Raw genomic sequence first — 52212 nt, 5'->3', positions numbered from 1 at the left:
TACAAAAAGGAAGCCAGCCCTTCACCCTGATGCCTGTTTAAGCCAAATTTTCTTCTTATTCTTCATCGATCACAGCATATTTTATTCTAAAATTATGGGTGCCATAATATTGCTATTGCTAAATATATGCCAAGCCTCTTGACTCACCATAAAAAATCCTCTTGTTTCTCATTGACCCCCCACCAAAGCTTCATTTTTAACTCGTTTGTGAATCACTGTGGGCACTGAAACTCCTAACCTATTTCTCTCTCTGCATGCAGGAAGCCCAGGACCTTAAAGCAAGAATTTCATTTGTGCAGTAAAAGTATGGCTCATTACTGTGGTTTGGTGCTGATATATCCATTGACGGAGCTGCAGCTTAGCTAACACCTACGAAATTAAATATACAGCAGCAAAAAAAGTTCTGATTTAAGGAAGGCAAATGTGTTCATAATATGACACACTCATCTAGTTTAAATTTTAGTTTTAAAAAATTTTCCCCATTCTTCCCTGATACTGTACAGTCACTGATAAAATACTATTTTCAGTTTGGTAATAAGTTGTACTGATTTTTTTAATGGAACTTGTATGACTTAATTTTTACCTCATCTTTAAGCATAAGCCTCACTTGAAGCAAATTAATAACTCCAGAGGCTTCACGGGACCAACATGTAGGCAAAATTTGCTGAAGGAAAGCACAAAGTACATTTTGGGTATTCACTGGGAAAGGGTGAAATAAAGCAGCAGATCCTTTATTGTGCATGAGAAGGAGGAAGGAAAGGTTCAGGTAGCATCCATTATTTTACATTGGGGGTGGTGGTGTAGATTTTACACACCCAACATGATCACACAGCCCTTTTCCTATGCTATTGCAAAAAATTCCCACTCCTAAACTCAGACATATTTAAATACTTTGAAAGGGGCTATTATTTAGCAGGCTGTGTGGGACAGAAGTGGGAATTTAGGCAGATAATGAGTAGCCTAAGAAAGCAAGCAGCAGACTGTGCCTTTCTTACCAGACAGGGAAAGCCAGAGAACCACATCCCATTACAGTGAATAATCACTAGCAACTTGGTAACCATTTAATAGTATTCTACTCAAAAATGTAGCAACTAATTAGGATTTAAAAGTATTAGTATCTAATATGCTAGTATTCAAAAAGATAGTAACAAGCACTGAATCTAGAATGGCTCTCTAAGATCCCATGTTTCTGCAGCATGGGAGTGATTTGGGTGCAAAATCTACGATAAGCATGGCAACAGAAACACTGTTGGTGAATGATAATTTTCAGTTTGGTTAAAGTAAAGTGTCAAAAGACAGAAAGAAGATAGTTAATAGGAAAATGTGCAATCCTTCAGAGTATCTTTACCTTCTGTCATTTTACTGTCTACCTCTGATGGGCCCAGCTCACACTAGTGGGGCTCTGCTTTCACATTTCTGTGACCACATTGGCTTAAATGAAATTACACCAAACAGGAACCTGCTTCTTGCTGCCATCAAAAATAAAATGCCATCCTTCTTTTCTGAGAAAATTTAACAAACACAGAGCGTCCTTTCACTCCAGGATTGCATGGGCTTGGACAGAAAGCAGGGTCACTGCGGAACAGGGGTATGGTCTTCCTGGAATCCTGCATCTCCTCATTACTGAAAGCCTGGGAAGATTTGCTATGAGAAACCAGCATTACAAAACTCGCTGCAATCTGCTTTAGCTCCCACAAAGGGTAAAAATTATACAGTCAGAGGGAATAATCTCTTTGAATACTAGCCTGTCTTGAAACTCCCATTTCCAGTCAAGGCAGGTGAGAAGCTGACAGCTGAGTGCCCACTATAGCAACGTCTGACGTCTCCTGACAGCTCCCCACGCAGATGATTGCACCCAATGGGCTGTGATGAGGCAAAGATGGCTGCCTCTCCCAGGGGAAGGAGCAAAGGGTGAACTAATGGTGCTGGGGTCACTCAGCTGCTCCTGCGCCTCTTTACATATTCTGGACACACAGCTGTGGAGCTGACAAAGTCACATGAAGTCTGGCTCCCTTTTTCTTCTGTGCGAGAAAGCAGGTGCCTCTCCTCTCTGACTGCTCTGAGATGCTCCCACCAGGAACAGTCCTGCCATCATCCTTTTAGTGCGCAGCGCAGCCATTGAGGGACATTATGAGATGAGGTGGGCTGCTGTGCCAATAATACCTTCTGCAGCTTTTTATGTCTTATATCCCACATGGAGCCATTGCCTCCCAAACATCTCTACTACATATGTTAGAAGTTGGACAGCTGGATATGTATTTGCTTTAGTGGGCCCAAAGCCTGTAAAGAAGAAGTTGGGAGGGCTCTGCCTTTCTCAGTCTCAGATCTGATTAGAAAGCATTGCCCTTAGAACTAGCACAGAGCAAACTGGGAAGCATTTTCCAAAGTCAAACCCAATGATTAAATCAGGAAGAATATAGAATCACCTTTCTGTTACAAGCAGATCTATGTCTTATCTACAACCATACCTACTATGAAATGAAATAAGTGGTGGATAGGTTTCCTTATTTCACATGAAGGTAAATATAATAAGATGGGCCGGGACTTGTTCGATACAAAAGTTCACATCCCTTCTAATTAGAAGGCAAACTTTATTTCCCAAGCTGCCACGAGGAGAAATATTTTCCAAAGACTCAGTAAGCCCTACTACAAAACCGAATTTTCTGTTCAAAATGAAAATCCCGGCAGCTCCGCCGCTTCTCCTTGCACAGCCTCTTCTTTCCGTCCCTCCCTCCTTCCTTTCTGTCACCTCTTCTCGAAAACCAGCTTTGACGGAGGTTTCCAAAGGGCGGGGACAGGGTGCCTCATGCGGGACCCCGGGAGTCATCCGCGGGCGGGGGTTTCTCGGTCACGCCGGGCCGGGCCGGGCCGGGGGGGCGGGGGGCGGCGTGCGCGGCAGCGCCGTACCCGGCAGCGGCAGCGGGAGCGGCAGCGGGAGCGGGGCCGCCCCGGCGCCCATTGGCTCGGCGGCGGCCCGGGCTCGGCGGCGGCCCCATAAAGGCGGCCCGTTCGCCCGCCCGGCTGCTTCGCCGCCGCCCCGCCATGCCCCCGCCGCCCGCCCTGCCCTGGCTGCTCGCCGCCTGCTGCCTCTGCGCCCTCCCGCGGGGCTCAGGTACGTCCCGCCCGGGAGGGAGGGGGAAACACAAGAGAACCCCCAAACCTTGGAAAGGGTCGTCTCCCCTCGAGGGGTGCCGTCGGGGCTGGGCTCCGCGGCATCCCCGCACAGCCGTGTCCCCCCCCGTGTCCCCGCAGGGTTCCCCCAGCCTTTCTCGCGCTACAGGGACGGCGTGGACCTGCCCGAAAGCCAGGTATGTCCCTCTTTGCCTCCCCCGCCAGCCCCTCTGAAAGCGATGCGCCGTGGAGGTGTCGGACAGAGCCGGTCCAGCCCGGGCTGGCCGAGGGAGGTGGGGAGCCAGACTCGCCCATGGCAGGGAAATGAGGTAGGAAATTGGCAACGGACTGGAAATACGTTATGAAATCCCTGGGGGTGGGTGGTAAAGAGAGTAGGGAGGCTGAAGCCCTTTGCTGCCCGGGGAGGTAGATGGGACAGGTGTGGGCAGTGGTGTGATGCGCAGCTGGGTGCAGAATAGGTTACCTGGGTCAGCAAAAGCTGGGCAGGCTAATAACTAGCCAGTCCTGACTCCCTGAGCTAAAATGCAGGTCCCAAGGTATGATAGACCCACTGTTAATGTCTAATCTTTACTTTTTTAAAGCAACTGGCACTGTGTTTCAGTCAGTGGATGGAACTGTCTAATCAACCCCAGGTAAATTGACTTTGGTAATGTGTTTGATCTACTGGGACTCTCTCTTCCAGGATGTACTAATTGCCCTGTGTAGCCCTGAACATCAATGTCTGCAGGTGGCAGAGCCTCCTCCAGAGAGCTGGTGGCTCTGGAGAGCAGAGTGAGTTTGCTGGTGGATGTGCTCTCCTCCCTGCAGAGCTCACTCAGACCTGGAGAAAGAAAAAAAAAAAAGTACTTTTCTTCCCATCATAGTGGTAGCTAGCATTGAAGCAAGAAGTGTCGGTCAGTGCTGTAGGAGTTACAGGCAGGGTCCTGCCTGGTCCCAGCTCTGTGGTGGTGGGTGGACAGGTTTTCTCTGGGATGCTCAGAGGAGGGGGGAGTGAGGGGAAGTTTTCACAGCTCATTTCTGCTGTGGTGTCTCTGGCCCAGAGCTTGCAAACAGTTTAAAAAAAACCCTCAGTAGCTTTGAAAGATCAGCCCCACTGCATTTGATATGGAGCCCAGGGGTCATTTTCATTTTCAAAGGGGAAAGAAAAATCTTTGCAGGATCAGGAATTATCTGGAAATTTTGAACATTTTGTGCTGATTTCTTTTTCTTTCTGAAATCTTTCAGTTTTGTAAACCAAGACTTGTAGAAAATAGTTCCCAGAGCCAGTTGTTCAGGTGTCTTACATTTTACTTTCTTTGGAGCTGTAGTTATTTCTCATCTAATGTGATTGCATGCATCAGGAAATCCCTGTCACAGCAGTGAGTATGGGACAGTATATTTCAGTATATGGTTAAAGATTATAGTACTGATTGACTGAAATACTTGTAGATGAAAATGAGTGTAGATTAAATATGCCAAAACCCAAAGCCATTTCTAGAACACTTAGCATAGGAAAACATATTTTAAATAGAAGAGGCTGATTTAGATCTCTTTATAGCACAAGACTATGTTGACAACATTAGTAGTATCGTGTCTATTCTCCTCATATAAAATACTAGTTTTTCAGCTCCTAATAGTGTCAGTAAGTCTTGCCCTGCTCTGAGTGGTTTTAGTGGAACTGGGTTCAATCTAAGTTGTTCTGGGATTAGAATCAAGCCCATTCTCTATCAAACCATGTACGCTGCATCCTCTCAGTAAATGTATTAAAGTACTGTTTGGTTTTGCAGATCTCCAGCACCGTTTTGGATCTCTGTTATTCCATATTCAACAGCATGCATACAAATGAGGTAAGGTGTAATTGCTTCTTTTATTTCAAAGTACTCCCTCCTTAAACTTAAAAAGCAACCCCTCCAAAACCAACTTTTTGACATTTCTCTCCAAACAATAATGTATAATCTAATATCATCATGGTTTAGGACATCTAGGAGATTATATAAAAGATTATTTCTTCTCATTAGTACTTTACATGTAATTCTTAACTCCATTAAATTATATATGAAATTGCTGGTTTTCACCAGTTCAGAGCTCAAGAACCGAAATATCCACTTACAGCTGGAGTCAGTATTTTAACCTGACCCTCACTTTTGAATAATACAGGGTTAAATATGCTAAAAATATATGTAACATTGGATCAACAGCATCCTTAAGATAATGCTGAACATGAAGGAGTATGAGTTGCTTTACTGATTTAATACTCTATTTGAGCTTGGTTTTTTGTGTTTCTGACTCAGACCCAAAAGATCAAGCTGAGGAGTTATTGCGTATAGCTCTTCCTCATTGGTGCAGTCATATTAAGACCTAGCTCAATGTCAGTTCTGCTTTATATCACTTTTTTATTATCACCAGTTTATTAAGAGCCTTTCCCATAAAATTCACTCAGCCCCTGGGTATGTTAAAAAGGCCAATTTACTTGTGGAGTTTGAGTCCTCTGTTTCAAATCATGAGTAGAGCCTTCAAGACAATAATAGAAAGTATTTTGACATGTATTTCAATATCTCTTCTTGCCAGTGTCTTTAGCTTATTATAATTCCAAGCATGCTTTCCTAAAGCAGCCATAAAACTCTGATACTGAAATTGATTGTATAAAAAATTCTAGCATTTCAGTCTTAAATGTCTAATAAATGTTTTTGAGTTCAGTATTGACTCCTATGCTTCTGCAGCTTAGCTAATGAGGGGACATCCAGAATCATCTGGTAACTTGAATGGAGCCTTATTCCTGGTTACTGTTTTAGTTACTAACTTTGCAAAAAATTCACCCTCTGTTATGCATCCTCAAGATTGGGAGCTGAGTCTCATACAGTATTCTTTCAAGAGATATGACTAATACCAGATACATATCTGCAATATGATTTCTAGGTGTGGTCTGATTAAGTGGTAGATCAAATGTAAATGTGAAATATGGAAAAAGACCTATGCAAAAATTGCAAAGTTTTACCCAGCTGGTCAAATCTCTTATTACACGAAGTTGTACTTTCTCAACCCACGAGGAATCTTGAGAAGACACTGCCAACATGAGTCTATATGTAGTGCACCCAATGAAACAGTTATGAAATCCTACTCATTTCAACTGGACTTCAACTTTCTACATGATCCTATATTTGTGTGGATTTTTAAAAAAATGTGATTCAGTCAGAGTTATAGATTATGTGGAGAAGGTAGATGGTGTTTTGAGAGAAGGAATGAGGCCTCAGCACTATGAAAGGCAAAGTCAGTGGCAATTTGGGCATGAATGGGACTTGAACTCCATCTGGGGAACTTAAAATCTTTTGGGAGAACTAATAGACTATTTAAATTCAGTGCCTAATCTTTAGATAAATCTTGCAGATGGCACTTTCAAAGGAATCAGAAAGAGCTATCTAAACCCAGCTACATCGCAATCACCTCCATGAGAATTTGAAATTTCCATCCTAAAAATCAAGCCAACACACTGTTTAGAAGCTCAGTTTTTACCATGTTTCTTCCACATAGTAAACTCTCACGTGTTGTAAATTAGCTAGGATATTTGAAACGGCAGGCTGAGTCATGAGTCAGTCTCTATCTTTGCTTGGTATGTAACAACCATCTCAGAACAAAACTAGCATTCACACTCTGTTGTAGTCTCCTCCTTTGTATTCTTTAAAGCACATTGGTCGAACAAGCACTTTTTTCTTCCATAGTATTTCATAGCCCTGTAAGTTGATGGCAGTTGCTCTATAAATCATTGTCTTGATGCTTGAACCAAGAAAATCCTCATCTCATACCCTGAATCGTGATTCCTTCCTTCTTGCTTGTATGTTTTGTCTTTTTAAATTCCTCCTCTCCAGTTTCCCATCCATATGCTTTTCCTGTGTTCTCATCCCCTGTCTTCATGTCCTTGCTCATTATATATGCTTGTTTTTCAAGCCCACCCCAGGTAACTAAACCCGTTCACTGATATAACTGTGGCTGCAGCACACAGAGCTGTCCCATTCCTGGCCAGCTGGGAGGATGCAGCCTGGCAGCCGTGTACCATGGGCAGGAGGGCTCCCAAACCTGGCCAGTGTACCAGACTGCAGGTTCAGGGCTTTGTTAGACACCGACCTTAGTCTGCTCCCATGAAGTCATGGGGAAAGTTTCTATTCCCTGATGTAAGGCTGAGTAGAAAAACGAGCAATTTCCTGAAGAATCGAGGGTGCAGGGGAAGGCTTAAAACCAGCAATCATGCCTGGGTTAAAACCAAGGGCAGTCTGAAAGGTGAAGAGCAGCCACATTTTAACAAGGTAAGAGCTATCGGTACAATTCAAGCCTGAGGAATGGAGTGGTTGCGTTTGCTCCAGGTTGAGCTCTGCTTCGCCCCCCAGAGCACGGCTGTGCTTTCCTGTACAGTGAAGGAAGCACGTTGAATGATGGTAACAAATGGGGTAATGTTGGTTAAGGCAAGGTTTAAAATCAGTCTTCAAAAAGATCGGTTTGCTGCTGTTCTTATATCTGTCTGTGGTGAGTGTACAATTATCTCTCTTCTCACATGGAGTGCAGCAACCTCATCAGTGATGGAGGATTTCTGTAACAAACCAAAGAAATGACAGCATCTTGATTAACTTACACTGTCCACTTGCAGGAATCGCAGATTGCTGCTGCGAAGTTTACAAAGAAGGTATGTAAACGTGAAGACAAGCAAGTAGCAACGGGCAGGGAAGTATGGCCCTTTCCCTGTTTCTTTTGCTGCTTTCTTAAAGTCAGCTTGTTTTTTCAGTGGTTGGGAAGAAAGCTGTGCTGACCCTGCTTCTGCAAAGCAATCCACCATGTGTAAAGCTTTCTTTTATACACTTTCTAAAGCCTTTGAATCTCTAATTATGGTAATTTAGTATATTTACACTAGGCAGAATGGATAGTTCTTGACAATGCCCTTTGGGTATTAATTTTTAATCAGCATTCCAGATGAATGGGCATTGGGGACTATCAACATCTCGTTGTTTGTATGCTGCTGAAAAAAGCCTTGAATTATTGATATGCTGATGGAATGACACCAAAACTTGTCAACAGATCTATGGAACTGAGTTTAAAGTATTTTGTTAATGGTTTGTGTTTTATTTTACAGGATAGTCATGGGACTCTGGGACGGCCTTTTTTCCTTTTCAGGGTATCTGAATCTCTTACTCTTTAAAGATTCTGAATCACAGACAATGTTATATATCCATAGATGAGCAACTGCTTGCCTTCACAAATTCTTGCTGCACTTGTTTTAAGTAAAGGCCAAATATCCCTTGCTTGAAAGCTTAGGGAGCTATTTGCTTAAAAAGCTCTGGTTCAAATAAAAGACCACAAGATAATGAGATCTGGGTAGTAATGGATTAAACATTTTTTTTAATTTGAAGGGGTGACTCTGCAAATGTTTTATCTTGAGCCAAATCATCCAAAGACAGAAGTAGTATGTGGCTTGTATCTCTGAGACTGCCAAGGTGCACTGATGCTAAATTTGTTGATAAAACATGTGCGTGAGCTGAATGTTCACTTTGTCTGAAATGTATGGCCAGTAAGCAATGGCACACTGCATAACAGGCTGAAAAGCCGAAGCAAAATTATGGACATCATCATTTCTCTCATGTTTTTCATGCATTGGCTTGCTGAACTATGGCTCAGTCTAATGCAGAATATGCTGGTTTAGACACACTCTGATTAACATCAAACTATTTTTTAAAGAATATCTTCAACACATTAAAAAAAAATAAAAAATATTATAAAGTAGGTCATAGCAGGTAACCAGAGTCCCAGTTCAGCTGTCATTTAAATTTTAGCTCACTTCAAGTGTGTCCAGCCAGGTACTTTCAGTGCTGGTATTTATATGCTCTTTCTTAGGCATCTACATATAGTACCCCAATGAATTGGGACCAAGACCCTTAATGAGAATAATTAAAGCCAGACTGTTAGCTGTTTGGACAGAGGCTGAATGAATATTTCTTGGATTCAAAGGCAAAACCCACCCTGCATGTATCCCCTGGTGTTTGACATGTTGTCCCTTTAAAGGAAATTGTACTGCAGCCTTCTTATGTACTCTGTCTGCATGATGGGAGATGTATTTTGGTGTGCTTATAAATCTGGCATCTAATACTTCTGCACAACCATCTAATTATTATATTTTTCAGCCTCGAAACGGAAGAACTATCGAAGGCAGTGGTAAGTAGGCATCCAAAAGTGACAAGAATTTGTTCTGGTTTTTATCAATAATGATGATCCTCATGACAGAAGGAGTTACTCAGAAGTATTACAAACCTAGTACAAACCTAGATACTCACGTGGATGTTTCATATGGTCACTAGGAAGTGTCTGGGCAGAAATGCATTTTTTTCATGCTCAGAGACTTACAGTGTATGCTCTTGACAAAAGGATGGTTTTCTTCTCTTTTTAAGGTTCAGTAAGGAGGAGCTTTCATCCTCTGCAAAATGATAGAAATGGTACAGAAATCGTACAGTTTAAAAACAGGGTGTAAATTGTACTTAGGACACAAAAGCTAGACTCCTCTCTGTTCCAAGAGACCTTCAGTCACCTAATCCTACATGAGAGCCCACTAATACAGATCTCTGCATGCAGGTGGGAGTCAACCTCACATCAGAATTAGGACCTGTTTGGGGGTAAACATTGACTAGAAAGAACAGGGATGGGGTTGTAAGGAAGGAAGACAGTGAGATCTAATAATATCATCTAGCACTTGCATATCCGTCTTTGAAAGTGTATTAAAGGTCTTAGTGAGCTTTAATGGGAAATGTACAAGGCAGTCAATGTACATGTCCCCTCCTTCAGTCTCTCTTCTTCCAACCTTTTACTGCACGATAAAAGATCACCATTTTCTGTTTGCAACATAAGAATTCCTTCCAGCTGTTGACTGAACAGGTTAGGGTTTTTTGGGACAGGACAGAAGGATAGGAAAGAAACTGCAAAGAAAACACAAGTAAAGAATACCTTTGCTGTATATTCAGGATTAAACCATTTCAGAAAGAAAGGAACCAAAGGCTTGGGAGGGTGTTGTAGAGCAGCATCGCTACTTGCTTGCTCTGGTCTTAGGCACTGCCCTGGTCATCCATTGCTTCTTATGGATGAAAGGAAGATAAGGAGCTAGATGGATCTCTGGTTTGAGCCAGTGCAACTGTTCTTGTTTTAGGTCCACATGTGTGTGGGAAATGTTTCATAGCTATGAAGCCTGTAGGGGCAGGTAGTGCTGCCCAGATCTGTTTAGAGTAACTGGAAGCATGAGCTGACAACCAGTAAGATAAGCCAAACAGGCGGAGAGTCCCTATAGATTTTGGGCAAAACAGTTCAAAAACAATTAGAGTAAACTGCATGAAAGTACTCTATGCAGAATACTCCAGTGTTAGCAGAATTGCTAGACTATCAAACACATCTCATTAAAGTGCTGGTGTAGAAGCCACTACTCTATAATCATGCCCTAGCCTTACATACAGCAGTAAATTTTATCCACAGCTCAGCCCCCTGAGCCAGCCTGGCTGCAAGATGCACACCATGCCTCCATACTCTAAAAGGACAGTGGAGTTGAGACATGGTGGAGAGAGGAGAACTGTGTGAGGAGGGTGGATTCATGTTTGAGTACAAATAACAGATCTGGGCACTTATCCGAACTTTCAAACTTCCATCCATCTTAATCTTCTGGTGCTAGAATTTGAAGCTATTTAATTTCTAAATTTGAGAAGGACCAGACATACAGAACTGAATACTAAGTCATATTCAGATCAACATCTCAACATAAAATATGGTACTATGTTTATTTGTTTCAGAATACCATGGAATATGAAGTTCATGGGTCGATTTACCGGCGTGGTGACTTGGTTTACATAAAGAAAAGAGACTTCCCATTGCACTAGTTGTCTATTATGTGGCTCGGTTGTCTGGAATTTGCTGTTCCATGTAATAAATTTGCAATCACTAATTCTTCTTGTTGTCCTTTTTTATTGAAGCACGTACTAGATTTCATTGGGCTATAGTATAGCATTGCCTGGTTCCAACTATATTCAAAGGAAACCAATCATCTGAATATTGACATTTTAAGTCCAACAGTGCATTTTATATTTATAACATGTTCTTTAATAGGGTCATGAACTATAAGCTTGCTGTTTTGACTAGACAGTATATTTCCCCAGCATTTCAGAATATGCATCCCAAACACCATGATAAGATATTAAAAACATCATGGACATTTTAATGATTTAATTCTTGTTTTGAATAACTAAGGGCTTGAGTGTGATAATTGATGAATCCAAAGCAATTTTTGAAAGAAGGGGAACAAGTACTGCTGTTGTTACACAGAGGCACTATTTAATCAGATGATGTATTTTTTTTTTTCAGCCTTGCCTTACTGGCTATTGTAAAGCATAAATGAGTTACTTATGAAAGATATTCTGAACATCTGTGCTTTTTACTGAAATCATGCATTTAAACCTGTGGGGCAGCCAATTGTGTTTGCACTGTATGGAGCGGGGTGATATGTTTCAGTAGGTGGAGACATTTATGGGCAGAAAACTTAAAATACTAAGCAGTTACTTCCTGAGGAAGAAAAGAGCATAGTAAAAGCCAGGGTCTGGGGATACACACCAGGCTGGGATTCCTCAACACAGTGTCCCACAGCATTGGCTTCCTCAAGCCCTTTATCCCCCCGTTCCCTTCCTTGGCTACTGAGTCCTAGTACCATGGCATGGTACCATCTCAGTTACGCTGGCACAGCCACATGTGAACTGGATTTGGGAGCTCCTCTAGCTTTAAAAACAAGCCCTGAGAAACCTGTGGGTTTTGTGTTTGGCTTTTTTTTTTAGGGGTTTTTAACTGGTTAAGTTCCTGATTTGGGCTGTATTAACAGAAGTTTGGCTGGTAGATAGAGGGAAGTGGTGAGTTATTTGGCAATTGGTAGACCATGTGTAGGGTAGAGTATCTGGTTTTGGGCCCCACAATACAGGAAGGGCATGGACAAACTGGAGGGAGCTCATGGAGGGCCTCCAAGGTGGTGGGGATTGGAGCACTTGCCCTGTGAGGAGATGCAGGGGCAACTGGGCTGGTTCAGCCTGGAGGAGGGATGTCTTCAGGGGCACCTAATGGCCCTTCGAGTGCCTATGAGGGGTCATCAAGGAGACAGTGAGGCTCCTCACAGTGTGAGGTGGGAGGACAAGTAGCAACAGGCATAAGTTGAAGCAAGAGAGGTTGAGACATCCAGGCAGTGCAACAGGTTGTCCAGAGAGGTTATGCCGTCCAGTCCTTGGAGGTTTTCCAGACCAGAGTAGACAAAACCTGGTCTGAATTCCTGCTTGGGATCAGACTAGAGACCTCCTGAGGTCCCTGCCAGCCTCAGTTATTCTGTGACGAGTACAATTTCATGCTACATATTTCAGCCTCTAACAGGGTCAAGCCCTGGCTGAACTGTTGCTCCTGTGCCTCCACCTGGGCAGAGAGTGCTGGTGGGGTGGGGTGTCCCCAGGGAGGCTGCTCAGGGCAATTAAGGCCTATTTTTGTGCCCTCATGGCACACTGTTGCTGTTGTTCACTGTGTTGTCAAATCCTGTTGGAAATGATCAGCCCATGGAAAGACTACCAAAGGGATGCTGGCTCCTCCAGCTCCTCAAGTATTTGGAGCCAGCTGGGGTGCTCCTCTGGAAGAAACAGCTAAGCCAAATGCAAGTTCTGGGGGTGCGCCGTGGTAATGCAAATAAATACGAGATAATGATATAAAAGCACAGCAACGGCACTTCTGGCCTGTTTCATCTCAGAGGCCAAAGCTAAACAGTATCAAGTTTTGCTCAGTTCTGCATAAATATTTGTACTGGTTTTAGCTAGGATAATTTTCTTCATAGCAGCTTGTGTGGTGCTGTGTTTTGGATCTGTGACCAAAACAGCATTGATAACACAGGGATGTTTTAGCTGTTGCTGAGCAGTGCTTGCACAGAGTCAAGGCCTTTTCTGCTTCTCACACCGCCCCACCAGCGAGTAGGCTGGGGGTGCACAAGAAGTTGGGAGGGGACACAGCCGGGACAGCTGACCCCAAATCACCAAAGGGATATTCCATACCTTATGACGTTGTGCTCAGCAATAAAAGCTGGGGGAAGAAGGAGAAAGAGGGGACGTTTGGAGTGATGGCATTTGTCTTCCCAAGTCACTGTTAAGCATGATGGAGCCCTGCTTTCCTGGAGATGGGTGAACACCTGCCTGCCCATGGGAAGCAGTGAATGAATTCCTTGTTCTGCTTTGCTTTAGCTATTAAACTGTCTTTACCTCAGCCCACGAGATTTCTCACTTTTACCCTTCTGATTTTCTCCCCCGTCCTGCTGGGGGGAGTGAGCGAGCGGCTGAGTGGGGCTGAGCTGCCTACCGGGTTCACCCATGGCAGTACTGTACCATAGACAACTCATGCTGTGCTCTTATGATCAGCAGTGGCTTCCTCAACCCACAACAGGTTTCAAGAATAACATCTATTTGGGCCTTAAAACTGGTTAAATAAGACTGATAAATAGGTGGTAATTTGCAGGTGAGGACCTAGCTTGGGTTCCTCAGCCATATTTCTGTAGTAACTGTGGCTTCTCTGTAAAATGCACAGGAGAGCTCTTGTTCACTGCTCAGTGGAAACCTTTGCTCCCTGGAGCAACACAAATGTCACCTGTGGAATAGGCAAGATTAATAATATTGAAATGTAAAGGTCATCCCTGGCCTGAAACTCTATCTGAACATCCCACTGAGACACAGGTGACAACAACAATTAGAAGCACAGAAAAATTTCTGCAATAAAAAGAAGTGAAAGCTCAGTTCCCATTGTCAGCAAGATAAGAGACAAATAGAGAGTGACATGACAAGGTACACAAAGTAATGAGTGTGTTTAGAAGAGTAAATCCAATGCTTATCCATCCTCTTGTAATAAAAAGGAGCAAGGAGGGAGACTCAATTACACTGAGAGGCAATATATTTAAGCTGCAAAGGGGAATTTTTTTTCTAACACTTAATCAACTGAAACCAGTTGCCACAGCTTAGAGCATGTGGTTAGAGACAGCTCTGCCAGCTCTTGGGAAGGCAGGCACATTCAGGAGTGCACACCTTCATGCCACCTAACTTGCCTCGAAAATCACTTTGGGCTGGCCCAGGACCTCCTGCGGTAAAAGCCTGGCCTGCTCAAGCTGGGCTCAGCAAGGCATTGCTCAGCAGAGCACACAGCAAGGGACCTGGAAACGTGGTCGCTGGTGGGGGAGCAAGTGCCGCCCGGCCTCACGACGTGCCACTCACCAAAGAGCCAGAGCACGAAGCATGAGAGGAAAACCATCTTGGTGCTTTACTTCACTCTCTTTGGTCCCTTCGTGCTCCGGTGCCTCAGACAGCCTCACTCCTGTCTTGGCTCCCGCAGGGAAGAGCACACTTACTAAATCTCCAGGCGATGGCAAGCTGGGAGGGACGGCAAGCACTGGAGGACAGAGTCAGCATTCAGAATGGTCTTGGCAAAGATACATCTGGAAAAAATATGTACGGCTTGCTGAGGATGAAAGGAAGGTATTACATGTACTGAAGAATAATCAGTTGCAGCTTTGCAGCAAAGGGGATGGGTAACTGTAGACAGTCAAATATCACAGTGTTGGGGAGAACACAAAAATACCACGTGGAATGAATTAGAAGCTGTAGAGACTATGACATGGGAGGTGTTGCACTGCTGATTATAGGGAAGACTTCATGTACAGAGTAGCACTGGAGACGAAAGAGGGGGACCAACAGGGGAGAGCCCAGCAGAGAGGAAAGGCAGAGATCAAGGGAAGTTGGTACCCTGAATGAAGTGGGATTGGTTTGCAAGAAGGAAAGTTTGAAGAGTGGAATGACAAAATGCTTCATTTTAAGCTCACCGTTCCCGGTACTATCCATCATGCCCATGGATGGATACTGCTGGGAGAGGTAAGCTTAAAATGAAGAAAGATTCACATTAAATCTGACAATCAGGAGAATGAAGCACTGACTGATAGGCAGTTACCTTTTCTTGGTCATAAAAATTCTCCAGGGGTACCGACACCTCACTTGGACTCTAAGTTACAAAAGTCCCAGCTCTGAAATAACTTCAAGCAGCATTTTCTCTCTTCAGTGTTACATCATGGTACAATGTTTATTCCTAATTATGTTTCATTTAATGAAAGATTAGTACCATTGTTTTGTTGAATATCTAGCATACTTCAGATGATAGAAATTGCTCTGGCTGCTTCTGGAGAAGTGGAAGATTCAATCTCAGAGAGCTCAGCACTTCTACACTCTACATACTTTTGTCTCATGATAACACTTGTCACACTAACAGCTGTGACAAGTGGCACCTGACTCCCAGAGCTGCAGGGCAACCCTGGGAAGGACATCGTCTTTGCTTCTGGCACGCTTGTGTAAAATGAGAGAAAACATCCCAGCATGGAAAAGGAAGCATATAGCTTACAGCAAAAATGGAAAAGCCCATTTGTGACCTGCAAACTCAGAGTGCACACAAACTGGAGTCCTCTGAAAACGCAATGAGAGGATTCAGATGACTGGCAATGAGGGCTGACCGACAGCCAGTGAGATAACTGCCATGTATGCATGACATGAAATACCATCTAGGAACTAAAAACACATCACCTGACTGCTTGTCTCATCTTCATAATTCTCAGCAGGCAGCTGCTGAAGTAGCTGCAGAAATTGCAAATCTACCTGCAGGAGATTAAAACCATTTGCTTAACGTAGCCAGTTGGGCGGAAGATATGCAACTGCTTGACAGGCTGGCCAAAAGCTGCCAGCATCCCATTCCAGCTTTCCTAGTGCGCGTGAGGCTGCCAAATGAGCTCCAGCTACAAGATGGATATGCTTATTATTCTAAACACAGCAACAAAATGTTTATTTCTTTACTGGAATCTTAGAGTCGAGCAGCAATTGCAGGATCTCTACTGGCAGCCAGACAGATACTTATGTGGATTACTTATGTGGAGATTGCTCTGAAGACTTGTCTTACACACCTGTTCCAGACAACTCACACATTGCAATTGCCACCCCTCTACCTTATTAAACAGGGTAAAAACATGTTTGACCGGGCTGGACTGCATAAACTGTTTTAATCTATACATCTATCACCCTGATAGATTTCTGCACTGAAGAACTAGAAGTAGCTGTCAAGTCTCCTTCTCCAGTCATTTCTGGATCTACTTTTTCCACACTGCAGAAACAAAAATGTGACTGATCTTATAGCCGGTTTTGATTCACCATCTAAAATTTTGACATTTCTCTGGGGCAGAGAACCTCATACACCAAACACCATCTATCTATTAGCCTTAAACCTACTGAAAGATCAACAGAGAAAGTCTGAAGGAGAACATATGGCAAACTTGAAAGAAAAAAGTTTTTAATATCTTTACCACAAAGCTTCTGCGCCCAGGGGTTTCTACACAGCAATTTAGATAGTGCCTGCTGAATTACTGCGTGGGGGAGACGTATGCACATAAATACGTGCTTCTGCAGTATAGCTATCTAAGCATCAACCAGCAAAAGACCTAAATATGGACTAGAACTTCCAACAGAAAAGGCAAAAACGCAGAACACGCATGAACCAACCTCAGACCACAAAGAACCGGCAATCATGTGTGACCCATCAGAAAAGCAGCAAAATCCAGGAGTCTCGATTCAGCATAGGACCGAGCTCACGTTTCCTCTCACAACCCGGAGTGAAAGGACATGCCGCAGCCACCCACCCTGCTGGGCAGTGTGGCCTCTCTGGGGACTACACCAGAGACTCTGCTACATAAATAAACACCAAAAATAGCCTTTGATTATGACTTGGTAGTCTTATACCATGTGTTTGCCTTCATTTCCACAGCTGTGTATAGTCTGTATAGTTCCACAGACCACGTATGACCGAAGATAACCCAAAGTCCCTGTTTTGTAACTTGCAATAGGGCACGCGCTTGTTTTCCAAGAGGACAAGGATGTTTAGCATTGCAATATTGGGACTGGTCAGCAGAGGGCAACGCCAATATCAAATTTGTGAAGCTCAAAGCAGAGGCACGCCGGGCCCTACCCGGCTCCGCCGTGCAGCGGCCGCCGGTGCGCTGTGCTTCATCCGCTCCTAACTCGGGTTACGAATGAGTTCAGACCTTATGCACCCTTTGCCCTCACCTGGACATGGCTCTCCGAGGCCATAACTTGGGATGTTTCCTCTCCTTACAAAGAAAGCAAAGGTGACAGAAGATGGCAAGCTTACTAATGCACAAATCTCAGCGCAGAGTGAACTGCAAGCACTCTGCACAACTGAGACATCCATCAGCAACATCAGTCCTCCAGACAGGTAAAAGAAGAAGAGCTTTTCCAGGCATCATTTCATCTCCATGCTTCCATCTGCCCACAGCTTCATTGAATTGTGGAGCACCATGTACACGCATTTTCTAATGGGTGTTATTGAAAACATCCATTTTCCTTGACAGACAATTGCAGCATGCCACAATTGAGTTAGGAAAGTAATGCTACATCAAGATAAACGTGTTTTGCAGCATCGGTAACAAGAGAGGTGCCAGAGGAGCTGTGTTTTGAAATTTTTCATTGCTTTGCTTTAAACTAAGTCACGTACCAGCCACAGCTACAGGTGACTAGACCTAAGCTGAAATCTGTAGCATGGGATATGAGAGAACTAGTCATGTGCAAAACTACTGTGCAATTAATGTCTTGTTTTACCAAAGAAAATGAGCACTTCTGTGATCAACAGAACCAGCAAAGTTATTTCTATTAGATTTATACTTCGAGGAGCATCTCCTATATTGTATTTAATGAAAGATAGTTTTTATTACTATTTCTTTAGAATAATTTCATGCTGTGGCCCTTATTTCAGTCAGGGCATACATCAGAGCTCTTACTTTTACAGAGCTACCTATTTCCATGTAACTGGTAGGAATCAGCTTGTGGTTTCAGCTCTCCATCATATTTGCCTAGAACTGCTCAGCAGATTCAGAAGTTAATAGATGAGGACAGATGGATAAGCAAGCAAATGGTGTGCTGCCATAAATGCTGTTTTCTTAGGAGGAAGGCCAAAAACTGAAGGGAGTAAGGCAGCTGAGTAGGGAGTGCATAAAATGGGAAATTGGATTTCTGATCTCTGGTTCTGGCTCTCTTGATGTACAACGATACCCCTGCATTTCAGTGAACCACCTAAGGGCATGATTTCCATACTTACCAAGGGCTTTGTTGAATAGCGGCTTACCTGTGGGTATGAAGTTAAGCATGCACACTACCAAGATGGCACCTTTCCACCTGACTCAGCTTCCCTCTTTGTGAAACAAGGGTATTGTTACTTAGCCTCAAAGTTTTGCTATGATACCCCGTTCATTTCCATTCAGAAATAGCTCCAAAATCCTCAAGAGTGTCTATTAATCAACCTGAATAAAACCCCAACCTTCCAAGGAAGCCAAATGTTGATGATCTGGATATTTGTCTGAATTTGTTCCCAATCCCTATGTCTAGAATAAATAATGACATTAATTACTGTAATAGACTAGTAATATTTGTTCACAGAGTTTACCTTATAACCAAATGAGAGAATTTGTCCTTACATTTAAATTTATCCTCAAATAAAAGCTGTTATCTTGTTACCTTAATGCATCATTATTTATCAGTGTAATTAGCCCTACTCCAGTAAATGTTTAAGTACTCCTCAGTGTACGTTTTTGCAAAACCAGGTGCCAAAACCCAGTTCTGCATTCGTCCCGTTCAGACTGGTAACACCTCTAATGAAAAAAAACTTTTCTCATTGTTCTATCCCCAGGTTTCTGAGTAGCTCTCATTTCTCTGCTGATGTGTTGTAAGGCAGCAGTGAAGTGTCGTAACTGTGTTTGTTTCCTCTTCAGCAGCAGACAGTTGATCTGTTGGTGGCCCCTGCCAGGACTGGTACGAAGCTTAATGAGCTTCATTCACTTTTAACAGGCGCTGTGGAAGGAAGAATATGTCTGGAAAATATCAGTGGTCCTGTTGAGTAGGTAATACGACAGCAGGTATAAACGCACAGCCAGAATGGCCGGAAAGTACCCTGACATTCATCTTGCTTGACAACCTTTATAGCATAAACGAAAGAACATCACCCAGTAATTCCTGCCACGAAGGGAATTATTCTTTGTTTTGCTTTATTCTATCATGAAATGGTACTTCACACAATAAATTTTACATTCACTTCCTGCTGATACTTATGCTCCTCTTTCCTTTTCTGTCTATGTCTCTCTTTTATTTTTACAGCATTTTCATCTCCGTTCTCCCATTTCATAGTTTCTCACCACTTCAGCACCGTTTCTCCCAACAACAACTTCTACTTTAGCCCTTCCTCCTCCGGTTGCCCTGCCATGGAGTATCCTGGTACAGACAAAGGAGGCAATGGATATGCTCTGAGGAGGAACATGTTTTGAAGCAGGTACCAGAGCAAGTTTCCTTTGAGAGGAACTGTAGATTGTTAATGTAGTGAAAGGAAGTTAAAACCCTTTGAATGTGGAAGAGTCATTTTACTTTATTAAAAATTACAAAAATAACTATTAAAAAAATTTTATGGATCCATGGACGAAAAGAGATGGATTACAAGGGGCAGAAGGGGGAGTAGACCCCTTCTTAAGTTCTTAATAACTTGCATACTCATTTCTACCATGGACCAGTACTGAATTCGTAATCTGTGTTAAAAGAGAAGACATGGCTTCACCAGTTTCTGGATCTTTTGCCATGATTTCAGAGGAAGGAAGACTAGGTCTAGCTGAAGAGAGAGTGATCTTCAAAGAGAATCAGCTTAAAGACATAAGGAGTCCCAATGCATATATCTTTGAATTTCTCAGAAAAATGCTTTGATTGGCAGTATTAAGTGATGATGAAGCACTCCGTTGTTTACAAGGATATTATTTTAGCAGGATTTAGTATTGCTGCCATTGTCTTGTTGTGGAAGACAGCCCATTACGCCCATCAGGACGGCACAATGGAAGTGCTCAGCCAGAAGTAGGCCATGATCCACATCTCAAAATAGTTTCACACCAGTGTATCTCCACCAATCCAAACAGATTTAAACCTACGTCATAGTGAGAATTGGGCCTGTGTGATAGCATGTAGAATGAAGCTCCCAGACTGGTAAATAGGAAGCACATTGAGGCAAGCTTCCCAGGTCTACAACTGAATGGTGTCCCAGTGAGCAGGGTGCACGTATAGGGTACCCTGGACAAGCTGGGTCCCAGGTACGTTATCTGATGTGTTAGAATGACCCTGATAGGAGAGATCAATAAGGGAAAAGTAAATCTGAAATAAGTAAGGATGTTAAAACTTGGGAAGGGAGAGGGACCAGGATATGTGACAGATGCTTAATGTTTCCTCGACAGATGCATGGGCTATGTTTGAGTTCCCTTACAGCAGCGAGCACCTTCCTTGGTGAATTCAGCTAGCGAAGTATGATTTAAGCCTCATCAAGCAACTACATGATGTTTGAATGAATAGAGAAGGTCATAAAAAAATCTGTTTCCTAGTTCAAGCAGTGATCTTCACTGTCTTCTGGGAATGTTTGAGACTCAGCAATATCTGAGTTTCAAAAGAAAAAGTCAGCCAAGTGCTGTGACAGCTTGACACAGCCCCTCACCATTTTGCCACTAATTCCAGCTTAACCAGTGCCCTGGATTCAGTGCATGCTACAAGGAGAAAGAGCCAAGTTTCTTCTCTGACTTAGATGAAGGACAGCTATTTTCAGGTTACTAACTTGCACTTCTCTTGCATTCTGCATTACACAAGGTAGGCCCGTTGACTCTGCCTTTTATCGCTATGTGGCATGATACCTAGAAGTGTACTCATGGGCTGAGATCACATCTGGACTAGACATTGAAAAAAAAAGAAAAAAAGAAATGTCAGTATCCCTGCTGATTTACCTAACCACTGAGTAACAGTCAGGCTCCCTCTTTCTCTTTCTGTGCTGGCTCTGCGTGGTACCTTCACTTACCATGAGTCCTTGGTGGCAGTTCAGAGCTCTAGATTCAACATGCAGTGCAAAGCAAGGTGCTGGGATAACGCAGCTCCAGGGCAAGCTGTTAGCAACAGAGCTTGCTAATGCCTTGGGCTGACAGCAGCAAGTCCAAAAGTATAGTGGCCAAATCGAGCCTTAGGCAGCTTCATGAAAACCTCCTGGACCAGGGGCATGTGCAGAAAGATGTCTAAATTTTGGTGCTTAGGAAGAAGAGAGGTATACCCAGACTAGGCGACACCTGAGAACATGTGTGTGCCTTCCTTGGCTTGGCAGGTAGAGAGCTTGCACTCTGACAAAGGATGCAGCTAGCAAGTTGATGCAGTGAATGCTTTTTCTGGGCCTGCCACTTTGACAAATGCATTTAAAATCTAACTCAGCCTAGTGACCATGTCCCCCATTCTCTGCTTTTGAGGGAGATCAGAGCACAGAGATAACACAGGGTCAGCTTGCACATTTTGCTCATTCATTGGTTACACATTTCTAAGAGCATGACTGACTCCCCAGCTGCCAAGTTGTTGCAGGCATAATAAATGTTAAATTGGTTACTAGCTGAGTTGTCTTTTTTGGGGTAGAATTAAGAAACCCCACCGTGACACCTCTGGCAAAAATATTCTCACAGATGCTACGCACAACACTGTAAAGAAAGCCACACGGATAGTTGGAGCAAGCTGGAAAGAATACACTTTTCATCACAATGCTGGAAATAGTTGTGCCATTCTCTCCCACGCATTCTCTTCATAAAACCCCTTGCTTGGGAGTCTAATGAGCTGCTTGTATAAACAAAACAATAATTTCTAGTAGTTCTAACACTGAACAGCTTCAAAATAGTCAGTGAACATTAGCTAGTCAATAAGCAATTTGCCCCCTGAAGTCAAGGAAGTATGTAAGTTGTGACACAAAGGAGAGCTAAGGAAGAGACACCGAGAAAGAAGTGAAGCTGGCAACAGTGGTGGAGACAGGAACAGAGTCTGACCCAGCTGCTAGGATAGCCTTCACAAACCATATGCTTCACATATTACCAAGGTATTTATTTGGGGTAGAGTAGTGCACAACCTGCTAATGAACAGGGCTGAGGATACGCCAGAAGACTGAATGCGTGTTTTATTGTGTATTTAAACTGAGACTGGATTTTTTTAATCAAAGATTAAAAGTACCCCATTGAAGCATGCATAATGTATCTTCAAAAGAAAGACAAAATAGGCTTCACAGCTGCAAGAGAGAAACAGAATTGGGAGAATTAATGAGTTCCCCCAAATTAATATCTTAACATTGGGCATTATCTTTTCAATTGTCTTGAGACTTCACAAAAAAAGCAGGAATGAATGCACTGGTCGTTCTACATTTAGAAGTGCAACAGAAAAGCTGTAGTCATGAGCACAGAGAACAGGAGAGCCACAGCAAGGCATATTTCAGGAACCAGTATGTCTACAGGTCACCTCTAATGACTAAAGACAGAGCAGAGCTGTATGATAGCTGCTGGGACTCCTGCATGCTCCAGGGATGCTCTTTCCCTGTGGCTCTCCCTGGACCTGTCAGTGCCCTCTCCTTTTTCCAGTATTCCTCCAGTTTGTTCTCATCTGTTGACTTTTGCCAAGAAAGCGAGGGTGAGCTACTGCTGAAGGTGATGCCTCTCCCCCCTTTGCAGTTTAGCAGACGGGAGCTGCAGAGCCCGGAGCACCTATTGGGCACTCAGCTGTGACAGACCGCATCTTCCCAAGCTTGCTGCTTCCTGAGCAACAGGATGCCTGGAGCTTGCCAGCCACCCTGCAGTCACACTTAAGCCTACGTAAACTTTCTGGTAAAGCTAGATGAGTTTAATATAAGATGTACTGAATTGGTTGTTTGGCAACAGACAGAGAGACCAACCAGCACCACCCTGATGGCTGCTCTCCCTCTGACTGGGTCTCAGGCTGAGTACTGTACCCTGGGCAGCAGCAGTGCCTCTTGGCTAGCTTGTCCCAGCACAGGCCATACAGCTCCTCGAGATGGGGGCATTCCCTTACACAAGCCAGGGTCAAGCTTTACTTCCTCTGCAGAAGAGCTGAGACTTGGAGAAAGGTCTCCATTAATTTTCCTTTTTTTTTTTGGTAGGATTTCTATAGGCACAGGGGTTTGCTGAAACCTCCTGTTCCATGGGTCATGTCTCAACCCATGTACCTGGTGTGATACAGCTTCACTCCAGACAGACACCTTTGAAATTCCCATGGGGCTTCAGTCACAGCCCACATCACGGAGCCATCAAAAACAGCCTCTCCCTCAGCCGCTCCAGCCATCATCCCACCCTCTGTCTCTTCTTCCTGCCCCCATAGAAACAACTTGTGCCAACACCACTGTGAAGGGTGGGGTTTTGTTTAAGAAGCAAAAGAAAAGAAGAAAAAGAAAAAGTTTAACACATGAGCCCAGCAACGTGGTTCACAGTAGATGCTGTGAGCAGTTGTGTTGGTGCAGCAGAAGGAGTGGTGCAGCATGGCGGGAGCTGCACAAGCCCATGCTGCTGCAGGGGCACCCATGCTGTGGGCAGCTGGCTTGGACAGGCCAGGAGCAAGTCTCTGAGCCAACACAGGATGAAACATAACCGTCAGCCTGATGGAGGAACAGGGGACTGTTTTTCTTCAAGCACATTCATATGGTCAATGTTGATTGAAACTGCTGTAGAAAAACATCCAGCAGCCCCCTAAGGAGCCACTGTTGCTTTCCAAGACAGAGAGTTTGGTTTGTGGTGCAGGTCAGCAGCATTTCACCCTCTAGATCTCCAGCCAAAGGTTGCCATGTTTACACAGATAGCAATGGCTGATCTTACGGCTGCCATCAAAACAACATTTGTCTACTATCCACACTACAAACCACTTATCTCCAGTGCTCGTAGCAGCCAGTTATATGGGGACTGACCCGATACCAACAGACTCTCCTCCCTTTGTCTTCTCATAGACGAGCCTCTAGTAGGTGTTTGCAGCTTACACACATGCTAGAGGTTTCACATACAGAAAGTCCTCTGGCCGCAGTCCTGCAATACCTCATTCCTGGCTTCTTGCCATTCATTTAAATTCCCTAGCCTGCCTATACAAAGAGATGACCTCTTTGCAGCCCATTCTTGAAAAAGGTCTCAATTCTCACAAGACCAGAAAACCAGGGAGGTGTTTGAGTTACACTAGAGAAAGCAGCAGCATAATATGGATTATTATAGGGCAGATATGGGAAACAGAGGCTCCCAAAACCTTGGGCTGGTAGTGTCAGTCTTGAGGCAGTTCTCTAAACAGCCTTTTTACCTGGCTGGATTAATGTATCTGAAGCTGGTGGACACTAGGGCCTTCCTGTTCTGTGTCGTAAATAGAATAATTGAAATACCTAATAATGCAGTTGTAAGGCTCTTAAATATGAGTGGCATCCTGCTGGTGAAGCTGTTAAACAAAATCTTCTGCAGCACAGCAAACATTAATACTAGTGTGTGTCCACCATAACGTTGCAATCCAGAGTGCAAATCTAATAGTGCTTAGGTAGACTTTCAAGCTGCATAGATGGTAGACGAGTTTTGGAAGGTCCTGGAAAAGGCCTGAATTGCCTTTTAATGCACAGGTTTCCTTGATCTGGATCCTAATGGAACAAGCCTCAAAGCAGCTAAGGAGATTGTCAGTACCAGAGAGGTAGAAATTATATTTGGATCCATTCTTAAGTAGAGTTTCTAGAAGATCTTTAAGGCTCAAACACTGACAAGGTTTGTATACTGTCTGTAGAAGACTCCTTGGATTGCACTCCATCAATACAGAAACTCAGAGGACAATTCCAACGCCATCTTTGGACCAAGGTTTGTACAGTGACAATCTGAAGTTACAGCACAGCCCTACCTCCATATCCAAATGTTAGAGAAGATAATTTGTCAGCTTTACCATCATTATAAGGCAGTCCAGTTTAAGTTCCTCAGGTGCACCTACTTACACTGAATAGTTAACTGTGCCCATGATGAGGTCTGAAGTGGTCAGATGAAGCAGACCTCTACACGTACCGAGTAAGGAGATTCCAGCCATGCACATGGAGACACAAGCTTTAAAGACCATAAAGCAGGTTTCCTTAGATAACTGCACTGCCAAAGAAAATCTTCTGCTTGGTGCAACAAATATTTTATAGAAAGGAATAAGATGGACATGAGCCTTTTGCACACTTATTTATTCACAGAAGTAGTCCGTTGACTTTTTTCTTTTGAAGGACATAGCTAGGGAAACCTAACTAGCAACCCTGTCTTTAGCAGCTTTTCAGACATGCACACAGGTAGACACACACGCAAATTTAGACTAAAAATGCCAACCAGCACGAAACACCCTGAGCCGTGGAGGAAGCCAGCATTAACACCACCACAAGGTCAGGAGCCTGGTAGCAGCTAGAACTCCTGGGACTGGACGTATTTGTGGGGTGGTTTAAGCGAGATGGTCTTCTTAGGAACAAGCTCGGGAAGGACATTAGGTAACACCCCCCCTTGAGCAATGGTCACAGAGGAGAAGAGCTTGTTCAGCTCATCATCATTTCTCACGGCCAGCTGGATGTGCCTGGGCAGGATCCTGGCTTTCTTGTTTTCCCGTGCAGCATTCCCCGCCAGCTCCAGGATCTCCGCGCTCAGGTACTCCAGCACCGCAGCCAGGTAGATGGCAGCGCCAGGACTGATCCTGTCAGCATAGTTCCCTCTTTTAAGGAGCCTGTAGACACGACCCACAGGGAACTGCAGATCAGCCTTGGCTGATTTGGTTTTCTTTGGCACAAGGAGGAGCTTTGTGGTTTTCTTCCCACGTTCAGACATTCTAACATCAATCTAGTATAAAAAGAGAAAGAATTAAAAAAGCCAGAACAAACAGACAGAGAAACTAAGCATTTAAGTTCTTTCTTCCACCTCATTTCACTGCCTTTCTAATTCCCTTACAAGTCAGTTTTCCCCTCTCAGAAAGCTCGCGAGTTGTTCATACTTTTGTCTGAAGGAGCAGATGGGTCGGGCCGCTGCTCTAGGAGAGTCTGACAAGGTTCCAGCCAAGAGGCATCTACAAGCTCAGTCAGAGCAGCAGGTCAGCCATCTGCTAGATTTCCAAAACTTTTCAAGAGAGTAAGGTAGAACTTAGGAGCAAGGTCTTCTGACTCAGTATCAAAGGAGGACTGCTGTTAAGGAGAAAGTTTAAGCAAACTAGGCTTCAAGATACTTACAAGTGTTCAGATACCCTGCAGGGAAGCTTCATTGAACTTACCCCTGGTAAGAACCTAAGCAGTTTCTGCAATGATGACCTTGTGAGAGCCAGAGCTAGAAATTCATATCTTTGTCTGAAGTAAGAACAACAGAGAAGAACTTCATCTACTGGAAACTACTTCAAATGGATCTTGTCTTCCAGAGATTAGGGGACCTATTGCTGCAAGATAACAGGCCACAATCAAGAACAAGACTCATGGAAAGAAGAGAAGCTTTGTTTTACATCAGACACTGAAATTGCTCTGCTCAGCACACTGTGCATCAGGCTACTACAAATGCACAAGTACCATCTTCTTGTATGGTATTGCATCCATTCTAACAAACCCCATCACTTATTACTGACAGAAAGTCTCTGGTACTGAAGAGTACCAATTACTCTTCAATGCATAACACAAAGCAACTGGAAAACAAACACAGGAAAATTCTGCTCTTGTATATAGAACTGTTCTCAAGTTTTAATCATTAGTTGTTTTTAACTAATGAGAAGCTCTACCCAGATGTGAGGAGGAACTAAATCAGATATCAAATTGAAGCACTTAAAGATACAATAAAAAGTTCTTTCAGGAGATTTTTGTGGGCCTTAGAAAGACAAGCTTTTAAAAATAGCCTACACAAGTAAATAAATTAAAAAAATTAAAAGCCTCCTTAAGCAGCCTTATACAAAACACAGAACTTACTTACAAAACCATTATTTCATTCAGGAGTTTATCTAACACAAAGAAAGCATGCTATCATTTCTTAAGAACAAACCCTCACCTGAAGAACTTATTGACTTAGCCTCTTTTCCAACAATACCACTACCAAAATCCCCCAAACCACAACTTGTAGCAAGAGCTGCCCCCTTTTAAACTCCACAGTGGCAGCCATATCATTACCAGCTCTTGCATCATTTAATGCCACCTGGGCGAGCAGTGATTCAGCCACTCAAAATAAAAAACAATCAAGGTCCCAACACAAGAGCAACTCAGTACAGTCCCCGAGAGCATGAGAATCTGTCACTACTCCTTGTAGAGCTGCTTAGCACCTTGTTAGCTGATCTCCTCTGGAAACAAGCCTAATATTTACTGCCTCAGAGAACTGCAGTATCTCTGACTGGCAGTTAATTTATTACAGCTGGAAGGGGGTACACCTCACCTTGCTGCAGTTACCAAGAATTAAACCCAGCAACCTGTACCACTGTTCTTTGTGCCGCCAGCAGTGGCCAAGCTGCTTTGTGACCACGCTGCAAAGCCTGGGAAAGCTCAGGATCTCTGACATGGGGTTCTTTCTCTTCTAGGACTTGTCCCCATCTGTCACACAGTCCTGTTTTTTCCAAAGTCATGCATAGCTGTGTTGCAAGGCATAATATGTCCTTTCTAGAGTCAAGGGTGTGGTGACAGCTGAATAATTTTTTTCTTCAGTACACAAGTGCTAGAAAGTTGAGCCCTGGCCCAACAGAAACTTTTGCTGAGCAGCTGGGGTAGGAGACATCTACCCTCTGTTACTGTGAAGCCAGAGGGGTGAGTTTTCAGATCACTATGTTATCTGGTTAATTTACAAATGGGTTGAACTATTGGCTAGAAGAAAGCAAACAAGATTGTTCTTGATCAAAGAAATACTTAAAAAATTGACTTTTGAATTGGACCAGTACTTCACCACAAACTCTGTCTTTGGGTGTAAGTAGAGGTAGGGCCACACAGCTCACTTAGTGTCTTTTATCATGCAGAAAACAGCAGGTGAAGGCATTTCTAGAAGTTACTTGAGTGTTGGCTGTGCCTTGCAGGGTCTCTTTAGTGTGGTGCAGAGCAGGCTCACAGGAGCAGCTTGCATCCAGGAGTGGCATGATGACTGACACACAGTTCTCCAAATTAGCAAAGGGTGCTTTAAGTGCCATGCTTAAAACCACACAAAATTAGTACCTTGCTTGAGTCTTCAACCATTACTGCAAACCATTAGATTTTTGCTTGGTCCAAAAAAATAATCACTCCCAAGCCTGCTTTCCCTTGCCATGGTCAAATGGAGGAAATAATTTGAGTTTCATGTGTTCATTTCTCATGCACCTCCTTTAAAGCTTTTTTTTTCCATCTACAGGTGTAAACACTCAGCACAAGGCTAGTTACGTACAGCACATCTTTACTATATGCACAAAGCTTAAGATTTACTCTCAGACATTTTTACTTCTCATTGCTACAGCATCCTCCACTTTTTCTCACTTCACTGGGTTAATTGCAGGCCAGCCAAGTTCTCATCAAATTGCTCTTGAAAACCAGGCAGCATACAATGACTGTTCCAGCTGCCCACCACCCTGAAATCACAGTGTTTGCTCAGTCAGGTATCCTCTCTTCCCATTTCTGTGTAAGCATAGCTTGGAGTGAGTCATTAATTCAGCTGCATACAGCTCTGACGTCTGTCAGCATCGTAAAACCTGGCCAGTAGGCTCCAACACCCCCGTGCCTCGAGGGGGCAAAGGAGCTAGGTCAAACTCAACAGGACAGGCAGATCTTTTTCAAATAAAAAGTTCATGCTACAGTTTAGGAAGTTGGTCCTAACCAACTCTTCTCTATGATGTGAGATGCTACGAAATCTATGAGATACTGCCTCGTAGACAGACTGATCCTAATGCTGCTGCGGCAGATCCCTGGTTTGCAGTTCAACAGCAAGCCTCAGCACCCGCTATGAACAGAGAAACCCTGGGCACTTTTCTGGGGGAAGACTTTCAAGGACTTGGTCAGCAAAGGCCTGGGGGCTTGTTTGGATATGGAGACTTTTGGTTTTCTGCACTGATAGACAGAAACAAGACCGTCACCTCTACCAACAGCACAAATATGGTACCAGATTTTAAATAAACTACCTATGGTTGTTATGACAAGATGGAGGGGAGAGAGGTTTAGTGTCATGTTGGAGCAGTCTAAAGAGACGTAGTTGTTCACTACAGCTTTATGAGCAACAAGACTTTAAAGCACAGGGTTACTAACTTCTAAAGCAGAGTTAAACAACCTCTGAGGCACTGAACTAATTGCACTATGAATCTGTGATGGAGGAAAAGTTCACATGAACATGAGCAGTGTGTGTCTTGGCTCCTCTGCCTGCTCCACAACAGTTACCTGTAACATGTTTTCAAAAGTAAACATGTACTTGACTTTTAAAAAGTTATTTGAGTGGTATGCTAGACTTCTTTTGAAGTTTTCTATGTTCCTCTATCCCTGGAAGGGGAGCTGAGAAAAGAAAGAACAACAGTGTTGCATTCTAGGAACTTTATTACAAGCTTTAAAAATGCATTAAAATTAGCAGGAAAAAATACTTGACAAAGAAGCAAACACATACAAGTTAGTGCTACCGAGTCCCATCATCCATAAGTGCACAGACCAGACCAGGAAAAGCAAGTTTCACTGGCTACCACCTTGTTCCTGAGAAGGAGCAGCATCTCTGACAGTTTTCTTGGGAAGGAGCTGGGAAAGGATATTTGGCATAACCCCTCCTTGAGCAATGGTCACAGAGGAGAAGAGCTTGTTCAGCTCATCATCGTTTCTCACAGCCAGCTGGATGTGCCTGGGCAGGATCCTGGCTTTCTTGTTTTCCCGTGCAGCGTTCCCCGCCAGCTCCAGGATCTCCGCGCTCAGGTACTCCAGCACCGCAGCCAGGTAGATGGCAGCGCCAGGACTGATCCTGTCAGCATAGTTCCCTCTTTTAAGGAGCCTGTAGACACGACCCACGGGGAACTGCAGACCAGCCTTGGCTGATTTGGTTTTCTTCGGTGCAGCTCCAGGTTTGCCAGCCACCACATGTTTCTTTCCGCGTCCAGACATTCTGACAGGTGGGGAGACACAAAGGGCTGGAGATCTTCAAATTACCAGGGTGCTTGGGCTACAGCTAACTGATAGCAAGAGGAGACAACACCAAGGTGAGTTACACTTTCTGCTGTTCCACATCAAGAAGAAAGCTTGTTCTTTTCTTGAAGAAAGAGCGAGCCACATGCCACAGTTCACTAATAGCAGAGCTAAGATTTTAACTACTACTACCCTTTTACAGCCTACCTTTTAGGAGAGGGGCCTCGTCGTAAACCAGAGTGGTCTGACAACCTGTCAGGAAAAGCTTATTGAAGTAAATATGAAGAACTCAAAAGAAAGAGGCCTTTTCCTGCTACTGGGAGTGTATTTGGGATTCAGGTACAGTGGGTTTTCTTCAATAAGATTTTCTTAAACACCATAACTGTTACCTCAAAGCTAACTTGAGGCCAAGCCTGCCTCTTTTTCCAAGAGGAATCTATATTCTAACTTCTTCCATTATCAAGTTAGATCTTTCTTTCATTTTAAATCTAACAGTTGAAAAATTCCTGCAGCCCACAGCATCTTATACCCAAAATACTCCAAGAGTTTTCATACAAAGTTCTAAATTAATTCCCCAAGGGATATTCTCTGGCTGCTATGAGAGTACTGGAGGTGTTTTGCACCAGGAAAAGGAAGAATTGACTTGGACAGCATGATGCAGACTGAAGAATAGAAATTACTGTCTATTTACTCAAGATTAAGGAAGTTCAGTCCAGTTAGAGTACTCTTACAATTAGAGTAGCAAAAATACTCATTTAAATAACATTTCTAATCTGGCAAATAGGACAGTTAGCTTCCAGCACAGCTGTTTGCAATATACAACAACATCATCACTAGATTAACATGTAGGGTTTCATGTAGTTTTTATAGAGAGATTTAAATATTTAAGAAAAAAACAGAGTAAGTTTTGGGATGAACAAAAAATCCCAGCTCATAATAAAATCCAAGCAAACCAAGCCATAACTCCTTATCCCTATTATCAGACAATAATTTTCATAATCTGATTACTCACATTACAGATGTAGAGTGCTACAAATGCAGCTAACATACAAAATAACATAAAGCCCACAATAACCCCAAATCTTTCACTATGTATTATAAGTGAAAAATATATCCCATTACCTTCAAAAATTCTTATTTTGGTCTAGTCTATGCTTTGCTACAGCCTACACTCAAAGGCAAACAAGCCACATAACATGATTCCCCCTACCCCTGGGGCAGAACCTTTTTATTAGCAACATTTCCTCCTCATCAGTGGGTCACCTGGACAATTAATGAGTCATTCTCACATGTGGTTCGTCTTCCTTCCAACCCCTGATTTGGGGGAAAAGGAAGAAATATGTTACAGATGCCCAGAAGCAAATTCTCTGGGGGGAGAAGCCAGGCTGTGTCCAAGGGCTGAGCCACAGCTATATTTCAGTCTCACTCTGACACTGTCAGCTCTCGCCCACTCTAGCTGGAGTATTTCTGTCTGTACACTGTGTGTAAAAACAGTCTTCTCCTTCCTGCTGAAGCTTGATAAAAAACGTACATAGGGGAAATGTGCTTTATAAATACGATGTGGGTTTTTTTTTGGGGGGGGAATGTGTATTGCTTTATGTGTGTCCTGACCAGAGAGAGTTATGCTTCGTTCACATCGTGTCCAAACCCCACCAAGTGATGTGATGGGGCTGCTCCTAAGATTTGGGCTTCTGCCCCCTCTTCTGATAACTCTCTGCCCCAGACGGGGCTCAGGGTTTACTGTGGGAACAGAGGGGTTCTGGTGCCAAGGGTCCTCGGCTAGTTCCTGGGTTCACCTGGGCAAAAATCTCATCTAATGCAAATGAATATTTTTGCGCGCCTTTTAAAAAATGAGTGCACACTCTCTGCTTGTGCTCTTTCTGTGTTTGTTTTCTGGTGTTCAAAATAGGTTCCAACCAGTAACATACAACAGCCATGGGTGTGAATGGTATTTCAGCCACAGAAGATGACTATTAAACCAGCAGGTCCTCCTGAAAGCCCAGGCTCTGACAAAGCATTTGTACAGCAAAACTGGCACTGACAGCTAAGCCTTCGGTTCTGCATACCGAGTGCTAACTGTGGGTCAGAGCCAAAAGACTTTGTAGTGCCTGCAGAAGACTCCAAAATTGTGATCCCAAAAACTTTAGCTCACATGCTGCACTGCTGGAAGGCTCCATAGCCCTTTACTTTCTGATTTAAAGTTCTCACATCATCTATACTTGTGGCTCCATCTATCACTCAGACAGCCACTTTTTCCACAAGGATGAGCATTTAGTCCAAGCTGGGTGAGGCTGAGTCTTCCTCTACCTCAGGGCCCTGGGAGACAGGTATGGGGCACCCTCTGTGCATCCAAATACTCACCATAAGGACTGATGTCCTCTCAAAGTGCAGCTATCCATTTCTTTTAATTAAAAGGCAGAAAAGTTGGCTGTGCCTTCCCTTCAGTAAACCAGACTTAGCACAGGGTAAGTGCCCCAGCACGCTTCAGGATACCTGGGTGTTAATGGGATGTCCATGATGTTATAACATGTTATAACGGGGCTTCTGAATTTCCATTTCAGGCCCTTGGCGGAGCGGAGACACAGTCGTTTGTCTGCAAGCCCAGAACAAACACACTCTTAAGGCCTGCTGGCAGGTTGTGTGGGGGTGTTTTTCTGGGGACTCAGAGCTGGGCTCCCCCTTCCTGGGCGAGCGTGCTGACCATCAGGCTAGAGCATAAAAGGAGGAGGAGGTGGGACTGGGCCTCTTCCCCCTTCTCCTCTGCTGTGTGTCTTTGAGAAGAAAGCGCAAGGTCTGCTCAATGCTTTGAAAGGGCAGAGGTGCCCACTTTTAGGGAATGGGGTGTTGATCCCAAATGGATTGGGATCACCACACTCGACCCACTCCTCAGGGTTTGCTGAGTGATGCTTAATACAGACTCAAAAATAAAATACAAGTAACTATCTAGACACAAATTTCCTGTAATTCTAATTGGCTGTGACCCAATCCTAACAATATTTGAAGTACCGATAATTATGTCTGATAACAATAGATAATATAGGTTTGATTATTTTTTATTTTATATTTTATAACAGAACAGGGAAAGAAAAATTAAGGGAGAAGCCAGTGGAGAAATAAAGCAGGATATGAAATGCAAGTAGATAAAAAGAGGCTCAATGAAGTGGAAAGGGAAGAGTTACAGAGAAAAACTAAAGCCAAGGAGAGCCCCAAAACTCACCAACAGTATTGGATGCTCCTAGGGAAGCATTCCCTATGGCTGACAATTTATTTGGGGTGTTCTACGATGGTGCCCAGTTTGGTTTATGCATTCAGGTTTACAGTAGCTCCAGGATGCTGGCTGGCGAGCGTGAGGAGCTGAGGCCATGCCCAGCTCAGCATGCTGCCTGGTTGGGATCCCAAGTCTCATGCCCACGCTGCTTCCCCTGCGTGCCCTACAGAGCCACGCCATCCAACAAGGACAAGCCAGCTGGGGCTGGGCAGGAGGAGGGGGGCTCACAGCTCTGCCGTCACACTGCAAGGGTGCCCCTGAACTCATTTTAGCAGGGCTGACCCACAGAAAATGCACTTTCTCTTCCTGCCTGATTGCTTCACAGGTGAGAAAGGAGTGCTGGAAGGTGCTAGGAAGTAGCTCACAGTTTCTTTTTAACTTCTGAAACAAGAGTTTCAGAATATGTTAAACGTTTTTCAGTCTGATATCAAATTCCTTTTTTTGCTCTCCACTGTGTAACACTTTTCCAGGGTGTGTTTACCAGGCTACTTTCAGAGGACGTGATTTTGTATCCCTCGCTGTGCTGCTGAAACAATGATAAAAGGGGCAAGGCAAGAGCACAGCTGCACTGCAAACCTGGCTGAGCTCCAATGGTGAGGGTATAGCGTGAGGATGAGGAAAGGTTTCTTAGGTTGTGCTGGCTGTGAGGATGTGCCACCTGGAAGCCGGGCAGGAATTCCTCTGCCCTCCATGACTTACACCCTGCATCGTTTCTGAGCTGATGTTGGTTTGAGGGTATGAGGAGAGGGTAGGGGCATCTCTCCAGATGAATGGTACTTGGGTTAAAGCTCTGCTGAGATGGGCTTTGGGCAGGGCCGCAGCTCACACAGAGCCCCACTGGGGTCGTGCAGACTCATGACTTACATGAACAACCTTTGTACGAAACCCCTCCAGAAGCACTTGCGGGGTGGCATGCGGGGATGGCTGCTTGCAGGCCTGGGGACGAGTGGGTGCCCACCACGGCTGCTGGAGGGACTGGTGCCCGTCAACCCCGGGCTGCTCCCTCCATGAGGCACCCACAGCTTTCTGCCTGCAGAAGAGGGACAGGGAGCAGCGAGGCCCCTGGCAGGGGGAGGCCGGACAGGCAGGGAACGAGAGTTTCTAAATCACGCTGCTCTTCACGGTGCGCATGCCGGGGCTCCCTGCCCGGGAAATGAAGTGGGACCCCCGTTAGGAGCAGGGGCCGGACCCGTGCAGATGCAGCTGGGGGGACCCGGACCTTTTAAAAACCGGCACTGTGGCGGCTATGGGAAATGCTGACGGTAAGGGAGAAGAGGCGAGAAGAAAAAAACCCACAGCGAGAGTTGAAACCCGTGAACTCACCCAGCCGGAGCGCCCCGGCCCCGCTGCTTTCAAACAGGACGCTCCTCGTGTTGTCCCAGAAAATCAGGATTCTTTCACCCGGTGTGCAAAAAAGCCGATTAACACACAGAGTCGAGATATTTGTTTATTTCGTGTCCGCGCGGAGATGGGTGCTAGGTGCTAACTCCACAAAGCTAGCACGCCCGGCTAACACCCGGTAAAGCATTCTATACATTTCGAGCAACAGCTATCAGCACTTTTACAGTTTCGCTGAGTTACCCTCGTTCCTATCGGTTCCCGCAAGCCGATCTTAAGACTCGCAGCGCCCTCCTTTTTTACTGCGCATGTTCTGCGCGGAAGGGGTTTCTGTTGGTAGGGGGCTCTTCCCTACCCGAGGGCGGGTTTTCTATACGTTAATTAGGAGAGTTCGCTCACAGTTCAGGTAGCTCTTTGGCTGCCCTTGCGCTTATCTCGGTATTTCTTTACCCGGCTGACTTAACGCTGTCACCTTGCTTCCCTTCTCAAGGTCGCGCCGCGTTAACTAAGTAGCATCCTTGGTTTTGTTTCTCGCACATCTCCGACACTCGGGCCCCGCCGCCCCACGCCGCGCCCGGCCTTATTAGGCGGTACGGGAAGAGGCAGCGCCGCTCTGCCCGCCCCGCCGGGGAGCGCCGCCTCCTCCGGCCGCGCCGCGCACGCCGGGACCGGCCCTGCCCAGCCCAGCCGCTGCTGACCGGGCTCCGGACCCGGACCCGGACCCGGACCCGCCGGTCAGGATGCAGGTGAGCAGCCGGGGGGGCCGCGCACCCGGCCCGTGTGCGGCCGGGGCTGCGGAGGGAGCCCGCCCGGGCGAAGAGCTGGGGCCGGGCACCGTGCCTGGTCACAGCCGCCGCGGAGGGCGGGCGGGCGGGCAGCTTCGGGCCCCGCCGGCAGCCATGGGCCGCCCTCAGCGGCGGAGCGCCCCGGCGCAGGCGTGCCCGGGGCGGGGAGGAAGCCCGGTTTCACCCCCCTTTCTGGGGATGGAGGTGTCTGGCATGTGGCGGTCTTGTTATGAAGCTGCACGGCTTGGTTTTGTGGTGGTTTGCTGGTTTTTGTTTTTGTTTTAACTACGATATTTATTTCGCTGCTGTAGTAAGCAGATGGGCGGGTGGGTGTTCTAGGCAATTCATCAGTATGTTGATAAACGGCAGTAGCTGCTGTGTCGAGGGAAAAATGACCACAGTCAGAGACAAAAAAAAAAAAAATCTGGTGTGCTATTTGCTGTGCTTTGTTTTCTTTCCTTACCCCCCCCCCCCCCCCCCCCCGAAATACTGTGTTTTGGTCTAGAGAAGAGAGATGGTCTTGAACAGATCTAGTGTAAGCTATATTGATACAAGGCATAGCAAAGCAGTAGGTGTTGTATTCAGTTTTCAAAGTGAACTTAGGTCAAGACAGTAAGGAACCAAAATTAGCCTGTGAGTGCTTATCACTGAGTTTTCATGTACTTAAAAAAATATAATTGCCATGTAACTTGGAAAAAACCTCTACTGAGCTTCTCAACAATACATGGGTGCCTATTGGCCTTCTTTTGCTGGATTATTGCGACTATTTCACAGTAAAGTCTCTTTCTAACTTTCAGGAACAGTCTAGGCATAGATTTAGATGTGATTCCCTAGCAATGGGCTTGTCTGGCAGAGACTGTGCTTGCTTCTCTCTAAGCACTTGTGTAGTCACACTGACTTGAATCTACCAAGGAGACTTCCCATATATCCAGAGTTAGGTCTGCAAGGCTGGCGCCTGTGTGTATTGTCACCAGCGCTTCCCGACACAATGACCGCTGATTTGGTGGCCTGTTCTGCTGAGGCTCTGTCCGTGAGCGCTGTGGCCAGCGTGCTTCCCTGTCACCCAGCTCATTTCCTCCCCTTTCCTTTCACCTTGTGAGAGCTGCAACGATGGTTACAATGCTTCGAACTTTTGTACCTTACCAAGACCTCCTGTATGTGGTGTGAGTGGGATGGAATAAAATAAAATCACTCTTCAGGGTACTGGCCTGGGGCTGCAAAGAAGCCTCAGCATCAGGAGGATGCACACTGTGACTTTCTGGTGCCATCCAGGCAGTTGCCAGTTTAGCAGTGTGCTGTGTCTCTTGAAAAACTTGCCTGTGTTAAGTTCTGGAAGTGGCAAAGTTCACCTTGAATGTGCATCATCCATTTCTTGTTCTGTTCTAGGACCCAAATGAAGACACGGAGTGGAATGACATCCTGCGCAAGAAAGGTATCCTTCCTCCCAAGGAAAACCTGGAGGAACAGGAGCGTGCAAAGGAGGAGGAGCAGCTTGCCATCCTTCAGAAGTCTCTTGGTGAGTGACCAGCCAACTTGTGCAGCAGCAGCAGGACAAGTCTTGGAATCGCTCCTGGGGGAAGCTTATACAAAGAAATGGCTAGCAATAATGTTTATATGCCTGTAAAGCAACGTGTCCTTTTCCAAGTCTGTAAGGGATGCCAAAGCTTCTTCTCGTATAAGGTGATCATCTGTTAACGGTATCAGACAAATATGTTCCTGAACGCGTGGATTCTTCCAGCACAGGAAAGCTTTGTTCTTAATGTCAGCTCCATATTTTTATAGAAGTAAATGTTTGAAAATTGAAATAAGAACAGTGTGAAGGGAGTCTGCCACGTGAATGTGCAAATAAATGTCTCTCATGACATTACCTGTCGTATGCTTCCTCCTTCCTCTGTTGTTCAGGCGTCCCTCCCGTGTTGTGTGTGTGTGTGTTAGGTACATCTTTGCTGCAGCCACCAAACTTGAGAGCTAGTGGAGGTACTCGTGTGCGAGTCTAGGCAGCCTTCAGCTCAGAGTCGTTTACATCATTGTCTTTCCATCTATATGTCTAAAGTGCAGAATATTTTCTAAAAATCCAGTAACAATAACACTTCAAAAAAGCTGTATTTCCCATAGTTAATCTGTCCTTGAAGTAAAAAAATTCTGTTGGACTGATAAATGCTGATGAGTTTTAATCATGGAACGATGTTTTTGCTGATTTAATGTTTCTTCTATTCTAGTGAAGACTTATGAGGACATGACTCTGGAAGAGCTAGAAGAGAATGAAGATGAATTTAATGAGGAAGATGAGAAAGCTATTGAGATGTACAGGTCAGAGCAGCATGCAGAATTTACCTGTAATGAAAATTGGAGGGTTTTTTCTCTTATATGCTGTTAGATATTGTTGAAGAGAGAAAGGATGTTATTAGGCCCGATGATAGAAAAGTGGGTTGTGTTTCTGGTCTCTTGTAGAGCTTCTAAGTGTCTTTAATAGGATAACTGGGTTTAAATTCAGTGTCCTTTATCTACGACATAGTTTTGCAGAGATAATGTGCACCTGCTGAGTGCATGGCTGGGGATTCTGAGAGCTTTGAAAATCACCTTCAAGATTTCTCAATGTTTGCATGAATGAGATTAAAGTGCTGCAGATTTACAAAATTACAGTGTTGGTTTTCCATTATCCCTAGCATCTCGTGGTTTTTGCCACTTAGTTTGGTAGTGTAGTATCTGCAGAAGAAATGTCTGCTGCGGGCAGCAACAAGAGGAAAAAAAAATTCATGAAACATAGTTGTACTTCTTGCGTGTTGGCGATTTTAACTTGTGATGCAAATATAAGAGCATCTATTGACTATGTCAGCTTGCTTTTGTTGCTTGGGGGTTTGAAGAAGTTTGTAATGTGCCTCTGAAGTCTAGGTTTCAACCAGCTCACTTAAGTGTTATTCTGTCAAATGCATCTATTCTCAAGATCTCTTACCCATTCCTTGCTGATCAGGCAGCAACGGTTAGCAGAAATGAAAGCAGCTCAAATGAAGAATAAATTTGGGGAAGTTTTGGAGATTTCAGGAAAAGATTACGTTCAAGAGGTTACAAAAGCTGGAAAAGGTATATGGGTAGTCCTGCACCTCTACAAACAAGGGTAAGAATTTTTTTTAACCTTTAAACCTTTCACTGTCAACAGCTGAAAATACTCTAGACAAATGTGTAGTTATTGTGGAAATTAAGGAACTGATTCTGGAGTTCTAAGAAATAAAAAATTGAATTAGTAATTTCATTACTGTTGACTCAAGACTGCTGAACTTAGCTCTAAAATGATGTTACCATGAAATGGTAACTTTTTTATACACCTATACAGCACAGTGTGACTTGTACTGTACAGCTACCATAGAGGTAGCTGCTGCCACTGAAATATCCAAGCTTTGGAAATTATTCTGGATAAAGTGCGAGGGGCTGTGCATTAGAAGGATCACTGTGTGTCTTTAGCCTGGTTTCTAGAGGCATAAAAACGGAGTGAACAAGGTTTCCAGTCCTGTCAGCATGATGGAGAAACTTGTCAAAAAGGTCTGATAAGTTGCTAGAATTTTCTAGAAAGGGTTAGAAATACTTGATTGTGTTCATTGTCTCTAATTGCCTCTCAGGTGTTCATCGTCACTTGCTTACTTTCTTCTAGGAGCTGCTTTTCTTTCTATTTTGCTCTTGCTCATGCAATTTCTAAATATCATGTCTCCATAGACCAATTTCTCTGTATGATAGAGGGGAAGGTTGTATTGCTAATATCTTAAAACAAAAAACCCACCACCCACCAAAACCTCCAGTGATACTGATTTCCTTTGAATGCTGGAATACTGGACAACAAAAGTATTCAGAAGTTGCTTCTGGTACACTTGTCTTTCCGTAAATGCTACTCATTGAGCTGATATTTCTGACGTTTCTGGAGCAGATTACTGTCTAACTTGTCTTTTATTTTTTCCTTTGTGTGTGTGTGTGGTGCTGTTCTTCACAGAATTCCACTCTGTGCCTTAATAAATCAACATATAAGTGGGCTTGCAAGAAAGTTCAGAGACGTGAAATTCATCAAAGCAATCTCTACCACCTGCATTCCCAACTACCCTGATAAGAACCTGCCTACGATATTCGTCTACCTGGAGGGAGACATCAGATCTCAGTTCATTGGGCCTTTGGTGTTCGGTGGCATGAACCTGACAAGGGATGGTGAGTGTCTGCATCTCCAGTCTTCCAAAGGAAAAGCAAAACTGCTTTGCTGGGAATGAGAGAAGTGAGGCTTAGGAGGAGAAGGGAGGTACTAAAAATCATATTAGGTTTTTTTTTGCACCCTTATGGCTCAACAACATGCAATTAAGGCTATCTTGTAAAAGCAGTGAGTGGCTGAGTAGGCCAACGTACAGATAGTTATCTAATGTGTGTGCAAGTATTCACACCCTGTGTCAGGTGAAACAAATTTTCCTGAATATATTAAAGGGTAAATAGTACCCACGCACATTCTTTGGGGCTCTTGTACCTGAATGACTGACCTTGCCCCCAGTTACTGGGGGTAATCTGTGCACTGGACAACTGGTGCTTGCCGATTGCATTGTAGGGCTGCTTGTTTCATTTTCAAGCCGATGGCATGTATTTGTCTGCTGTACCTTCCTGACACACAGGCTCCACTCCTCATGAACCTTTAAAGAGAGCCTGTCTGTTGGTGCAAATGGGGCTGCTAGCCTGAAATTGGGCTGCTTGCTTTTCCTCCTGCCATCTCCCAGAGATGCAGCACGTTAAGCTCCTGCCTCAGTGGTTCAGGGGGCACAGGGCTCCACGGGGAGAGGCTGTTACCTTCCCTGGAGGTCGTGGTTTTCCCTAGACCTATTTCTCCTTGCCCATCTTAGCAGCCTGGAGGCAGGTGGGGTCGTGCAGCCTTGTCAGCATGACCTGCTTCAGGAGATGAGGGCGGTGATGCAGGTCTTGCAGAGCACTGTGGCTTTTCAGTAAAAGCTGCTGTTTGGAGGTGGTTGGGGACGGTATGCTACAGCAGTGCTTGAAGACAGAGGTCAGCAGTGAAAAAGGCTGTTCTTGGAAAGCAAATGCAACTCAGGTGTAACCTAGTGGATTTTACTTCAGTTAAAAGGATACTCATCAGCTTTCTGAGTAGGCATATTGGTCCAGATGCCTTCAAGCTTTTCCAAGGTCAGACTTTAAGGGCATCTTTATCTGAAGTGAACCACGGTTAAGCAGCGTTTCAAGGTCCCTGCTGAATGATGTCACTGCCTATACTGGGAAAGGACATAAAGAGTTGTTTGGTTTTTTTTACTAAAACTCTGAAGTTTACAGGATATCTTGAGCATGTGCTGTAGAAAATGCTCCCCTGCCTTGAACTGTCAGAGGGGGAAAAGCTCACCAATGAGATCACTGATTTGAGAACAGCTAACTAACTACAGTGGTTGCCTAATTATGCGCTGAAGTGAGCAGTGGTAGCAGAACCTACAGTTAGCTTTCTCCCATTTTTAGCACATAAATAACTGATTTTGGGGGGGTCCAAAGGTGATTGAGCCACCTTAATTCAGTCACCACAGAAAGCTGGGCACTGAAATTCTGCACTTCCTTTTATTTCTTCCTTCCTTCTCCCCTAAGCCCAGGTGACTTCCACTGGAGATTAAAGAAAGTGTGAGGTTGTATTCATTACTTTGTAATGTCTGAAGGAAGTTAGATTTAATGATAGGCTTGCCAGCAGGACTAGGAGAGAGATTTCAGCTGAATGTGTTGCATTGACTTTCTGCCACTTCTGGGAAGAATCCAGTTTGGGTCTATGTAGTAATAGGCCTACTACTGATGGTGGAGTCTCTCTTACTGTCTTGCTAAGGAGCTAATAATCAGTGCATGGCATAGTGGGAAAGGGGTGAATTGTGTTTACAGAGTACATCCCTGAAAAATACCTATAATTCAGATGTGTAAATGGAATTGCTACAATTTTTTTGCTCCTCAGCAAATCTTTTTCCTGCCTCTTCTGATTGTGATGAACTCAGTATACGATGGAAACAGCTGTAATATATGAGCAGTATTCCTTCACTGGTGATAGACGTGCAAACCTGTCTCTTGCCCTTACGTGGTTAGAAGGAGGTGGAATTCACTTTCACTGGGAGAGTTGCCTCTAAAGCTGCTGTTGTGTATCAATCACCTCTTGTACTCCTGGTTGTAAAGGGAGCAGGGAGGCACTGGGGGGGGGGGATGCCACCGGTGGGCTGTAGAGCAGTGCCCTGGGCTGAAACCTGTGCCAGTACTAGTGACTGTGAAGGGAGGGCTCGGCTGGAGTGGGTGTGGGAGACTAGGGGTGGAAGAGGAGGGGGAGAAATAGAGCAGGGCCCTGGTTTTGGTGGTGGTGATGGCAGGGTGATAAGAGAAGTCAGCTGGGGAAGAAAGAGTGGGCTTTTTCCAGTTTGTTGCTCTGCATTTGTGGCTCTCTTGTTTTGCTCTGCACAGAATTGGAGTGGAAGATTTCAGAGTCGGGTGCCATCAAGACAGACCTCGAGGAGAACCCCAGGAAGCAGATCCAGGACCAGCTCCTGTCCTCAATCAGGGCGTGTGTCCCAGCCAGGGGGGAGAGTGACTCAGAGGATGACTAACTCCTGTGACTGCATCAAGATTGATACAGTACATTTGCAGCCAGTGTTCCTACCTAGAGCACTGGAGATGCTCATCAAGATCTCGCTGAGCCCTAGAAGGGTAGTATTTCAAGACAGCCATTTATCTAGAAAATTCTAGAAACTAAAAAAGTTTCTTTCTAAAAAAAACCTTATTGCAGCTTCACTTAAGATCCTGAAAGACATTTTATATTATGAAGCCTGAGTAAATCTTACTCAAAGTTTTAAAATATAGACATCAGTAGAAACAGAGGTCTCTTGTTACTATTTTCTTAGTAAATAGCTGGCTTCTTTAAAATATCTGAAATATGCAGTGGCCTTAAGTGCACTGTTTTTGACAAGCTTAACTTGTGTAAGTCAAATCTAAATAGCTGGTCTTAAACAATTGGTTACAGCACTTAATTGGGCCTTCTCTTAGCCCATCGTGCATAGACGTCTGACAGCCTGGACTGTGTGGAGAGCTAGGGGAGGTGACGCATGATGTGGGCGCCACTGAAGGTGGCGGGTGGTCCTTAACAGAGGTCTGCTGGCAGGGGGGCCAGCATGAGGCCGTGAGCTGGGACCCCAGACATCTTGAGAGGCCTTGGTGACGGCCAGCATCTCCTGGGACCTGCTGAGTCCAGAACCCCCTTTCATTTAGCAGCAGTATTTTGCCTTTCACAGGGGCTGAGCTTCCTGCACCATCTTGTGTGCTAATTGGGAAAGAAAATTCAAGATGGTGATGCTCGAGTGTGAAACTGCTGACTTCCACAAAATCAGAAGTCTGATGCGTTACTACAGTTGTGCCATTGCCAAATGGGAGGGAAAATGATGTTTGAAGACCTGATGTCTTTCTATATTAAAGCCTTCCATCTTCTAGGTATAGTAGTAATAATTGAGGCCTTAGAAGGGAATGAACTGAAATACCACCTTAATTATAGATCTGCTGACACTCAGAGCTGCTTGCTTGTTTTGGGTTGGATTTGATGTCCACCTACACTTTCAATTCGTCTACACTTGGGCTAACAAGCTCCAAGAGCTTTTGCTAACAAGGCTGCCCCAAGGACATTTTGTTATATTGCTGATGGATTCTGTGGGTGGATAGTACAGAATGCAACACTCGATAAGCAGCAATTTTTTTTTAGTTTTGTATTAGTTCATAGCGCCTTTTAAGCATGTTTCCTGCACTCTGTCTCTATGTCAAATGCAGCAGAATACAAGCTGATAAATCCTGAATATTATTATTGTACATAGCACCACACTTCTCTTGACACTGGACTATCCAAAATGCTATCAGACCTGATGCTTTTCTGTACTTACAACATCTTACAATCTAGGAAGAGGACAATTCTTTCTCCCCATAGAAGTCTGCACTGCATGTTTTGCTTCTCTTTTGCATGCCCTCATTTAACTGTGCTTTGGAGTGACCTCTGAGCACATGGACTGGGTTCCTTTTGGAGGAAACTATCTAGAGGAGCAGCCCCCAAAGGGAAAGTCAGTCCAAAGAGCTAGGCTAAAGCTAACCTGAAGTAAGGCCCTCTGAAATGTGTGCAGAGTGGATGTCACATCCTCAGCCTTTCCCTCCAGATCTGCTGCAGTTGAGCTGTCTGGATTGCTGATACAGACATAGCTGCCATACTCTTCTCAACTTGTTTTTAATTTAAAGTTTATCAAACCTTCTAGGAAGGAGAGGTGGAATCTGCAGTCCGTCTTCTATCGTTGCTGTGACAACTTCAATTTGAAGTCTAATTTAAAAAGTAGGCAATGCTTCGAATACTTTTTTACTTCTATTATTCCCTCTCTTATTGTCTCCCACTTCAGCGCCTCTATGGAGGCAGAGTAGCAATAATGTTGCAGCTGCCCTTTCACTGTCTTCTAGACCATTGATGATTCGTGGACCACACAGCAGGAGAGGAGCTCAGAGCAGGATGACCACTGCATTGGGATGGGGTTGCTGAGGGCTCTGTCCTGCGGGATCTTGGAAATATCTAGGGATGAAGACTCCTGAAATTGTCCCAGTGCTTGACTGGCTCCAGGGCAGCCCTGTGTTCTTTGCATTCTGCACAGGACAGCACAGGCAGGAAGACCTTGAGCCAGAATAACTACAGCCAGAGGAGTCTATTGTCCAGAGCTTGATCCAAAGTTTGTTGTTCAATCAGGAGAACTGGTGTTTCAAAGACAGACAGACATCCCTAGGATACTAACCATAGACCTGGTAGAGCTAATCAACAGAGAAAGCTGAAGGACAGAGTGCATCTTGTGACCAGCCCATACCAGCTTGCAAGGACCTTAGCCAGTGGCTCCCAGGTTAGGGTATGTGGCTTGAACCCCCTTCTGGAAGGGGGATGCTCAAGCCCTCTACTTCAGAAACTCTGCAAGTCTTCCTCAAAAGCTTCCTGCTTGCTCCTATCTACACTGGCACAGTGATTCTTGTTCTCTGATCTGCAAAGTAAGCCATCTTAGATGGGATGGTGTCCCCTTACCAGAAGGCCTCATGCCTGGTGAATGAGGCACTGCCTTGGTGCAGGTTTGAGCCCCTCGGGCAAAAGAGAGAATTGAACTGAATTGCTGATGCCCTTGGCATGTGGTGTGATAAACCCTTGGATAAATAAGAGGAGGTGGGACTTCGGGCTGTTTCTATCCCAGTCTTCTCTTCCAGAATGGTCTTAAAAGAAAACCACAGCTGCCTTCCCCTTTTGTATGGAGTCTAATGGCTTTTGTGGGCTCTGGGACCACCAAGAGGACTGAGCTCCTGAAGAAGACTAGGGCTGTGTATGGGCATCTGGTTGCCCCAAGCTGCTCAGCTGTGGTGAGCCAGATACCCTGTGCCCATGAGTGACACTTATGGTACCCCCAGGTAGTAGTTATGCCTTTCCTCTACAAGAAGCGAATCAGGCCTGCCTGGGAGATTTACCCAGGAGACTGCCTGTTCTTCTCACCTGCTCCCTGCTGTCAGGACTACAGCAGGGACTGTCTTGCTGTTTAATAGCTGGCATTGAGCAACATATAACAATTCAGGAGACATGGAGACAGTTTGACTTATACCATCTTTTATCCTGAGCTGCTTAATGTGTTGACATGTTGGGGGATGCCATTTGAGGATGCCGTGCTGAAAGGGGCAGATGCGAGAATAATCACAAACCAGAAGAGGCTGAATGTTCTGCCCAGCTGCTGAGACCCACGTGGAGCATCATTTCAAATGGTCTCTGTGCTTTCTCTGTATTTGGCTAAGTGTGAAAACAACTTCTTGTAATCTTATTCTCTTTCTTGCCAATCATATCACCCTGCTCAAGGCCTTTTGTAGAAATTAGGTCTCTGCAGGAAATGGATAATGAGATCTGTTTAACCTTTCAGCAGAGCAGAAGCTATGGAAGCACACAGTTAAGGGGAATGAGCTTTAGCTTAAAAGGAAAGCCAGCTGCTAAATAGCAAACCAAAACAGCCAATTAATATACGTAGCAGAATGAGGCAATATAATGGGAGAAAATAATTGGAGAGCGTGAACTCTCATTTGCCAAGATTTGGGGCACTGTTGCTAAATGCAGTATCAATATTTTTGCAGCCTGTCAACAGTTAGTGTCAGATCAATGCTCGCTTCTCACTGGTGTGAGAAGGGTCTTTCTGTCAGCTATGATGGGAGAAGTCAGAGGCAGCAATCCTTTAAACAGTGCTGAGGCTTGTATGAGTTACTGTCCTGTGTACTGCTGTGAAAGCATCCCTGACTCATCCCACATGGCAGTGGTGCCAGCAGGTGGGAGGGGAGAACAGTAACTCTGGGCCATAGACAGGGACAGATGATTTGCCATTAGTGGACAGTCACTCTGGCGTTTTTTGTGTGAAATGTAAGTGATTACCACTAGTAATAAAAAGGGTTTTCTTCATGGTACAGGTCTGAAGTCTACTGCTTACCCGGGTTATGTGAGCAGCCACATTAGGTTCATGGCAGGCTGCCTTGATCCGGATAAGTCACCCTTCTGACTTTCCTTTACCCAGACCTGCTTGCATTCACAATCTACACTCACCAAACCCTGCCAAACCTGGAGGGTAACATTTTAGATCCACTTCGCATGCAAGGGCAGAGGCAGGTGTTGTGCAATGAGGGCAAGGCCACAGAAGGGCAAGTTAAGCTGCCAGTTCTCCAGGTGCTTAATTCAACCGTGGTCAGGGACCTGCACGTAGGCAGAAGTGTCCACAGGAGTGCGATCGCAGGAGGTGAAATGAAGGAATGTCCTTTGAATACCCGTGCTGTGCTGTACCTGTTTTGGTCAGGTCCTCCTTTCCCAGGGCTCAGCTCAGCCTCGCCTGCTGCCTCTTTGGGTCTGGCCCATCACCTCCCTTCCCAAATTCGCTCAGGTGGATATTTGGTTGGCCTTACTGCTGGGAGTAGTTTAACTTAGGTGAGGTGATTCATTATGAGAAAGCTGGGTACGTGCTTCTGGCTCTCCTGGATTGGGGTACAGAATAAGCACACAGTGTTAAGCCATAAGTTAGCATGACATCTGAACACGAATATTTGTCTTTACAGAGTTCATGCAGAAAAGTAGCTCTGATCTACAGCACTTCCCATGAAAGTTAAGGTGTACTTTTTATTCCTGTGTTACAAACTCAAGTTCACAATAATTTGTGATTATTCTCTGGAAATCTAGGGAAGCTTCCTATTTCACAGGCTCTGTAGCAATGGGAAATGAGACTTCTAATAGAAACCTCAGAAACTTAGTTTGGACTAGCTCTTGTTTTGTGAAGGGGGTAAAAAAGCACCATTATATGAACCTTTTGCTGCATATTTGTTGGGATCGGATCATGTCTAAAGAAACTTTGCTGTCACTGAGATCAAAGGGGAATGCTTTCCCTTCTCCATTCTTTTAAATCACTACATTGCTAAAACTAATCTATTCCCTGTCAATTGTTTGGAAGGCAGTTGAACTCATTTCTCATTACAACCCATTATAAGTCACTCCTCATTTCAATCTCATTTAGCTAATTCAGTCATCAAAGGATTGCAGGAGGCATAAAGTATTTTATTGATGCATTTAGCTCTTTACAGAATAATAAAAAGTACTGAACTTCTTAGGTCTATCTGTTTGCAGATGGTTCTTGTGATGCAGCGAAAGGCTTCATTCCCTCCTATGGAAGGCAGAACCATTAAAAAGGAAAATCCAAGCAGCGAGAGACTCTCTAGGCTTGTGTGGGAGATTGATGAACGATCTGACTTGTTTTCATATAATGTGTTAAAACTTTCATCTCTTGACACCATGCTGAATTTTTCAGGACTTCATCAAATTAATTTTAATTTACAGAGCTGACTGAAGGAATTGAGGTCTGATAAAAAATGGCAGGAAAAATATCAAGTAATTCTGAGGTGGTTTCTATTTAACACTTCAAATGGTAAATAAGCAAGGAATTATATGATCAGTCCATGTAACAGATGTTAATGGACAATTAATAGGATGAATGTAATTATGCATATTTGTAAGCCTCTGGTTCCATATATCTACTATAAGAAGTCATATTTCTTCCAGTATATTGAACAGCTTAAATGTTCAACAAAGATGCTTCTTGTGGGGGCAAAGGTTACAGCATTTACTAGTGAGAGCAAGTCTTGATTTTCCACAGCTGTTGCCTGCCCCCAAAGTGACACTGACTCCTGCTATGGCATGTGTCATCCCGCTCCCCTAAATATCCATGGGAATACTTTCATTTACAAGGAGGGCAGCAGAGCCAGCTACTGAACTTTTCTTCTTGCCTGATTGCAGTTTATCCTTCTGTGAAATAGTACAGACTGTCTGGGGGTGTTGGGAAACTTCATTAATTATCTGCCCATATGCAGATGATTTCTGTTATGTAAAGCTGAAAGTAGGGATGTCCTGGGTCCTTCAAGATGACTGTCGCTTTCTGTGGTTTAGTTGTTCCTGGCCTCAGGTGATTAGAGGAGCGATTGTGAGGGACACCTCCGTGGCAGGAGAAGACCAGCAATAGACACTTGCAAAGACTGATCTCTGCCACAACACCAAGGCATCGACTATTTTCTTTAGCAAGAAAGTGCTGGTGGTAAAAGGGTGCAAAGTTTGGTGGGATGAAGCAAAAGCAGGAGAATATGCAAAATGTGAAGTTGGGTTTCCCGTCTGGTAGCATCCCCCGACTGCTTCAGCTGAGGTGCATTGCCTCTGTTTACATCTAGCTAGCAAATTTAATAGCGCTGGGGAATGGGATGTGAACCGGATCCTGCGGGGTGAACCAAGTTCAGATCAAAGGGCTGATCCTGGAAGTGCTTGACGAAGTTTCTTCTTGTCTTCTTCCCCTGAGAAGAGAGGTGGGGGGGAGAGCCCTCAAGACAGCGGAAGAAATGAAGGGCAACAGGCGCAGGCAGGTAAAAAGGGGCTCAGATGGGAGGCTTAAATGAGAAGTCTGTCCATTGCTAGAGAAGAAGGGTAGAGGTGAGGAAGATAAAGAAAAATTTGAGAGCTCACATTATGATGAAGATTCAGGGATATTTGATGTTGGGATACACTAGGAGAAGCACTGTTCTTCTCAAAGGATGGGCTTCATGTGTGTAGCTGGAGACTGTGCACTGAGGATAGCAGAGGGGATGAGAGCATTAAATCACAGACCAAGAGGAGAATTTTGGTGCAGACCCATGAAAGCTTCATCCCTGACTTCCGTGTATAGGAAGAAAAAAGTCAGATAAACATGGATGCTCTGATCCATAGAGAAATGTTAGGGGGTAGACTGCAAGTAAGTGCCACTATTAATGAGAGCAGTAATCAGGCAGGTTTTCAGTAAGTAAAATCGATCAGTAGAAAAAATCATGTGTAATTCAAGCCAGGAAAAGATACTGCTGCATTATTTGCATACTAATAAGCTGTCTTTAGCATAAGCTCAGCGAAAGCTATGAGTCTTTCAGGTGAGAGGAGCTGTTTATATCCAGTTTTACAAGACACATTAAGCACTAGTGGCATCATGTCGTCTGGCATATGTTACAGATCCAGCCCAGCGGATAAGATGGGCTTTCTCTCTACATTAATATGTCAAATGGTACTTTCAATTTAACAGCACTACACTGTCATTTTCAAACTTAGCTACTGCCCTGTGCATTTGTGTTGTATTATAAGAGACATATCAGGGCAATTTTAAAAACAGTTCAGTAACAATGCCATCGCTGGCTTATTGGTAGCAGTCCCACTTTGAATGCAGATACAGAAAAGGGAGGAAGAGAGAAAAAACATCTCTGTCCTTTCGCTGACTAGTAGCTGATACTTCAGGCCTTACAACCTCAGGGTGCTCCTGATGAGAAAATGGTGACGAAGAGCTTTGGTGGCACCTCTACAAAACAAACCCCTGTCTCCTCCTCTCCTGGCGGTAGGATAACCAGCAAGCACATGGACATCCTCCTAGCTAAAACACTGGCATGCTTCCATCGCTCTGGGCTTCAACCAGGGGAAAATCTTTAACATCGAATCCACATCAGCTGTAACTGTCACTCTGAGCCTGCGTGGAGCACATGGGATTTCCTTAGGAAGTCATGCAAGAAACCGGGCCCTGCCATATCCTCTGGGTTGTGCTCCGTGCACCTTGTTCTGAAATGCAGATGATGCCCTGGAGATCTAGGCACTCAGCTGAATACAGACATTACCTTGCTTGGAAAGCAGGCAGAGGGAAATCGAGAGGTTTCTGCAGGCTCAACTTCCCTGCGTAGAGACCCCCTCAAAAGGCCAAGCAATTCCCCCCCCCCCCAGTGCAAAGGACCCCTTGGAGCAGGGCACCTCCGCGCAGTGACACAGAAGTCGCGTGCTTCCTGTCAGCGCTGGTGGATTTTACTCCATTACCCCATCAAAGGGGGAACATGTGCAAACCAGAGCGCATCGTGCCCTGGTGATGGTGTGGCGGTCAGTGCAGATGGGATCCTGGCTGAGGGCGAGCAGCTGGTGGGGCTATGCCAGACGGGTGCTCAGGGCCACCAGGATCCAGGGAGTGCTTGGAGCCACCAGCTCACCCCCCGGCTTTGCTGGCAGCGAGACAAAAACTTACCTGGAGCAGAGCTGCCCACCTGCAGGTGATGATTACAGAAGTATGGAAGGAGGCAGCATAGTGTGGATATCCTGGCAATGGTCTAGGATTTCATGGGGGATGGGGTGCCAGATCTTTCACATACCCCTGCGGGAGGACTCCCAGGCTGCTGTGGTATACATTGCTCTGTGTTTCAGGGAGAACGTGCGCATGGATGAGGCATGGGAATGGGATCAGCTGCTCCCTCTATGGCTGGGGCAGTTTTCCTTACATAAACAACACAGCTTTGCTGGGCCTCATATTCCTCACCAGGAAAATTCATATTTGTCTTTACTGACCATATATTGGTGTTTCAAGGTTTTTGTACTTTATATCTGCAGTGAGCTATGAAACACTATGAGGACAATTGCTACACTAGGGTAGTCGGTTTTTTTGTCTATTTGTCCATCTGTGCTGGATTTTCCTGTACAGGAGTTCTCTGCTGTTGCCATACTTACTGTGCATCTGCATGGCTGCCGGCACTTGCAGATAGTCTGTGAGTAAATGCTGCTGTTCCACTTGTTAAAGAATAACAGACTTTTGTAGAACTTCATTAGCCCTTATTTTCCACTATTTTATTGATTTCATTGTGATACAGCAGGCTTTTTTCATTAAATATACTTAATGAAGCGCTTTGCAAGATAAAAAGGAAAAAATTGCTAGCCCAGAAAGCAGTTCAGATCTTGTTATCATTGCTTGAGGACTGGAACAAGCTGATGCTATTTAGGGAGACTTCTCCATTCAAGGGCTTGAATGCTGCTTCAGGCATCCTGGAGTTTTCAGGAGAGGCAGGAAGGATGAGAAACTTCTGCAGTATCACCTCTGATAAGCTTGCCAGGCACAAAGTAAATGCAGTTGTGCACAAGATGGCAATGTTCTCCAGAAAAAGGACCTTTCCTTCCTTCCTTGCTACGGTCTGCCTGTGTACTTTTAGACATAATGCTGGTTTCAGTGAAATATCAATGGCAGCACTTGAGATGCTCGATTCTGCTGTGTGCGGGATTGAAGTCTCTGTGAATACATGCAGTGAGATATGCACGCCAGCTCTATGTTCAAATATGTCTCGCTGCAGGCATGTGTAAATCTGTCCCACAGGTTTCTAACAGCTTTAGCTAACACACTAGACAGCAACTTGTTTTCCCTGTGTTCTGACCTGACTATTATTGCACATAAACACGGTGTCTATAGCATTAACTTCGCAAGACTATTTTTCAAGAATAAATCTGTCACCATGTTGATCACAACAGCTGGACATACACACTTCTGATTCATCCATCACCATGGCTCCAGGCGCCTTGTCCACAAAAACATCACATCTAAATCAGTTTCCAGAAAGAACTTGGATCCAAATCCAGTAAAGGCTGAGGAATGGGCTCAGCCTGTCCATAGCAAAGCAGTCCCATCCCAGTGTGTGAGATATGTGAAAGTCTTCACAGGACTGAAGTGTGCCAGTTCCTCGTTGTCGTCCCTGTCTGAGGTAAGAACATTTCCATGCCTTTCTCTAGAAAGGTCTACTTCTCTTTTGGAGAAATACCTACATAAATAGATGGCTTTTACTGGGTGAATTACATGGGTTAAGCATTAGGACTCTCCTGATTTAGAGAGTAGAGAGTACCCTGGACCAGGAGCAGACACCTCTAGACTGAGAAAACTGTATTGAGTGAAGAAGCTGAGGGCTAATATCTGTCAGCAGTGTTTAAAAAGACCCAGAAACTTAAAAACCAAAAAAGTTTGTATTGGATACTGTGTTGGTTTGAAAGAAGAATATTGATAAAATATTAATCCAAATTGATTATGCAAATATGCGAGAGTCCCTTCACAGGTCTTCGATTTTCTGATCAGCTTCAGGAAAGTCTCTGGCTTGGCACTGCAGGTACCAGTCTGGATGGGTGGCTGCCACACCAGCAGACAGCCTGAGCAGAGGCATGAGAGCCTCTTCCCAGTCCCTGCGGACATCGGACCCCTCGGTAGCCACTGCTGCAGAGCAGCAGCACTCAGTCAGTCTCCTCGTAGCTGAGCCACAGGCGAGGATGTTGCCACACAG

General features: G+C 44.6%; 4 protein-coding genes across 4 annotated transcripts; 2 read left to right on the top strand and 2 right to left on the bottom strand.

Annotated features, from left to right (window-relative positions):
* The first annotated feature begins 3042 nt into the window (after window positions 1-3042).
* Window positions 3043-11062, top strand: NMS (neuromedin S). Its single transcript, XM_050914865.1, has 8 exons — window positions 3043-3112; window positions 3253-3308; window positions 3714-3764; window positions 4899-4958; window positions 7748-7783; window positions 8228-8269; window positions 9273-9303; window positions 10917-11062. Exons 1-8 carry the CDS (start codon window positions 3043-3045, stop codon window positions 10931-10933), a joined length of 363 nt encoding a protein of 120 aa, XP_050770822.1. The 3' UTR covers window positions 10934-11062.
* A 14199-nt stretch (window positions 11063-25261) lies between these two features.
* Window positions 25262-27268, bottom strand: LOC127017227 (histone H2A-beta, sperm-like). The gene is made up of 3 exons (XM_050898203.1): window positions 27095-27268; window positions 26340-26498; window positions 25262-25915 (listed from the first exon to the last, which is right to left on the bottom strand). Exon 3 carries the CDS (start codon window positions 25901-25903, stop codon window positions 25490-25492), a length of 414 nt encoding a protein of 137 aa, XP_050754160.1. The 5' UTR covers window positions 25904-25915; window positions 26340-26498; window positions 27095-27268; the 3' UTR covers window positions 25262-25489.
* Window positions 27269-29338: 2070 nt separating this feature from the next.
* LOC127012737 (histone H2A-beta, sperm-like) lies at window positions 29339-31313 on the bottom strand. Its single transcript, XM_050890988.1, has 2 exons — window positions 31267-31313; window positions 29339-30191 (listed from the first exon to the last, which is right to left on the bottom strand). Exon 2 carries the CDS (start codon window positions 30121-30123, stop codon window positions 29704-29706), a length of 420 nt encoding a protein of 139 aa, XP_050746945.1. The 5' UTR covers window positions 30124-30191; window positions 31267-31313; the 3' UTR covers window positions 29339-29703.
* Window positions 31314-36523: 5210 nt separating this feature from the next.
* Window positions 36524-43374, top strand: PDCL3 (phosducin like 3). Its single transcript, XM_050910955.1, has 6 exons — window positions 36524-36565; window positions 36922-37051; window positions 37755-37845; window positions 38507-38650; window positions 39515-39723; window positions 41986-43374. The coding sequence occupies exons 1-6, from the start codon at window positions 36524-36526 to the stop codon at window positions 42126-42128; spliced, it is 759 nt and encodes a 252-aa protein (XP_050766912.1). The 3' UTR covers window positions 42129-43374.
* Window positions 43375-52212: the final 8838 nt, after the last annotated feature.

The sequence above is a fragment of the Gymnogyps californianus genome, chromosome 1 (assembly GCF_018139145.2).
Source record: "Gymnogyps californianus isolate 813 chromosome 1, ASM1813914v2, whole genome shotgun sequence".
In the NCBI taxonomy this organism is placed as follows: Eukaryota; Metazoa; Chordata; class Aves; order Accipitriformes; family Cathartidae; genus Gymnogyps; species Gymnogyps californianus.
Note: the sequence above shows the minus strand (reverse complement) of the source record. Positions and strands in the feature narration are given on the sequence as shown.

Bases quoted from the DNA above. Each gene is read 5' to 3' on its own strand.
- NMS (XM_050914865.1), top strand. From the start codon at position 3,043: ATGCCCCCGCCGCCCGCCCTGCCCTGGCTGCTCGCCGCCTGCTGCCTC. The intron at 4,959-7,747 runs GTAAGGTGTAAT...GTCCACTTGCAG, and splicing joins ACAGCATGCATACAAATGAG to GAATCGCAGATTGCTGCTGC. The intron at 8,270-9,272 runs GTATCTGAATCT...TATATTTTTCAG, and splicing joins GGCCTTTTTTCCTTTTCAGG to CCTCGAAACGGAAGAACTAT.
- LOC127017227 (XM_050898203.1), bottom strand. From the start codon at position 25,903: ATGTCTGAACGTGGGAAGAAAACCACAAAGCTCCTCCTTGTGCCAAAG.
- LOC127012737 (XM_050890988.1), bottom strand. From the start codon at position 30,123: ATGTCTGGACGCGGAAAGAAACATGTGGTGGCTGGCAAACCTGGAGCT.
- PDCL3 (XM_050910955.1), top strand. From the start codon at position 36,524: ATGACCGCTGATTTGGTGGCCTGTTCTGCTGAGGCTCTGTCC. The intron at 37,846-38,506 runs GTCAGAGCAGCA...CTTGCTGATCAG, and splicing joins AAAGCTATTGAGATGTACAG to GCAGCAACGGTTAGCAGAAA. The intron at 38,651-39,514 runs GTAAGAATTTTT...TGTTCTTCACAG, and splicing joins CTGCACCTCTACAAACAAGG to AATTCCACTCTGTGCCTTAA.